Here is a 72,089-nt window from a genome sequence, read left to right as displayed (position 1 = left end):
CGAAATTTAAATCGTGCATTCTAGTGAGCATGATTAACATTTACAAAGCTTCGGGTTTGTCAAAAGGTCAATCAGAGGTATATCTTTAAACATGTTGACACATTTAACCCCTGTAGTTTGTAATCTCTCACTTTTAGCTTCGTATGATCCATGATTTATTCGTTTGAAGGTATGAGCATCATGTAGGGTTAATGTACATTATATTTATTCATAGTTGACACTTAGAATACGTATATTCACATACTTTCCATGTTTGTCAACTTTAGTCCTTCTATAATATTTCTTTCACACGTTCAAACTTTATGACACGTGTCAACACATTACAGGACGTGAATTTTCGAGGTGTTACATTCCTAAAGGTCTGTGATAAGGTTACAAATAGGTTTGGTACGAAAATGTTGAGTTTACCGGACAAAAACGTTTTTCCGGCGACCGGAGACTAACGGCGTTATGGTTCTGTTAGTCAGGATCCATTGGAGGTCAATATGTTAATAGTTGGAACTGCCAGTGGTTATTTTTGAAGCTAGAACTGTTGACGTCCAACTGCGAATAGTTGGGATTATTAAAATCCAACAGTACTATATAAAATGGGTCCTAATATTAATACATGGCAAAAACTTATTTACACATGGTGTATACGGGCCGTATACAGTTATACGGCCCGTATATAATAAAATAAAACTAACAAAGTCTGTGCCTTCAGACTTTGTCAGTTTTTTTCATTCCATACGGGTCGTATAACTGTATACGGCCCGTATAAACCATGTGTAAAGAACTTTCCTGGTCGTATACAATGGATACGAATACTGTATACGGTCCATATAACTGTATACGGCCCGTATGAAAAGAAAATTAGATTTTACCCAAAGTATTTAATGGATTTAAGGTGTCAATCACCTTAGGTGGTCAAATCTTTCTAAAAGTACAAAAAAAATAAAACTTTAACAAGTAACAAAGACTGAAAAACAAAAAAACGTGTCGTATGACTGTAATAAAAAGGAAGGGTGAGGCATTTGATGAGAGTTGTAAGGAGAAGCATTTTAATCACTTGTTTTCAACGGAGATGTAATGCAATGATTCTGCTAGTGGTCGGGCTTCCAATGCTTACACAGGGTGATAAACAACGCTGATATGAACCCAAACCAACTGCTTTGTTATGAGTCGTCGGGAAAACTTTTCCTCAGGGGAGGGTGAGTAGTATGAGTCTGAGTCCATTATGGTTCGTGAATGTTTCAAATCATCATAGAAGACGTGTCGGGTTCTGCTAGAAGAGTATAAGGATTTTGTTGGTTTGTTTCCAAGTCGGGTTTAGAATGTTTGAAGTATTCTTGGTTCAATACCAACTCTTCTGAAAGACAAGAATACAACGTTCATGTATCACAAGGAATGACCGATCTAAGGCAGAGAACCTGATTTAGATACACAAATTCATCACCGGTTTCCATAGCACAAGCACATACACAGTTTGTGTATAGATCTTTACGTACAAATTTGCATTATCCTTACGGTTACAAATGAAGTATTAAGAGATGTTAGTTTCTTGACAATATGGTTTCTCGACAAATGAAGTATTATCTGTCCTTGCTGCCTCTTCGGTTGGTAAAAGACATAGGATGGTTTCTAATACAGGCTCTTTGTCAGTTGTGGTTGATTTATAGCAGGAGGTTATGAAACAAATATATGTTTATGCGAATTCACAACATACTTGCTTTATTTTCTTTAATCTATTAGAACGATCCTTGTTTTGTCACGTACATGCGTTTAATTCCCAACATCATCTGTTCATCATTGTTCTTGAAGATGAAGATGAAGATGAAGAAACGAGGGTTTATTCTCATTAATCTATTAAAACGATCCTTGACTTGAATTTGTGGATTTCGGTTGGATCAGAAAAACTTAACAAGAGAATCAACTAAAAAAATACAATTGATTACTCGGTCAAATAACCGGTCCGTTAAAGTTGAGCTTCCTGATGCAACTTTCACAGTGGTACCAATGTCCTACTACTACAATCCTTCCAACGCCTGATTCCGATACAACCCTCGATGTTGATGAGTGAAAGAGTTAACATTCTGATTCAGATTCAGGAAGCAGATGTTTATGAGTGAAAGAGTTAACATTCTGATTCAGATTCAGGAAGCAGATGTTTATTAGTGTTTTGAGAAACTAACAAGGTAAACCTGAATTTTCAAAATTTTAGATACTTACTTGAATCGTTAGTAATGCTAGATATCATTTTGGCTGAACCACAACCTATTACCATTTTTTACCATGCGTATACGGGTCGTATACTGTTTATACGGCCGTATACGACTGGTAAAAAATATTTTTACCGATCGTATACTATGTATATGATGATTGTATACGGGTCGTATATTGTTATACGGCCCGTATACTATGGGTAAAAAATGGTAAAAATTGGTTTATTCTCTTTAATCTATTAGAACGATCCTTGTCTTGAGAACCTGATTCTAATTTAAACAATGAAATTTGTGGATCAACAGAAATAACTGAAAATAACTCGCCATTCTCTTGCATCTGTATACGTTGATTGTGGATTTAAGTTGCAAGAATTGTGTCTGTCGCATGGACTCAGACTCATACTACTAGCAGAACCCGACACGTCTTCTGTGATGATTCGAAACATTCACGAACCACAATGGACTTAGACTCATACTACTAGCAGAAGAACCCGACACGTCTTCTGTGATGATTCGGAACATTCTGAATCACTAGCAGAAGAACCCGACACGTCTTCTGCGATGATTCGAAACATTCCGAATCACTGCCGTTTTTTCTATTCCGGTTACCAGGCCTATCATCTCCGTCTACGTTTGGTTACAGCTACTGGAGTGAAATATTTGTTGGAATTTGTGGATCAACTGAAATAACTGAATACAACCGGTCAAATCACACACTATATAAAGTGTAAAGTTATCGTGTGTTGTAGCTTGTAATAGATTAACTAGACCCCTCAAGTTGTCATTCATAACAACTAAGCGTCTGGAGAAGAGTATGTTGATATAGGAGAGTTGATGCAATTTTACAAGCATTTTATCGTGTGTTGTAATTTTAATGAAGCAATGAAGATTGAATATGCTGTCACAGTTGTCAAGACTGTTTGTCGGGTTTCCAACGTTCTACAGCACAAGTTCATCACCGGTTTCTACAGCACAAGTTCATCACCGGTTTCTACAGCACAAGTTCATCACCGGTTTCTACAACACAAGTTCATCACCGGTTTCTACAACACAAGTTCATCACCGGTTTCTACAGCACAAGCACATACACAATTTGTTGGAAGAACCCGACACGTCTTCTGCTAGTTACTCTTTTCTTCGATTTCAACAAATCTTTGAAGGTCTTAAGTGATGGACGATTTCAACAATACGTTCACGAACCACAATGGACTCAGACTCATACTACTAGCAGAAGAACATGACACGTCCGGTGATTGTTGATACATGGAAAAACAAGGACCATTCACCTCTTTCAACCTACCAAAACACCAAAATCCGTACTGGTGATTGTTTATCCATACTATTCTTCATAGCCATATTCCCACTCACAAGTTATTGATACTGAGCTTCCTGATACATATCGTTCGTAAGAAACTTTTCGTGCACTGAACCTTCAATTGTGTACTCTTCAATCTTCTTGAGTATTTTTCTAACTTTATGCTTGCATCCACCACAGTGAATATTAACTTTGAGTGAAAGAGTTTGGAAACCGGACGGTAAAAACGAAGTAACTGTTGGAATTTGTGGATTTCGGTTGGTTCAGAAACTTAACAAGAGAAGCAACTAAAAAAATACAATTGATTTCTCTTCATGTTACGGAGAATGTTCTAGAAATTGAAGGAAAAGGAAAAGACTTGTTGAAATCAAATTCAACAGAGATAACTTAATACAACCGGTCAAATCACACACTATATAAAGATTACAGAGGTTTTTACCATATGTATACGGGCCGTATATGGTTTATACGGCCGTATACTCTCGGTAAAATTTTTTTTTACCGATCGTATACAATGTATACGAACGATGTATACGGGTCGTATATTGTTATACGGCCCGTATACTATGGGTAAAAAATGGTAAAAAATTGGTTTATTCTCTTTAATCTATTAGAACGATCCTTGTTTTGAGAACCTGATTTAAACAATGGAATTTGTGGATCAACAGAAATAACTAAAAATAACTCGCCATTCTCTTGCACCTGTGTCCATCACATGATAAAAGACGTGTCGGGTTCTGCTAGAAGAGTATAAGGATTTTGTTGGTTTGTTTCCAAGTAGGGTTTAGAATGTTTGAAGTATTCTTGGTTCAATACCAACTCTTCTGAAAGACAAGAATACAACGTTCATGTATCACAAGGAATGACCGATCTAAGGCAGAGAACCTGATTTAGATACACAAATTCATCACCGGTTTCTACAGCACAAGCACATACGCAATGAAGTGAGATTCTTCAAGTTTGCACATTTTGAGAAAATACCAATGTGTTTGTCAGCTTCGTCAACACTCAAAGTGACAGAATGATGTGGAAAAACAAGGACCAGATGTTGATTGTTGAAAGTTTGAACTGATTATTTGTTATCAGGTGAGTTCCAAGCATTTTATCGTGTGTTGTAATTTTAATGAAGCAATGAAGATTGAATATGCACTAGGGTTTTTTCTCTTCCGGTTACCAGGCCATTATCTGCCCTTTTTCCTTTGGTTTCTGGTTGATTTTGAGGGTGAGGGTTTTGCATTGATTCCTGCGCTCCAATCATCTGCTTCCTGAATCTGAAAGTTAACTAGACCCCTCAACTTGTCATTCGTAACAACTAAGCGTCTGGAGAAGAGTATGTTGATATAGGAGAGTTGTGAACCCGACACGTCCTCTGTGATGATTTGAAACATTCCGAATAACTAGCAGAACCCGATCCACTTACATTCGAATAACGCTGAGAATCCACAACGCTTATGGCCAGATTCTTTCCTTCAATCTTGGCAAAATCAATGTCTGCTTGTTTTATTATCACGAAAGTACTGAACAACCGAGATAGGCACAATAACAACAACAACTTTCCATGATTTGGAGACTGATCGGAATCGAATCAGTGATTTTACTGGAAGCCGTTTGATTATTTCTTGTTTTATTATCACGAAAGTACTGAACAACCGAGATAGGCACAATAACAACAGCTTTCCATGATTTGGGGACTGATCGGAATCGAATCAGTGATTTTACTGGAAGCCGTTTGATTATTTCCTCTTGGATCTCGAAAGGCACGTTGTCTGACATCTTGATTTTGATTACCAACTCACCATATCAATTTCTAGGTAGTTAACAACGCTAATTAGAAAAAAAAAACGTGATTCATATACACAACAGTCTCTTTGCTTCGTCCACTAGAACTATTTGTGTATGCATTCTTTTGGTAGTTAACAACGCTAATTAGAAAAAAATCTGTAAAATTAATCATATCGATTGCTATAGCAGGATGGATGTGACACACACAGATAGATAAGCTGTCACAGTTGTCAAGACTGTTTGTCGGGTTTCCAATGCTCACACAGGGTGATAAACAACGCTGATACGAACACATGTGTTTCGAAATAGGCTTTGTTCTTGGTTTAATGAAGTTACACGTAACATCTACTTATATTGAGATTTAAACAATGCCCGCCTCAACTGAGATAACGGACATCCATCAAGCTCAAAAAGAAAACTTGTGTTTCCCATAGTCACAAAAGATTGCTGTTTGTATTTCGCATAGCCACTGTTTCCGTAGTAAAAAACGGTTGCGGTTTGTATTTCGCATAGCCACCGTTTCCGTAGTAAAAAATGGTTGGGTTTGCACATTCAATCTTCAACACTTCATTAAAATAGCACTAGTAGAAGAACCCGACACGTCTTCATGTTACAGAGAATGTTCTAGAAATTGAAGGAAAAGGAAAAGATTTGTTGAAATCGAATTTGACAACTATGACAGCTTATTAAAGGTAGCAATCACCTCCAATCATTTCCTGGTCAAATCACACACTATAAAGTTTAAAGTTATCGTGTGTTGTAGTTTGGAAAGATGACCGAATACAGATCTGAATAACAAATTGTGGAGAACTTGTTTGTGTCTGGTTCTTCTGCTAGTTACTTGATCAACGGACTGATCGGTAACGTTACTCTACTTGTGCTCCGATTTAAGCGGCGTGTTCCGATCAACGTTGTTTAAAGGTGATGAAGAGTTTAGAAGCCCTAGAATGATAGTGTTTTTACAGGAAAAAATGTGATAATTGAAAAACATCAATCTATACGGCCCGTATACCTTTGGTAAACATCAAAAACCTTAGAAATAAATCCATTGAGCCGTATACTTTTTATAAATCGTATACACTTGTATACGGCTCGTATAACTATATACGGGCCGTATATAATAAAATCAAAAAAACATTCTCTGCGCATTTTCCTATTCAAAAACATTCTATACGGGCCGTATATTTTGTATACGGCCCGTATACACTAGGGATGTGAAAATAAGATCTAGGGGGTGTGGGAATAAGGGGGGCCTATAAAATACAATACAATTCATATGTAAACATAAAAAAATTGGGGTTGGAAGTGGTAACTTACAAAAACCATTATACAAAATTCATATATAAGATTCATCCATGATTAATTTGTCTTAATTTTCATTTTCTTTGAAATTCATACAAGAATTATAAAGGATTGGAACATTTAGTAACAGTCGAGTGATTTTAGAGAAACAAAAAAAAAAATTAAGTGACTTTATAAAACAAAAACAAAAAAATTAAGTGACTTTATAAAACATTTGATAAACTTGATTACTATTCTTTTGAGTAGTCTCTATATAATAGAAAGGTGGTGCAAGAATAAACTCCTGATATTAAAAACGACAGTGATACTTGGTCGGGTTTGATATGAGATTTGTTATTTCTAGTTCTGTCTCCTGTTATAAAATTGCATCCTATAACCAGGCTCGTACCGAGATATTTGGTTACTCATTAACCATCGTGTCTAGGGCTTTCTCTCCAGGATTATATATGGATTTGGGGTCTCCTTGTATGATCACGTCAACTTTATCCGTTGAGATTCTTCTCACGTGAACCGATCTTAAGCTCATCCCATAATGGACTTGAAAGATCCATAACTCAAGAATACTTCTATTAATTTCAAATTTTACAAATACAAGTTTCTAACAAATGCAACAAGTTCAAATAGTCACAATCTAATCATAAAAAAGTTTTAATTTAAAATTGTTTGTTGTGTTAAAATTTTAAAAAGTCTATTAATTTTTATTTTTTAACCCTTAATTTATTATATATATATATATAGGACATATATATATATATATATATATATAGGATAAAGATCCGTTAGGAACCACCCTTTATTGCGAGAACCGCGAGAACCAGTGTGAACACATGGCAATTTTGTAATTATAATATGTTTAATATAAAACATGCTCATTCCTTTTTTTTGTCACGGTTCTCCATTTTAGGGTTTCAAGGGGTTTCATCGGTTCACAGTTTTCACAAGTGGCAGAGACGCATTCACGGTGGTTTCACGGCGGAGTAGAGGCGTTCATGGTGGTTTTCACGGCGGCGTTCACATATTTCACGGTGGTGGCAGTCGGCACAGTGTTTACGGTGGCATATAGCGTCTTCTGATTCATCAGGTATCGATCCTCATACATCTATTGATCCTCCTCATACTTTGTTCCTACTGTAACCCTAATCGTGTCATTCCTCCTACCATTGTTCCTCCTGGAACCCTAATTGTGCCACACTCCTCGATAAATCTGATCGTGTTTCCTAATTACGAATGGAATACTCGATTACGAATGGATTGGGCTAAAATATTAATACTTAGGCTGGTAGTTCATTGTCTTGGTAAATATAAACGAACCGTTTTGACAAAAGCAATGGCCTTGGTGCACCTGTGGTCAACATAGTAATTTGCTAATTCTTGTGATACTAGATTTGGTTAATTAATAAGTACTTTTCGTAAGAACAGTGATAAGGGAGATAAACACCCCTGTAGATATCTACTTCTGTAATTAGAAGTCTTAGTTAGGTTGAGTGATTGGATCAGCTTGATGCAGGATGTATTACTGGTTAATTGGTGTCAAATTACCAGATTTGAAGCAATGGTAAGTAGCTTTTTGTACCAGCAATGATTAGGGAAATAAATATGTTTGATTCTCCAAGGTAATCGTGTATGAACACTTCTGTAAATGTCTACTGCTGCAATTAAAAGTATTAGTTAGTTTAGGTGATTGGATAATTATGTTGCTCAAAGTTAGACACCCTTATAGACAATTTTTGCCCATGTTACCCTCCATTAATGATGGTATCTCATTTTGTTTTACCTTTAAACTTAGGAGATACTTGTGATATTCTTTATTTTTCTTAAGTATCTTTTTTTTTTTGTTTTTGATCACCTAGACATATGCACCAAATTATCCAGATCTGATGACTGATGCTGTGTATTGGCTTAGTAGTTCCATAGGGTATTCTATCAGCTACTCTTCATTAGATAAAAATAATCTTTTAAAGTTTATGAAACACTAATAAATAATAAAATGTTTGTGTTAAGCCACCCGCGAAATTCGCGGGTTTTTAGACTAGTATATGATATATGATTATGTTCTTATTGCAATAATACCGATTATAATACGAATTTTGGAGCACTACCCTCAATTATATGACGAAATTGAAATGTTTGATGGTAAAATCGATATGACGAACGGTTTATGGTGTATCGTTATCGCTATTGATGTAATCGAGACGAAGACGAAATACAGAGAACTGCTAATGCTTGAGAACTGAGAACTGCTGATGTAATTCGAGTGTCAGACGTGATTCTTGTATAAATACACCATCCTGCACATGTGCAGCACTTTACCATTACCCTATAACCATCACCAATAATCTACATCATGCACATGTGCAGCACGTTACCATTATCCTATAATCATCACCAATAATCTGTTTATCATTTATACAACATTCTTACACATAACATTTACCTTATTAAATATCACTTTTTACCATTTCTTTATTCACTTTTTAACATTCTTTCTATATTTTCAGGAACATTCATACACAATGAAGCTGCTACCATTGCTGCTGGAATTCCGTACCCCCCATAACGATGAAACCAATTCTTATTCCGATGATGATAATGATACTAATGAAGATACATATGATGATTCTGAATACCCTTCACATACAAATGTACATGAACAGCCCCTTAGACGTTTATCCAGACGTCATAATGCACCCAAACATCAAAAATTTGATTAAGTTCGTCGTCAAAATATTGATCATTTTGTTTTATTATTCGTTTTACATTTAATCTAAACTGTTTACATTCAAGTTGCTCACCTAGGTTGAACTGTTGTTTACACTTAATTTGAAACGTCTGTGTTCATTTTGATTATGTTGAATTACTGTTTACATTCAATTTGCCCTACACGTTTACGTTGAACTGCTCGGTTAAACATCATTTAAACTATGTATTCCGATATTATGATTACAAATTCCGATGTTAATGATTGCACTTGCACCGTTTATGATTGCACTTGCACGGGTGATACTTTTTTTTATCACTCACATTGTTATTGTTTCTACCAATGCACATGTGCATACATGAATGTTTTACCTACATATAACCCGTTTCCTTTACATATACATCAACATATGTAATGTGGTACCCCATACATAAGAGGGTACCTGTCACACCCCTAGTTTCCACGTATCACCGGTGGGCCCGGTGGGGGATTAACGTGACGTAGTAGATATCATCATAGTCAAACAACACAAATTATAATGCACAGCGGAAGCAAAGATAGATTCATTTCAACTTAAATTATTATAATATTCAAATATCACAAAATGTCGAAATAGAATCCACAGGCAGAATCAAACGAAAAAGGAACTTCATTTCAACAGACTTCATGCATCCTAAGCTTGCGAGACTTCTATGGATGCTTAAGGAGTGACCAGCCTATTACGCGTAGTACCTGCACTTAGTCTTTTTGGAAAATACGTCAGTTTACACTGGTAAATACAATTTAACTGACTCATTTTGAAAATGTTTAAAAATTTTTTTAAATGCACGTGGCATAAAACTTTTTATAACTTGGGATAATTATTTGCTTAATAATCTTGTAAAAGAATTACATGTTCGTTCTGCGTTCGGTAGCCCGGGTTCGTTCCGGGTTAAAGATTAATAGACACACCACTTAATATAATTCCGCCGCGAGACTTCTCTCGTACCGACGATTATACGTGTTATACAGCGCTACGGGTGTACGCCTACACCCGAGTGCTAAGGTCGTGGCCATTCTTTGAATGATGCCAAGGATATCCAGGACATGGTCATTAAGCCCCCAAAGGCGTTAAACAAACAAAACAGCATTTTCAAACGGGTTCATTTGACTGCACATAACCAAGACCGGTTATGGTCAATTTCCCGACCAAGCGGTATTTTATATACCGTACCCCAAGCCCGTATAGGGAAAATAAGTTAAACGTATTTACCTGAGCAAAGTATAAACCAAATATAACGAGTGCACGTAGCTTTTACTGGGCTCCTAGATCTGGAAATTAAGGTTTTAATAACCTATTAGAATCCTAACGGGTCTTAAGCTTAGACCGGTTAGTTTTATATAAAGTTTACGGTTTTAAACGCACAGTAAGGCGAAGACCGTTTTAGAATGTGGTTTTGACCCAACAAGCTTGCACACTTGTTTTATACGGGTAATATAATCACATTCTGAATTTTGAGACCGAAAAGATATGGTTTGACCCGTTTCGGCTAAAATGGCCAAACTAGTCACATAAGCCGATCCGAACGCGTATAATGCGTAACGAGTAACCATAAGAGTCAAATACAAGTTTCTGAAGTCAATATGCTTAAAATATGTTGTGATATTAGAATGATACCTTCCATTATGCCCCAAATGATTATAAACCAAAACTATGCCTCAAAAGGGCGTTTTGGTCATTTTATAAGGTGTAAAAGGGTTAAAATGATAACCTGAGTTACAGGTCTGATTTAATTAGTAAATATATTCAATTTACTAAGTTATAACAGTAGGGTATCAAATTTATGTGAAATTTATTATCTTTAACCTTACTATGCACCGTAGGGGCATTTTGGTAATTTCACATGTGCCTAAAAGGTCAATTCTGGAATTCTGAGTTCAAAACATTTGCCTACTGTTTAAAATATAAAAATTTACTAATTACATCAGTAGGTTCAAACCCTTATGCTTAATAAGGTTCTAGTGCACAGTTATGTGTTAAAAATGCATAAAAAGGCGATTTGGAGCCATTTCCGGGTTTTCTGTAAAAAGCTGATATTTTTAATATTCCAGAAGGCTCAAAATAATTTATTTATCATAACAAATTAGTAGAAATTGGTTTGGGGTCAAAAGGATTTGTAAAACTCATTTTATGGCTAAAAAGGGTAAAATCGGCATAAACCGAATTAATCTTAGATCACTAAGTTATGCTCAGCCTAAAAATAAATAAAAATCTCCAAAAATCCCAAAATATTATTTTATAACAGTGGGTAAAAAGTTTGGTATAAAAATTTGGGTTTTGATAGGCTATACGTAATTTACGCCATTTAATTAGTAAAGATGCTCTTAATTACGCTATTGAGCATAACTTTTAATCTAGACCTCAAACTGACTTCAAATTTTGGGTGCAAGTTTATAAATCAGTAGCTAAGGTGCCTACCCTTTCACATTTTCAAAAATCACGTTTTAAGGTCAAATGGGCATAATGGTCAACATATAAGCGATTAACGGAAACATGCATGTGAATAGGATATCTAATGAACCAAGTTGTATAATCTCAGAGAGTTATACTAACATGTAAATAGGTTCAAAAGAAGCTCTAAGGCAATCCTAATCTTGGCTTAAACGGGTCAGAACTGAAAGTCAAAGCAGAAGTCAAACTTTGCGACTTTCGGTTCCAAACCGAGCCTAAACAGAAAATTGTCGAGTTGAACATGTTGGAACATGTTCTTATATTAATTACCAAGTTATTTTAATGATCAAACAGGTTGCATGTAACCTACATTGCTAATTATGTATTAATTCGTAAATAACCTTTCTGTTGACTTTTTATAACAAGCTTTGACTCGACAATTAACATAGTTAGAGTGGGAATCTGGAAATACCCTTTTAAGGGTTTGTTACCCACATAATTACCTACTTAAAGGTACTTTTAATTCGTGATTTGACAGAGCACATTTTAATTAATCACGAAGTCAAACCTTAATTACGACGGTTTGACTTTTAGCTAATTAACTAAGCTAAAACGAATTAGGAATGGTTAAGGACACTTATAAGAGTCCTAATTGAGATTAGAGAGCCTAAGGAAGAGTGCTTGCTGTCCAGAAAGCTCCAGGAGTGCACTTGTGAACTTTTGCAAATGAATGCACAAAATGGTTACAACCTCTTGTTCTTATATAGTGAACTTTGATCAACAAGATCATGCCAAAGAGGTCTACAAGTGTTTCCAGATGAAGACAGGTGCCCCCCTATGCATGAAATACCATTGGGGCAGCCCCTGGTATGTAAAACAAGCTTTTTAAGTCGGTTATCAGGCCTGAAATGGCAGCTGTCCACGTTTTCTGATGCTGGGAGTCTGATGCGGCCCGCCTGAGGTTTCAGGGGGTCCTAATGCGGGCCGCCTGACCTGTCTGGTCAGTCAACAAATTTCCAAACTTTGCAATTTTGGTCCCTGGTCCTTTGAAACGTGGTTTTGAGCTTCTAAATTGCCATTTCAGCCTCCAAACTTGATTTTTAAGGGCCTTGGGACATTTACTAACTTGGTTAAGTCCTTGACTAACCTTGTAACCACTCATAAGGCCACAGAATTCAATGTTGACGCTTTTAACCCCTCGAACACGAATTTGATCATAACTTTCTCATACGATAACGAAACTTTATGAAATTTTAACCACATATTCTAGTGAGTATATTTTACCATTACAAAGCTTCGGGTCTGCCAAAAGGTCACTCAGAGGTATACTTTGCACATGTTGACACTTTTAGCCCCTGTAGTTTGTAATTCCTCACTTTCCTTTATGTTTCGCTTCGTATGATCCATGATTTATTCGTTGGAAGGTATAAACATTATGTAGGGCTATTTTAGAATATATTTATCCATTGTTGACACTTTGGACCCTTATATTCACATAGTTTCCCTGTTTGTCAACTTTAGTCCCTCCAAAGTATTCTTTCTCACGTTCAGAGCTTATGACACGTGTTTATACTTTATTGGACACAAATTTTCAAGGTGTTACATCCTCACCCCCTTAAAAGAAATCTCGTCCTCGAGATTTAAGGGAACAGATGAGGGTATTTCTCTTTCATTGAGGACTCTAGCTCCCACGTGTATTCAGGACCTCTGCGGGCGTCCCACTTCACCTTAACAATAGGCACAAGCTTTCTTCGAAGCTTCTTTACCTGTCGATCCTCAATCGACACAGGTTTCTCCACAAATTTTAAGCTCTCGTCTATATGCACATCTGTGTGTGGTATGACTAGCGACTCATCGGCCAGACATTTCTTCAGATTGCAGACGTGGAATACATTATGAATACCATCGAGCTCCTCGGGTAAGTTTAACTTGTAAGCCACTGATCCTACACATTTGATGATTTCGAATGGTCCTATATACCTTGGGCTTAACTTACCTTTCTTGCCAAATCGCATCAACCCTTTCCAAGGTGATACTTTGAGCAAAACTTTATCGCCGACCTCAAACTTGAGAGGTTTTCGCCTTTCATCCGCACAGCTCTTCTGCCTGTCTCGAGCAGCTTTCAGGCGGTCGCGAATTTGGACAATCTTGTCCGTTGTCTCGAAGACTAAGTCAGGACCTGATAATTGCGTATCTCCCACTTCTGCCCAGCAAATGGGCGTTCTGCACTTTCTACCATATAGTGCCTCAAAAGGCGCAGCCTTAATGCTAGTATGGTAGCTATTATTGTAGGAGAATTCAACCAACGGTAAATGCCTGTCCCAACTACCTCCTAGATCAATTACACATGCACGAAGCATGTCTTCCAACGTCTGAATAGTACGCTCACTCTGCCCATCCGTCTGAGGATGGTAAGCTGTACTGAAATTCAACTGAGTGCCCAGAGACTGTTGGAAACTCTTCCAGAAATGAGATGTGTATCTAGTATCCCGATCTGAGATAATAGATACTGGTACGCCATGCAAGGCCACAATCTTATCCACGTACAGTTGGGCTAGCATGTCAGAGCTGAAGGTCTCTCTAATGGGCAGGAAATGTGCTGACTTAGTCAGTCTATCAACTATGACCCATATAGTATCATTTCCCTTCGGCGTCTTAGGTAATTTGGTGATGAAGTCCATCGTTACCATTTCCCATTTCCAAGTGGGAATTTCAGGCTGTTGCAGCAAACCTGACGGCTTCTGATGTTCAGCTTTGACCTTAGCACACGTCAAGCATTTAGCTACATAAGCAGCTATAGACTTTTTCAAGCCTATCCACCAATAATTTGCCTTTAAATCCTGGTACATCTAATCAGCTCCAGGATGGACGGAATACTTGGAACTGTGGGCTTCCTTGAGGATAACATCACGAAGTCCTCCATATACAGGAACCCATATTCGTCCATTTAATCTCAACATTCCGTCTTTGTCGTAGGACAACTGTTCTTCAGTTACTCCTAATTTCTCCTCAGGATAGTTAGCTTCCAGCACAACTTCCTTCTGTGCAGCTAACAACCTTTCATTCAAACTGCTCTTAATTTCAATGCTCTTGGCATTGATCCTTATCGGCTTCACTCTCTCCTTCCTACTCAAAGCATCTGCGACTACATTGGCCTTGCCTAGATGGTACCTTATTTCACAATCATAATCGTTCAAGGTTTCCATCCATCGTCGCTGCCTCATGTTCAGATCTTTCTGATTGAACAGGTGTTGAAGGCTCTTGTGGTCGGAATACATCACACACTTCGTCCCATACAGATAATGCCTCCAAAGCTTAAGTGCAAATACAACGGCACCCAACTCCAAGTCATGGGTGGTGTAATTCTTCTCGTGCACCTTTAATTGACGTGAAGCGTAGGCTATGACCTTGCCCTTTTGCATTAACACACAACCCATTCCGGTGTGTGATGCATCACAATACACCACAAATTCTTCAATGCCTTCAGGTAGAGTCAGCACTGGTGCGTTACTTAACTTCCGCTTCAAGATATCAAAAGATTCTTGCTGCTTGGGCCCCCAATTAAACTTAATGTTCTTACGTGTTAACGACGTTAAGGGTGCAGCAATTCTTGAGAAGTTTTCAATGAAACGCCTATAGTATCCAGCCAAACCTAGGAAGCTACGAATCTCTGAAGGTGTCTTTGGCTCTTGCCAGTTCATGATAGCTTCTATCTTCGCGGGATCCACTTGAATTCCACGTTCACTCACAACGTGTCCAAGGAACTGGACTTCGCGAAGCCAAAATTCACACTTTGAAAACTTGGCATAGAGTTTCTCTTGATGGAGCAGCTTAAGAATGCACCGAAGATGCTTCTCATGGTCAGCTTGGTTCTTTGAATAGATGAGGATGTCGTCGATGAAGACGATGATAAATTTATCCAGATAAGGCTTGCATACGCGATTCATGAGATCCATGAACGCGGCAGGTGCGTTAGTGAGCCCAAAAGGCATCACTAGGAACTCGTAATGACCATAACGAGTCCTAAACGCAGTCTTATGTACGTCCTCCTCCTTGACTTTCAATTGATGATAGCCTGACCTGAGATCTATCTTGGAGAAGTAACTTGCTCCCTGTAGCTGGTCAAATAGATCATCGATTCTAGGCAAAGGATATCTGTTCTTGATAGTAACTTTGTTTAGCTCTCGGTAATCAATGCATAGACACATTGATCCGTCCTTCTTTTTAACGAACAGAATTGGCGCTCCCCATGGAGATGAACTAGGTCTAATAAAACATTTAGCTAGTAAATCATCTAGCTGTGTCCTTAATTCCTTCATCTCTGTTGGTGCTAATCTATATGGTGCTCTGGCTACTGGTGCAGCTCCGGGAATGATATCAATCTTGAATTCCACCTGTCTATCTGGTGGCAAACCAGGTAGTTCCTCCGGAAAAACCTCGGGATAATCAGAAATAACCGGTATGTCTTCGATCCTGGGCTTCTTCTCGTCAATGGTTACTTGTGCCATATAAATGACACAACCCCTATTCGTGCATCCGGATGCCTTAAGCATGGCCACTTGCTCTGGCAATCCGTGTTGAGTATCTCCCTGAATAGTGAGTGGCTCACCAGATGGGGTCTTGATTACTACCTGCTTCGTGTTGCACATTATCTGGGCTTGGTTGAGCGATAACCAATCCATTCCTATTACTACATCAAAGCCTGCTAGCTTAAAGGGTAACAAGGACAAAGGAAAAGAGTGGTTCCTAACGGATAGGACACATCCATCTAACACAGTCGAAACTGTTTCTATTGTTCCATCAGCTAATTTGACTTCATATTTCATACTTACAACTTTAACAGGTAATTTCAACAGTTCACAGAACTTATTATCTACAAACGATCTATCCGCCCCAGAGTCAAACAATACCCTTGCGTAGACATCATTAATGAGAAAAGTACCTGTTATGACATTATCATCCTGAATAGCTTCCTTTGCATCCATGCGGAAGACTCTTGCATTAGTCTTCTTTCCTTCCTCTGTTTTCTTGGCAAGCTTTGGGCAATTGGGTCTAATATGTCCCTTCTCATTACAATTGTAGCAGGTGGCATCCTTAAGCTTTTTGCAGTCTAGTGCCTTATGATCCGGGGACTTGCAAATCCCACATAGTTTCTGCTGAGATTGGGATCTAGGCTCCTGCCTGCATTTCCCGAAATGGTGCTTCTTACAAACTTTGCACCTGGGCTTTTCACCCGACTGTTGATCCCCCTTCCTGGATCCCGACCCTTTCTTGTGGTCGTCATTGCCCTTGCGCTTCTTGTCTGAGCGCCGCGAACCGTCATCTTCGCGTTTTCGTTTCTCAGCATCTGCAGCTCTCAGGGATCTCTGTCTAACTGCGTCTTGCGTAAGGGACAGAGATATATCAGCTACTGATCGAATCGTAGTAGGCCGAGAGGCCTTGACGCTCGCTTTAATTTCCGGGGCCAAACCCCCAATGAAACGGGCTATCCTCTTCGGTTCAGGTGTTACAAGATAGGGAACTAGCCTTGACAAGGTGTTGAAGGTTGTGAGGTACGCCTGGCAGTCCAGGTTCTTCATGACTAAGGACAGAAAATCAGATTCTATCCTTTCAACCTCGTGTTAGGGACAATAATTCTCCTTGATCAGGGCAACAAATTGTTCCCAAGACATGTTGTATAGAGGTATCTTCCCGGTGGCTTGAATCAGCGACTTCCACCATTGCAGGGCATCGCCTTTGAAAGATTGTGTCACAAACTTCACAATATCTCTTTCAGCACAGCCACTTATATTCACTACTGTCTCCATCTCATCAAGCCAAGTCATACAATCCACTGCCCCCTTCTCCCCAGTAAAATCCCGGGGTTTACAAGACACAAAGTATTTGTATGTGCAACCCTTGGCACGTGGGGCATCATAAAGCACGATCTTCTTGGAATGATTATCATTTTCATTCGAAGAGTGTCTATCATCCTCTTTCTTAGATTCCTCCTTTTTAGACTTGGGTTGGACAGAAGGTGGCTTGCTGTGAGCCTCCGAATGAGTCTTGGATTTGATATGCGGTGTAGACAGGGTCCTACTATGGGTCCCGCTGTACTCACTGTACTGTCTTTCTAATGCCTTTGTAACCGCATCATCTACCAGTGCTTTCAACTCCGCACCAGTTAACTGTATCTTTGCGTTATCGTGGTTTTCCACCGGACGACTATTCACTTCATCCGACCCCGCCATGTAGCTTCAATTGCTACATTTAAACAATAGTGGGCAAGGTTTTATTTAACAGCTAATTACAGTATTTTATATATTTTATTAACCATGGTTTTAAATAGCCATTGCAGGTTAATTTATTAATCAAATATTAATTCAGGATCTGTATTATAATCCTATATTATAGTTAAGAGTTAACATATAACTTAGTCACAAGGACAGTGTTAGTTCATAACCCGGATTCTTACAGAATCAAGGTATTAGGATCTGAATCACAGTTCATTACCCTATTCTAGACAGTGAGTTGCAGACTCAAACTGTCTCTTAGTCCCTAGGACATTAATTATTACCCGTAGGCACTTCATTTCCAAGGAATGGATATTTACTTACAGGGAATTTTAAATTAACCCAATTTTCAATAATGGCTCATGTGACTTTTACTATGTCACAATTTGCCCAGTATGTTAACATACTTACAGATGTTAACAGGATTTGGATTCTTATAGACAGGTTCTACCATTTTGGCCATGTCTGCAACAACACGTGGCTAGGTTTTACCCCTTAGGTTCTCTTTATAACGCAGATCAATCCTAAGTTGAGACGTTAATTATGGACCTGAATCTAATTATGGAGATACCATCTTGGCCTTGTCTTTTTATGACATGTGGCTAGGTCTTGCCCCTTTTTTAGATTTTGCCATTTTATATTAATGGTAGGTCTTCTTTAATTTAGAAAATGTTATTTTCATTTTTACCTGTTTATTTTAAGTTTATTCATATACTTATTTATAACAACAGTCATGAAAATTTAAATGCAACATTTCACTAATAAAGATTCAACAGTACAATACTTGCCCTAAACGGGACTTCTACAAATAACATGCCCACGCAGGGGCGAAATACAACAAACAATAAACAAAACAACAAACAAACTCACGCAGGGGTTAACTGAAAGACATGCCCACGCAGGGGCAGAATACAAAAAGACAAGCTCGCGCAGGAGCTGAATACAGAAACAACAAGTCCACGCAGGGACTGACTACAACTAAGCAACAATCAACAAGGTCTTCAGTGACCCCTTCTCTTGGACTTCCCCTTTAGCAAGTCTGACAGACCCTTGAAGAAGCCTTGCCGCTCTCTGCGGTCTTCTCGAACTTCTCGTTCGACCTGGTTCAACCTATCAAGAACCTCCTGCTGACGCTCCAGCGGGATAAGCTGTGGCTGCGGCGGCTGGTACATAGGTGGATGCTGGTACCCATAAGTTGGGTAACCAGTGGTCCATGGTCCTCCGTATGGCCCTTCAGGGTGAAGAGCGTTGTAGTCCCGAGCTACTTTATATGGATCGACCTCCGCATAATTAAAGTTGTTGTGGCCCGGCATTTCAAACGGGTTGTATGCCGCGAAATAAGCAGGAATTGGGTTGTCAAAACCCAACGGAGGTGCCACAGGCACTGAGTTAACATCTGGAATGGGGTTTGATGGAACCCCCATCTGTGGTTCTTCTTCTTCCTCCTGTAGTGGCGGATAATGACTGCCACTTGACGGTTGGGGAGTGCTGATGCGGACACCCCCTCGCACGGACATCCGTGCGTTCGACCTCCTCCGCCTCAGTGGCTCCGGAGGCGGCTGCTGTTCCACTGGTGGTGGTGGTGGCGGAGTGACTGCCACGAATCGTTGATCCTCAGAAGGATCTTGCTGCTGCTGTTGCTGATACGGGGACGAGTGCTCCGAGGGCGTGAAGTACCAGTCCCACTGCTTGAACCTTTCCTGGTAACTGTCCGGACCGCGGTATGGTGATCCGTGGAAAGATGGCCCATCCGAGATTTCGATGGGGTGGTTCGGCGTTCCTGTAGCAGGCTCCATGGGATCAGTATCCTCGTCCATGTCATTTTCCCCAGGGAAGTGGTCTTCCGGTCCGAGTGGGTTAAAATCCCCGGGTTCTGGAAAAATGTTGGCCGGGTTGAATCGGCTTTGGAAAACTGGGGTTGGGTCACCAAAGGAGTGGTGAGAGTTGGATCTCTCCAAAGGTATGAAAGAGGGTGGTTGCTCGTTGGGCTCGTTTTCCGATTGAGGCCCAAAGGAATGCTGGTAAGAAGGTGAAGAGCTAAGGGAAACTGGCCGTCTCCCGGGTTCAACATAGAGCCTCCACGGCTCTTGTGGACTAGTGCTCATGGTAATGGATGGGGTACGCCGGTGCGAAGGCCCGGCTTCGTGATCGTGACCCGTGACTGGTCCTTTGCCTTGACCGCGAAGAAATCTTGGTGGCATGTTGACCTGCATACAAGTTTTAGATAACAACAACAACATATAATAATAAGACCCAAAAATAAAACAAAACAGAGTTTGTCCTATGTTCTTTGTCTAGACTCGGAACTCGAAGAATGTGCAATTCGTGCACTGAGACTAAACACAAAAGGCTAGTGTTTAAATCACTCAATGTTGGCTCTGATACCAACCTGTCACACCCCTAGTTTCCACGTATCACCGGTGGGCCCGGTGGGGGATTAACGTGACGTAATAGATATCATCATAGTCAAACAACACAAATTATAATGCACAGCGGAAGCAAAGATAGATTCATTTCAACTTAAATTATTGTAATATTCAAATATCACAAAATGTCGAAATAGAATCCACAGGCAGAATCAAACGAAAAAGGAACTTCATTTCAACAGACTTCATGCATCCTAAGCTTGCGAGACTTCTATGGATGCTTAAGGAGTGACCAGCCTATTACGCGTAGTACCTGCACTTAGTCTTTTTGGAAAATACGTCAGTTTACACTGGTAAATACAATTTAACTGACTCATTTTAAAAATGTTTAAAAATTGATTTAAATGCACGTGGCATAAAACTTTTTATAACTTGGGATAATTATTTGCTTAATAATCTTGTAAAAGAATTACATGTTCGTTCTGCGTTCGGTAGCCCGGGTTCGTTCCGGGTTAAAGATTAATAGACACACCACTTAATATAATTCCGCCGCGAGACTTCTCTCGTACCGACGATTATACGTGTTATACAGCGCTACGGGTGTACGCCTACACCCGAGTGCTAAGGTCGTGGCCATTCTTTGAATGATGCCAAGGATATCCGGGACATGGTCATTAAGCCCCCAAAGGCGTTAAACAAACAAAACAGCATTTTCAAACGGGTTCATTTGACTGCACATAACCAAGACCGGTTATGGTCAATTTCCCGACCAAGCGGTATTTTATATACCGTACCCCAAGCCCGTATATGGAAAATAAGTTAAACGTATTTACCTGAGCAAAGTATAAACCAAATATAACGAGTGCACGTAGCTTTTACTAGGCTCCTAGATCTGGAAATTAAGGTTTTAATAACCTATTAGAATCCTAACGGGTCTTAAGCTTAGACCGGTTAGTTTTATATAAAGTTTACGGTTTTAAACGCACAGTAAGGCGAAGACCGTTTTAGAATGTGGTTTTGACCCAACAAGCTTGCACACTTGTTTTATACGGGTAATATAATCACATTCTGGATTTTGAGACCGAAAAGATATGGTTTGACCCGTTTCGGCTAAAATGGCCAAACTAGTCACATAAGCCGATCCGAACGCGTATAATGCGTAACGAGTAACCATAAGAGTCAAATACAAGTTTCTGAAGTCAATATGCTTAAAATATGTTGTGATATTAGAATGATACCTTCCATTATGCCCCAAATGATTATAAACCAAAACTATGCCTCAAAAGGGCGTTTTGGTCATTTTATAAGGTGTAAAAGGGTTAAAATGATAACCTGAGTTACAGGTCTGATTTAATTAGTAAATATATTCAATTTACTAAGTTATAACAGTAGGGTATCAAATTTATGTGAAATTTATTATCTTTAACCTTACTATGCACCGTAGGGGCATTTTGGTAATTTCACATGTGCCTAAAAGGTCAATTCTGGAATTCTGAGTTCAAAACATTTGCCTACTGTTTAAAATATAAAAATTTACTAATTACATCAGTAGGTTCAAACCCTTATGCTTAATAAGGTTCTAGTGCACAGTTATGTGTTAAAAATGCATAAAAAGGCGATTTGGAGCCATTTCCGGGTTTTCTGTAAAAAGCTGATATTTTTAATATTCCAGAAGGCTCAAAATAATTTATTTATCATAACAAATTAGTAGAAATTGGTTTGGGGTCAAAAGGATTTGTAAAACTCATTTTATGGCTAAAAAGGGTAAAATCGGCATAAACCGAATTAATCTTAGATCACTAAGTTATGCTCAGCCTAAAAATAAATAAAAATCTCCAAAAATCCCAAAATATTATTTTATAACAGTGGGTAAAAAGTTTGGTATAAAAATTTGGGTTTTGATAGGCTATACGTAATTTACGCCATTTAATTAGTAAAGATGCTCTTAATTACGCTATTGAGCATAACTTTTAATCTAGACCTCAAACTGACTTCAAATTTTGGGTGCAAGTTTATAAATCAGTAGCTAAGGTGCCTACCCTTTCACATTTTCAAAAATCACGTTTTAAGGTCAAATGGGCATAATGGTCAACATATAAGCGATTAACGGAAACATGCATGTGAATAGGATATCTAATGAACCAAGTTGTATAATCTCAGAGAGTTATACTAACATGTAAATAGGTTCAAAAGAAGCTCTAAGGCAATCCTAATCTTGGCTTAAACGGGTCAGAACTGAAAGTCAAAGCAGAAGTCAAACTTTGCGACTTTCGGTTCCAAACCGAGCCTAAACAGAAAATTGTCGAGTTGAACATGTTGGAACATGTTCTTATATTAATTACCAAGTTATTTTAATGATCAAACAGGTTGCATGTAACCTACATTGCTAATTATGTATTAATTCGTAAATAACCTTTCTGTTGACTTTTTATAACAAGCTTTGACTCGACAATTAACATAGTTAGAGTGGGAATCTGGAAATACCCTTTTAAGGGTTTGTTACCCACATAATTACCTACTTAAAGGTACTTTTAATTCGTGATTTGACAGAGCACATTTTAATTAATCACGAAGTCAAACCTTAATTACGACGGTTTGACTTTTAGCTAATTAACTAAGCTAAAACGAATTAGGAATGGTTAAGGACACTTATAAGAGTCCTAATTGAGATTAGAGAGCCTAAGGAAGAGTGCTTGCTGTCCAGAAAGCTCCAGGAGTGCACTTGTGAACTTTTGCAAATGAATGCACAAAATGGTTACAACCTCTTGTTCTTATATAGTGAACTTTGATCAACAAGATCATGCCAAAGAGGTCTACAAGTGTTTCCAGATGAAGACAGGTGCCCCCCTATGCATGAAATACCATTGGGGCAGCCCCTGGTATGTATAACAAGCTTTTTAAGTCGGTTATCAGGCCTGAAATGGCAGCTGTCCACGTTTTCTGATGCTGGGAGTCTGATGCGGCCCGCCTGAGGTTTCAGGGGGTCCTAATGCGGGCCGCCTGACCTGTCTGGTCAGTCAACAAATTTCCAAACTTTGCAATTTTGGTCCCTGGTCCTTTGAAACGTGGTTTTGAGCTTCTAAATTGCCATTTCAGCCTCCAAACTTGATTTTTAAGGGCCTTGGGACATTTACTAACTTGGTTAAGTCCTTGACTAACCTTGTAACCACTCATAAGGCCACAGAATTCAATGTTGACGCTTTTAACCCCTCGAACACGAATTTGATCATAACTTTCTCATACGATAACGAAACTTTATGAAATTTTAACCACATATTCTAGTGAGTATATTTTACCATTACAAAGCTTCGGGTCTGCCAAAAGGTCACTCAGAGGTATACTTTGCACATGTTGACACTTTTAGCCCCTGTAGTTTGTAATTCCTCACTTTCCTTTATGTTTCGCTTCGTATGATCCATGATTTATTCGTTGGAAGGTATAAACATTATGTAGGGCTATTTTAGAATATATTTATCCATTGTTGACACTTTGGACCCTTATATTCACATAGTTTCCCTGTTTGTCAACTTTAGTCCCTCCAAAGTATTCTTTCTCACGTTCAGAGCTTATGACACGTGTTTATACTTTATTGGACACAAATTTTCAAGGTGTTACAGTACCACATACGTAATATCATATGAACAATATACAATATCTTAAAAAATACATATATTCATTACTACCATGTTTATTGTTTTTTATTAATACACAGGTGCATTACCAACATTAACACACTATCACACAACTTTTGTATAACAACAAGTAAATATAACACCCTTATCATAAGGAATCACATAATCCGAAGAACAATCGTTATTACACATATGCATCACCAGCATATACTATACTAAAGAAAATATGACATCCTAAATTAACAAATGTTACCATTTGTAATACATTATACAATACCAATATGTATGTTATATCAAACTTTGCACATGTGCAATACCAACATTACCTCTACCAAACAACATAATACATCATATATTAAAAGACATGATCATCCATATTGCATGTCCACAAACTACCTACACATAACATTCGCTTTAGTTCACAACCTCACACCTTCTGCTCTTCTTTCTAATTTCTATGCATCTTCCAACACTCCTCATGTTTCAATGCATCTTCGTCTATCGTTTTCCGATAATTTTTCATCCGTCAATCTATTAATCAAATACATCCTTGTTGTCAATCCATGAGCAGTTTCGAATATTTTTTTCCTGCATACATTACATCAATTATTTCATGTATGCACATGTGCAGTAATCATATTACATACAATATGTACAATGCTTATGTTTTAAGGTAATAATGCACGTTTGCATATGTCGTAATACATTCATATTAACTTAATCCGACAAAATATGCACATGTGCATAACTATGCACATGTGCATAACTATTAACATGACTGACCTTATCAACAGGTTTGTTTCAAAAAAAAAATTAACCCTTACCAAATCAAAATTCGTATTACCACCAATCATATTTAACATCAATTAGTACCAAAACTATTATGACAAACTATGCACATATGCATAACTTTTTTTTAATGCAAATGTTATTCATGGAAGCTAACCTCCAAAACAAAGGCGGTCGAACCAACCACTACAGCAAATCGAAAAACAACAACTCAACACAAGAACCTAAAGACCGAAAAAGAGCAGCTACCTTATATCGAACCTACACCATTTTCCCAACTCACGGACCTATTTTTGGACCGATTCTTATACCATAAAAACCGACGGACTTAATATTACGGATAATATCTCCGGGAACCTTTTATTGTTCCTGGCTAACCATATACACCAATTTGTCACGAACATAATGCCATATAAAGCTTATTTCACTTCTCTATCCAGATGGTAAAACTCAGAGTATCACACCCCAATAATTCCACGTATTACCGGTGGGCCCGGTGGGGAGTATCGTGACGTAGTTGATATCATCATTGTCAACATACACAAACATATAGCACAGCGGAAGGCTGGTAAATAAACTATTACAAACCATACTGTCTGTCGATGTTCGAGTACAAGAATAATACAGACTGGAATGTAATAAAATCCACAGGCGGATCATAAAGTACAAAGAAACAAAAAACTACAGACTTCAGGTATCTATGGGATTTGCAAGATCCTCTACAACACCCTATAGCTCCAGCCTATTTCGATAAGTACCTGTCAATTCAATCTTTAGGAAAATACGTTAGTATACACTGGTAAATACAATTTAACTGACTCGTTTTGAAAGCGATTAAGAAAATTGGTTTAAATGCACAAGGCACAAATCCTTTATAACTTGGGACAATCTTATTAAAATCTTGTATACAGTTTTACATGTTTGTCATACATGTGGGGCCGGTTTATAAGCCGGACTTGATTAACTGACTCACCACTTATAGAACCCACAGAGGAGTTATCCACAACTTGTGGGTAAATTAATATTTAGCATTTGCATCTGTCAGGTGCATGCCTGCACCCCGTGCATAGGTCGTGGCCATTAATAACTTAAATGAGCCAAGGATATCCAGGACACGGTCGTTAACCCCCAAATGTTTATGTTATCAAACAATACAGATTAAAACGGGTTATGCGGATTTATTAAATCACAATCCGACATAATAATCCCATACCCGACCAAGCGGTATTAATATACCGTATCCCAAGCCCGTATAGGGAAAATAAGTTAAAAGTATTTACCTGTTGTAGCAGTAAATTCCTAAAGTTCTTGAAAGATACTTTTTACCGGAAGCTATAAATCTGTATAGAAGGTTTAATTATCTATTAGGATGCTAATGGGTCTTTACTTAAGTCAGAGACTTAGACCGACTAGCTAGAAAGAAACCTTACGGACCTAACCGGTAGATTAAACGGAAACCGGGATAGAATGTGATTTAGACCCGACAAGCTTGAATACTTATATAATATGGGTAAACTAAACACATTCTGGAAAATGAGGTTTTAACGACAAGGTTAAGCCCGTTTCGGCTATTTTACGTAAACTAGTCACGTAACACGATCCGAACGCGTACATGCGTAACGGGTAACCGGACAAGCTAAAAACAGGTCTTAATCATTATTATGCTCATAATGTGTTAATATATCAGAAGTATATCAACATTTATGCCCAAAAACAATTTAAACCAAAATAGGTCCCATAAAGGTATTTTGAAATTTTGCATAGGCTTTTAAGGGTTAAAAATAGATTTCTGAGTTTAAAACATTAGCTTTCTGTAATATTATGTAAATTAGTTTAAAACATCAGTAGGTTATGAGTTTTAAATGATAAATATAGTTTTGACCCAAACTAGGTGCTAAAAACGCTAAATATGCGATTTAAAGGGGCTAATATGATAAAAATAGGAAATCTGATATTTTGGTCAGTTTATAAGGCTCAAAATAATACATTTATCATTTATGATCAGTAGCAAAAAGTTTGGCTTCAAAAAGTTATATAAAACTCATTTTATGCACGAAAAGGGTAAAATCGGTAATTACCGAAACTAGGTTATAATCCTATGTTAAGTTCAGCTTAAAAATAAATAAAAATCTTTAAAAATCCCAAAATATTATTTAACATCAGTAGATAAAAAGTTTGGTGACAAAAATCGGGTTTAGATGGGCCTTATGCTAATTACGCTTTCTAATTACTAAGAACTCCCTTAATTACGCTATTGAGCATAACTCCCATTCTAGACCTCAAACTGATGTCAAATTTTCGGGACATGTCTAAATATCAGTAGCAAAGGTTTTAGTTCATTCACATTGCTAAAAGTCTCGGTTTTATGCAAAAAGGGCGTTTTAGGCATTAATGAGCATAATTACGATCAAGAGCATAAATTACAAACGATTAGGCACCATGCAACATAACTTCAGAGAGTTATACTACAATGTAATATGGTCCTAAAGGAAGCTTAAAACATGGAAGAAATAAGTTTGAATGGGTCAAAACTGAAAGTCATAGCAAAAGTCAAGCTTTTGCGACTTTCGGTTATAATCTGCCCTTATATGATTAATTGTCGGATTAGGACTGATAAAACATGTTTATATAGTCATTACCGAGTCATTAGAATGTTATATTATAATTTAGAACATCAGGTTTATTAATTTTAATCATTTTAGTCAATTCTGTCCAGTTTGACTTTTTGTCAAACTACTTTGACCCGACATTTAACTAGTCAAACAAGATAAATAGGGGACACCCTTTTAGGGGTTAATCACCTATACTAATGTGGTTTCATAACCACTTTCAATTTGATCAGTGGTTAAGCCACATGTAATTAAAACGAAAGTCAAACTAATTATACATTAAGTTTGACTTTTAAGTAATTAAACTAATTAAACAACTTAAAGGAGTAATTAGAAGCTTACTAATGGTCCTAGCAATCTTTTCTACACTTCAAGTCCACTTGTTACTGCTGAGAGCTCCAGAGCAAGTCCACAAGTGAAGTGTTTGCAATTGTGGTATGAGAGTTCAACCCAATGGTCCTATTTATACTTGATCATTAGCTCTTGGATCAATCCCAGCTGTTATGGAAGGCCCTAGGATCACCCCAGGTGTCCTAGTGGTTTATTTTTATCGTCCAACAATCCATGGTATTGGGATTTACATGCTTAAGTCGGTTTAACAGCTTAACATACATCTGTCCAAAATTTCTGCCCAGCGACGATCTTACGGACCGTAAGCTGGAAGTCTTGCGGTCCGTATCCAGCTCTTATGGACCGTAAGTCAAAACGTTTGCGGTCCGTAACCGAACTTAATTTGCAACGCCCAGTTACCACCTTACGGACCGTAAGCTTAGGGCCATATGGTCCGTAACCGTTGACCAGAGGACAAAAATTTTATAACTTTTATACACTTCACCATGCATTTCTACTGTCCGAATCTTGTCCCATAATTCAGTATAATAGTCCATATAACCAGTTCTGAATGCCCAATAACAATGCCATGCAATTGTGTTTCCTTGTACTTAAAGAAGTTGTCCAAACATGAAGGTTTGTCGGCTTTTCACATGAACTTCAAATTCTTGAATTGAATTATGAACTATTATTAGTAGCCGAGGTTTAACCTCCCTAATAGCCATTTATCAACGTGTCAATATAATTTGTAAAGCTTTCGGGAATTATCCATAAATGTCATTCAGAGGTAAACTTAACATGTTGACATGTTTAATTCCCGTAGCCTCATTTTTCATATGTATACACGAAATGGCTTCATGTATTCAATTAACCTTTCGATTAAGAACAAATTTTCCACGAAGTGTCAATCAGAGGCTCAAGTTTGGGCATCTTGACCTTTTAAGTCCTTCACGAGAATACACTCGTTTAAGGTTCGGGACACGTGTCTATATATAACTGGACACGTTTTTACGTGGTGTTACACAGAGGTAATTACGATATCTTTAGCTGAAAACAAAATAAAAGGACTCACCTTGCACCACTGACTGATATGATACCAGACAGTTTACGCTACCCTGCACGAACAAAGAAGGTGTTCAGTTGTTCCATTTAGCTGTTCCATCGCCATCTTCACACAGACAACATTTCACGTCTCTGCCCCAACAGTTCCGATCCCAGAGTGAAGTTAGCGTGGAATGCGATCTAAAACCTCCCTCCAAACAAAAATATTGCATTTTTGGGACCCATTTCGACCATTTCACAACGTGCCTGCTGCTGAAATCGGAGCCGCTATACAGGAAGTTCTTGACAGCATTGACTGAAAAATCAGAGTCATTACCTCCCAACCATTCCCAACCATCTTTGCCATCGGACAAAGTGACATTATCGAGGAGCCCGATCAACTCGTGCCATTACAGTAATTATTCGGTAGAGCTTGGGTTTCTCGACAAATTCCAAACCCCCATAAAGTTTATATTATCCTGATTGTACTGGTCCACCACTAGTCGTCGTTTCTCTTGTTCCATTCTAAATATATTTGGGAACCGGGTTTTGTGCATAATTATGCACATGTGCATTAACATGACTGGCCTTGTTAGCATACTATGATAAACTATGCACATGTACATCAATATGAATGACCTTATTAACCTATTCTATCAAATTATGCACATGTGCATAACTGTATGTCACCCAATGCTACCTTATTATCATATTCAACCATGAGTTACAGGTTCATATAACTTCATAATATAATTGATTACATAATAATATTACTACATAACTGTATGTCATAACAAAAAACAACACCAAAATAACAATACATACAAATTATATATCATTTATGAATAAATAATTGAGATATGTATTCAAATTAATGTGCATATTAACAAACTATGACAATTTATGCATACGTGCATAACTATATAAAACACAAAATCACCTTATTATATTGATTTATTAAGTGAATCCTATTCAAATTTTTGTACACGTTAACATACTATTACGTTTTATGCACATGTGCATAACTATGTATCACACACCTCATTATCTTATTCAGTGTAATCGTAATTTGTCAAACTTTGCACATGTGCATAACTGTATAGAACATAACATTAGTTTATTCATGTTCCGTATAAACCTATTATGTATAAGCCTGTTATGTCGTGTTAATGCACATGTGCATTAACTGTATATATCATAAAATTATCTTATTATCCTATTTCGTATAAGCCTATTCTGTCTTTTCTGTATAAGCCTATTCTGTCGTGTTAATGTACATGTGCATTAACACCACATAACTTGTCGACAGTCATAATTCAGTACTAAAACCCTATCACTTACCAAATCAACTTCCGTGTTGCCAATCATATCCAACATTATGCATATAACATCATTATTTAATAAAAAAAATACATAAAACAACACATCAGAATCACATTACACATAGTTCATCACAACATTAGCCCTTCTGTTCACTTAAAAATCTGCATTAACTGTATATATATCATAAAATTATCTTATTATCCTGTTTCGTATAAGCCTATTCTGTCTTTTCTGTATAAGCCTATTCTGTCGTGTTAATGCACATGTGCATTAACACCACATAACTTGTCGACAGTCATAATTCAGTACTAAAACCCTATCAGTTACCAAATCAACTTCCGTGTTGCCAATCATGTCCAACATTATGCATATAACAGCATTCTTTAATAAAAAAAATACAGAAAACAACACATCAGAATCACATTACACATAGTTCATCACAACATTAGCCCTTATGTTCACTCAAAAATCATATATATACAACGATTTTCAATAATTCATTTATGAAACAACTGTTTAAATGTAATAACCACACAATAACATGTCTGAATCGACTGTTGATAGTTGTTTTATCATATACGAGTACAAAACAAGGTGTATGAACTTACAATTTCACGGAACGGTGCAACAGAGGATCGATAGTCCGTTGGATGACTTGTGTTCTTCCGATTATCCCTATCTGTGCATTACGATCGTTTTGCCCTAATTTAGACTGGAATACAAATGTGCAATCGGTGATTATGTTGTTAATGCACTGATATATACTAATTTTGATGACGAATACATGATGAATTATAAGATCGAGATGATGAATTTTGGGGGATTTGGAGTGTGACGTGAACTGAGCTAATGAATTGTGTAGAGATTGGATCTGAGATGATGAATGGATGTGAAGTGAATATAAATGATGGTTTAATCTAATGTTTGAAGTCCAGGAGGAGGAGAGGCAGCTGATTTAATTTTTATTATGTATTTACAATAATGCCATGTGTTCACATTGGTTCTTGTGGTTCTCGCAATAAAGGTGGTTCTCGCATGAACCCTACCCTATATATATATATATATATATATATATATACGTTACGAATTTACATCGAGATAGTTGGTAAACGGGCAACAAGCTGCGCCGCTACCCATTTTTGAATAGCAAAACTAAGTCTTTTAAAAACTACGTCCATAGATCTCGGAGTCATAACATTACTATGCATGACCCTTTGAACTCGACTAAGTAGGTCCACGGTCTCTGGCGCCAGAAAACCAAAAGTATCAAAAGCAAACGAGATAAACATGTGCTGGTTGTCAAGGCACGCTTTCTCGTGTTTGGTCACTTTACCCGACGCAGCCTTTAAAGCAGTCTAACCCACCGTGAAAGCACTACCCCCTAAGCCCCCACAAGCGGGAAACCCCTGTTAGATCCACACAGGCATGTTTTCCTCCTATCCATCTAAAGACTAGAATGTCGGCTGGTCGAAATGTAGATCTCTCTTCCAACAGGTCAGTTAATACATACGGTAGAGGTAAACAAGTTTGGTGTCGATTTCATACAATTAGGTTGGGGATTATCTTGTACAATCTCTGCTTGTGGAATATTTAATTTATACCGGTTCTATACATAAACCTAGTATGATCTAAATAAATATGTTAGCTTTTAGTTTCCTCACCTGGTTCAAGTTTTTTTCATATCTCAAGGTTGTTCTTACAAGGGGTATGTATAATGATTAATTTTTGTAAATAATAATAATTAAAAGGGTAAGAAGGTAACTTTAGAATAAAAATGAAGAAAAAGTATTCACACACCATGGTTGATCATTGACCAAACATAAGAAAAGGAAAACATGGGCATGCATGATTAGGTCCAACATATGCCATCTATGGTGGTACCCGTACCTTACTTTATATGTGGTCCACCTCCTTATGTTGTGTTGTTTCTTGGTCCCTCCATTTGATGCCCATCAACAAAAGGATTTCAAATCATAACCCTTAGTTGGGGTTTAACACATCCCTACTTTAAATATCGAATATCAAGATGAATCCAACATAAAATCTTTTAAGTGAAAATGATAAAAACTTATCTTAGATATTAAACACAAGGAAAAGATTATATTTACAGTCTTGTAATGACCATACTACAACCTACACTTACATATAGTTGCATTATTGTATTTTCTAGCAAGATATAAAAGTTAAGAAAAAAAAATACTTACCAACCGTTTTAAGGGTGGGCGGAGTGGGTTCAGTGAGTGGAGCGGGGATAGGAGGTTGCCGCGCGGCAAAGGGATGCCACCCCTTCGGTGCCTGCAATTCGGTGAATGGTGAGGGACAAAATCGGTGGGTATTCACCGAGTGGGTAAGAGGAGAGAGGTGGGAGGGAGAGAGGGTTAATGGTGGGTCCCAATCATTTCCAACCAATCACAAATTTATCTTTTTTTTTAAATTGTTTACCACTCTCCATGTATTTGACCATTGCTAGTGATTGAGTGCAAAATGAGGAGTAAAGTGGAGACTTGACATGACATGATATTATTGATTAGAAAATAAATACTGACTATTTGATGACCACTCACTCCACCCTAAGTAGTCATGTGAAGTTCAACAAAAAAAATTCTAATATTCTAAGTGATGCAATTATGTATATCATCTAAAACTCCATGGTATCAAAATGTCTTTACTGTTGTATTGAATTGTGTCTCACAAAGGGATATGCAAGGAATTAAATAAAGAAGGACAAAGCCTATACATGGGAAGCAACAAAAGATCAACATAGAGCTGTGATAGTGGAAAGTGTAATGAGGAGAATATTCTAAATATAGATTAGGTAGACTAATATCCCTTTACTCTCTCTTAAGATGGAGCATATAGGTTCCGAATGTCCATCTTGTTAAGAAGTGTTCGAAGGTGTTGCGCTCCTAAGCCCTTAGTAAACAAGTTCGCGATTTGCATTTTCTATGCAATCACAATTGACATCGAACGAGCCATACGGTTTATGGAATGTGTATGAAACTAGGTTTATCTAATAACATTAATAGGTTTAGATTATTACGACTTAATGTATTTAAAAGGACAAAGATGTCAAACTTAAACGAGGAGTGCAAGGTCCTGGAACAATTTGGATGCCTCTTAAACGGTTAGTCGAGTCTGACCGTATGATAGATGATAAATTAACCTACTTGACCGAACGAGTGGCATTGATCCGGGACAAGCAAGTTGAACTCCAAGTTGAGATGAACGCTCTTTATGCGCATTACGTTTGCCCTAAGAACGTTCCTAGGGGTTAGGGGGTGTTGTAAGCTTTGGTAATTGTTGATTGTAATTTTTTTATAACTAATAGCAATCAACAATATGTTTTTATGTTAACATTTGTTTAGACATGTTAAGTAAGAAACCCTGCCGCAACGCGGCGTGAGTGAAACCTAGTATTATATAAATGTAAAAAAAGAAAATAATTAAAAGGTATCGTTATATCTTTTCAAAGTTATGGAAAAGATAACTTTTAAGTTCAATGTACAATAACAATTAGTGTAAGATACATGTATTTTGTGTAGGTAACACTGTAGATTGTTAAGGACCAAGCTGGTAAATTTATTTTCTTTTTAATATATTTCAATTTCAATGTCTTTTAACCTATTTGTAGTTTTTGAATTCACTAAAGAAATCAAACAAGATAGGGTAGGAACAAAATCTGATGATCCTATACTCAAAATAAAGATCTTATGGGTGAAAATATCATTTGCAATTAGCACATTTTTAATAGAAAATCTTAAACATCATAAGATCAGGATTTTAATCATAAAAGAAAGTTGCATTGCAAAACCTTTTTTTCACGACCAACTAAATCACCGGATAAGCATTCTGTGATACACTCAATCGAGCAAATGCATCCCCTTCTCCATAATGGTCAAGAGTAGTTGGATGCATACCCGAGCCATCAATCCACCATTTCCAGGTGGAACCCGCCCGCCTGAAGGCCCACTACGGTAAAACCCGGCCTGGCTCGGTTTCAAACTAGTGACCTCCAAAGAGGCTTAGTTCTAAACTTTATTGCCAACACCAATATCCTTCAAAATGATGCTAGGGAGAGTTGAACTTGTTACCTCAAGAAGAGAAACTAAGTGACTAACCACTAGACCAACTTGTCAAGACACATTGCAAAACTCTTTATATTTTGAATAAAGGGAAATGTTCCGTACTAGCACGAATCTTTCGTGTAGCAAATGGAACTGTAACTATGTAACTTGAAGGGCTAAAAGGTTCGGTTTTAATGGTTTGTCGGTCAGCCATGTATCAGAACCGGCAGTTTAGCTTTTATTGTTTATAGATTTCCTTTCTTTTTGTTTTCGAAATATACGATTATGTATATATGTATAAAAAATGAACCGCTTTTATCCTTTTAGAAATAAAAACACAAGCTTAAGTCTTGAAAAGAAAACACAAGAAACAATGTTCTAAGACCATCTTCAATACAAAATAAAAATTCTTGTAAATTTTTTTGCCATATCATCTCCTTATACATTCTCTTTCATCTTTCTCTTTCTTCATTTTTAAGATCTCACTACTCACAAACCTCATTACTCACAAAGTCACAAACCTTATTCCCTCTCTACAAATGCATGCACTTAGCCAACAACATTTCTACCCTCTCTCTACTCTCTCCTTCCTCCAACTCATCATCCATGTCACAAACGCACCTCAAATGCATTGCATTGGGTTTGGTCTAAGTTCTAACGTCAAACCTGAACCCTTTTATTATTTATAGATTTTTGATGCAGGCCCAAGTGTAGAAAATCAAGCCATGGCATTTCTGGAGGCCTATGATCGAGCTACCAAGGGTGATTTACGAAAACGAGCATAACTTTGGCTACGGGTCTCGGTTTTAGACGTTCAACCAGTCAAATCGTAGCTTGAAACGAGGAGCACCTCGTGGCAAGGACCCGGAAGGGCCTTGCCCAAGTTTCAGTCTAAAAAAACACATTATAGTGGAAGTTATGGACACTTTTATGTTTTTTTTCCGTGTTTTATGCATTTTGTTTTTGGGCTTGTGTTTGGCCTATGGCCTTTTTGTGGCCGATTTCGAATTTTTGTTTTTATTTATATCCTTCTCATGTAATTCGAATGGTCAGTTATCAATTTTGGCAATAATCATTTTACCACTTCGAATTCTTTACCTTTTAGGTTGAATTTGGAGGTTCGGGGAAGATTATCACGGGTATTCGTAGAATCAACGTGATCAATCATTCATTATCGTATCACACGCCTCATCAATTTCTTTTTGCAGTTTTTAATTATACCATATGCATAATTATCAAGAACCACTTTCATATTTTTAAAATTTTTAGCTTATGTGATTTTAAAAGGTTCCGAGTGAAGTAAGCGAGTAAAAAGGTATGATTAATAGATTGATAGGCAGATGCCACATGATACTATCAAAAACACTCCCTAAAAATATGTTATCAAACTATTTGGTGTGTAGGAACTTGAAAAAGGTACATGAAGCATCACGTGATAATCATGTTAACGGTGGGTGTTTTTTTTAAATAAACAATTAAAATCCAAACAACCAAACAAAACAAACCCAAACAACAACCAACCACACATCACCACATCATCACCAACTTTGCCCCCATAACGTTGAGAAAACCCGCGCCATTAGTCCCACGCCACCTCCATGCCACCGCACGGGGCGGTGTTCCGGCATGGAGGCTCTCACACCATTTTAACCCCACATCGTACGGTGTCAAGGTGTTGTAAATTACATAATTTACCTCTCAAGTTAATAGTACGAATCATTCCTCTCTGTTTTCAAAAAAAATGATGATAGTAAAATGATAAGAGTGAGTAAAAGCCTTTTTAGCTACGTGTCATTCACTTTTTTTTTATTAATGGTCTCAATAAACCAATTTAATTGAAGAGAAAAAAAGTAAAAGAGATTAAGTTGATATGATTAAATTTGACTAAGTGAAAAAGATAATTCTATAAATGGTTTAGAAATGTCATACCGCCCCATGCCCATTGCCAGCCTCACACAAAAACCCAATCACGCCCCATCACAGAGATGTTTCAAGCCAATCGGGTTGATGTGGGCAAAAGAGTTAAACCGTTAAAATGTGATGGTCTAACAACTTCCGGAATAGATGTTTTTGGGGAGAGAGAGGGTGAAATGCATGATAGAGAGTATGAGTTGGAAGAAAGAGGGTGATGCATAACTTTTCTAAAAAAGAACCCGATAAAAACAATTATGTGAATTAAAGGTAAGGGAGAGGGGAGAATTGTTTTGAAGGGGTTGCGAGTAAGGTAAGTAATAAAAAATGTGTGATTAATAGGCATGTATCATGTGACTATAAAAACACCCATAAAACATATAATTAGGGGTGCTGTACTGCTGTAAATTAGATAATTTACCCCACAAGTTAATAGTACAAATCATACCTCTTTGTTTTCACAAAAAACATGACGACAAAAAAAGTGATAAAAGTAACCAAAATCAAAGACACATTTCCTTTTCCGTCCTTTTTACCAAGTTATTATGACCTTTTAAATTATAAATAAAAAATTAATAAATACAGAACAATACAACAATTCACATTGATTTGTTAGCCTAATTACTTAATTATCATTATTCTTACCATTATAATAATATAATATAATAATAAATAAAAAGTAGAGTTAAATGCCATTTTAGTCCCTTTGGTTTGGGTCATTCTGTCAGTTTAGCTCAAAGGTTTCATTTTTCGCCTGTGGGTCCAAAAAGGCTTCACCGTTGCCATTTTAGTCCACTTGGTTAACTTTATTCATTTTTCTATTAACTAGAAAGACAATTCGGTCATTTTAACAGTGAAATCTTTTTGAACCCACAGACGAAAAATTAAACCTTTAGACTAAACTCTGCCAAAATAGCCCCAACCACACTACCTCATGAACTAAAGTGACATTTAACTCTAAAAAGTATTAATTAAGTATTAACAATAATCCAACCCATTTTCCATTCATAAAGCTTGCTTAAACCTCAGTCAAATTCTCTCTCTCTCTCTCTCTCTAAATGCACACCAAAAAAACAGAGCATCAATCACCATGGCAACCAACAAATTCGCATCAATGGTGAATAAACACACAAACAAGATCACACTTATTCTCATCTACACTCTCCTCGAATGGACACTCATAACCCTCCTTCTTCTCAACTCAATCTTCACCTATTTCACAATCAAATTCGCCGAATTCTTCGGCCTACACCCGCCCTGTTTATGGTGCTTACGCCTCGACCGATTCTTTGACCCACAAAACAAGAATTCACACAGACAACTTCTATGCAAAAACCACTCTAAAGAAGTTTCTGACTTAAAGTTTTGTTCAGAACATGGAAAGTTAGGAGACATTCATGATATGTGTGGCAATTGCTCATCTGGGGTTGGTGAAAAATCTGATTTTTTTGTGGTTTGTGAGAAAAAGATTGAGTTTTGTGAGAAAGATGAGGTGGGTTTGAAGTGTTCTTGTTGTGGGGTTGAGTTTGAAAGAAAAGGGTTTGAATTTGATGATAATTCTTCATGGGATTTTGTTGGGTTTGAGAAAAATGGGAATTTGGTTGTTGAATTGATTGGATCGGGTTTGGTGAGTGGTGATTTGGGGGAAACATGTGACCTTGATCATGAAAATGAAGTTCAAGTTCTTCAGAAAGAAACAGAGGAAACAGGGGATTTGATTGTGTTTGAAAAAAGGGAAGAGTTAAAATCTGAATCACCAACACAAGATCTTGAGTTTTTGTTTGATTGCAGTGGAAATCAGTTGGTTCCGGTTGAATCGGTTGACGATTTAGAGGTGGATGAGGATCAAGAATTTGGGGATTTTCAGAAAGCTCAGGATGTGTCCGAATCGAAAACCGAAATAGTGATAGAAGAATTATTGCAGGAGAATCAAGAAACACACTCTGTTGTTCAAGAAACAGATGGAAAAACAGATGAATTATCTAAATTTTCAGAGCTGGATTCGATGGAATTCGAAGAAACCGAAAATTCTTTGGTTTTTCATGTGAATTCATGTGATTTTTCTGATGAAAGACCTGCAATTTCTGAACCAATCCAAGCTCAATCTGATACCAAAGAAGTTCAAGAAATAGAGGGGAATGAATCAGGTATAAACTTTTTAAGTTTTAATCTTCTATTTTAGTTTTTTATAAGTTTGATTTTAAGTTTTTTTTTTAAACCAAGTAATTAATTATGCAGATCATGAAGAAGCAGAAGTTTCAATTGGGACAGAGATTCCAGTTTTGGATTCATGTGATGAGATAAAAGCTCAAGATAATTTCAATTTGTATACATTATCACATGAAGAAGCTTCATCAAGTTCTCATGATTTGGATTTTACTCTTGAATATGGTAATCTTTTAATTTAATCAAATGTTGTTTTTGTTACCTATTAATATTAAATATTCAAGAAAATGTAACCAGGTTGTTTGAATTCTTGTTTAATTTTTCTGTAACAGGTTTCGAAGAAGCTCAAGAAGATGAAAAATCAGAGGAATTAAAGAACTTGAATCAAGAAGAGGATGCATTGTTGGTGATTGAAAGAAAGGATTCAATGGCAGATGAATCTTTTGATGGAAGTGAAATGGACGGTGGAGATCCGATTAACACAACCGAAAAGCTTAAATCGGCTTTGCGAGCTGAGAGGAAGGCGTTACAAGCGTTGTATACCGAGTTAGAAGAAGAGAGAAGCGCGTCTGCGGTTGCTGCTAGCGAGACAATGGCTATGATCAACCGTCTTCAAGAAGAGAAAGCCGCCATGCAAATGGAGGCGTTGCATTACCAACGAATGATGGAAGAACAATCGGAATATGATCAAGAAGCTTTGCAGCTTTTGAATGAGCTTATGGTGAAGAAAGAGAAGGAACTAGAGTTGTATAGGAAGAAGGTGTTGGATTATGAAACAAAGGAGAGGATGAGGTTTTTGACGACGAGTACGAAGAGTGGAACTTGTTCGGCTTCGTGTAGCCATTCCGAGGATGGGGATGGAATGTGGGTCGATCTAAGTCACGAGGCAAAAGAAGAGGGTATTCGTAATGGGAATCAAGAAAGCCGGAATCTTAATACGCATGTTGACACCATAATGAATCTTGACTCGTCGTTTGTGGACTTTGAGGACGAAAGGTTGTCGATTCTTGAACAACTTAAGGTTTTAGAGGAGAAGCTTTTCACTTTGAGTGACGAAGAAGATCGACACTTCGCGGACTTAAGGCAAATAGAAAATTACTTTGAAGAGAATGGAAAACACTTAAATGGGATTCACGATTACGATGGTCAAGAAGTCAACGGTATCACCAACGGGTTCCCAAAGGAACCTCTCGAGACGCGTTATCAAGACCGAAGATCTATTGGTTCAACGGGAAAGAGACTCCTTCCTCTTTTCGATGCACTTGAAACCGAGAGCGATGAAGGTGTGATCACATCAAATGGGCACGCAAATGGATTTCATTCCAATAAGGTGGAAGACGTCGCGGTCACAAGATTTGAGTTGCAAAAGAAGAGAATTGACATCGAGGAGGAAGTCGATCAACTTTATGTAAGGTTACAAGCTCTTGAAGCCGATAGAGAGTTCTTAAAACACTGCATTGGATCGTTAAAGAAAGGCGACAAAGGAATGGAACTTCTTCAAGAGATCTTGCAACATCTACGCGATCTTAGAAATGTGGATCTACGAGAAAAAAGTTTCACGGATGGGACTCTAGTATGATCATCTTCAAGACTACCTACGGTAAAGTAATAAACTTTTATTATTGAGTTAATTACTGTTTTCGTCCTGTGGTTTGTCAAAAATTACTATTTCAGTCCATTAGTTTAAAAATTACGATTTCAGTCCCTATGGTTTCACTTTCATAACCATTTCCATCCATTTATTCTGTTAAGTACAGGGACTGAAATGGTTACGAGGTGGAGTAAAATGGTTACGAAAGTGAAACCACAAGACTGAAATCGCAAATTTTAAACTAATGGACTGAAATAGTAATTTTTGACAAACCAGAGGAACGAAAACAGTAGTTAACTCTTTTATTATTTCATCAAATATAGAGTGTAAACGAGTCAAGCTAAAACTCTACTAATCTCGAGCTTTACTTCTTTACACCCAACATGCTTGAGATTAGTCATGGGAATTCTCAATTCCCAAGTAAATATTTTAGGTCCATTTTTGTAACATCATGTTTTTTTTGGAAATTTTATAGGTGCATAAAAGGTACTTGGCTTATGAAAGTGCTCATATTTGGAAAAGGCTAAGCTACCAAATTCTTCTTCTTGTCTGAGTTTAATTAATCATATATTGCTTTGGGGAATTTATTATTATTTTATTTTATAAGCCCATTTTTTTCTTGTGGGTTGGTGCAAATTCATATCTACCTTTTGAGGGGAAAAGGTGGATGATGAACTCTTGTGTTTGTTTCTTTTAGGAGTTAGGTGTAGTTTTTTTAGTATTTTGAATTTGTTTTGGAGTAGTAAGAAAGGGAAGGACCCTTTTCTTGATTACTTCAAGTGTAATTTGTAAAGTATGTAAAATGTTATTTTGTTTAGAGTTAAATATTTTGTGTGTAATCATTTGTTGTATTTTTTTTTTCATGCACTCATATGCTTATAATATAAAAGTCCAATTCCATTAGATAATAAATTTGTTAATTTAATAAAGAGTCTGTAAGTTGTTTTATGGGATTAAAATTTTATTTATTGTTTGTGTTAAAGGTGTACATTTATGTTTTTTTTTCAAACCTGAACCAAACCGGTTTGAGTCATAACCGGTTATAGAGGAAAATATTTAAACCCTATACAAATCTATTTGCGTCGGGTTGAAACTCGACCAAAAACCGGTTTAAAAAAAAAACATGTTTTTTATTTCGATATTTATTATAAAAAAATTAAACAAAATTAACCAAAAATCCACTTTTTTATTTAATATTTAAAAACTTAGAAAACCATAATGTATAATGCATTGAAAGAAATACAAGCCTTATTGAAAAAAAAATACAAGCTATTAGGTTAGTAGATCTCGGTCCATAACGGATAGGATCGAAAATTGATCTTTTCTTACCTTTCCACCAAACCAACATATCATATTGCTTAAAATCGTTTGCCATCATCCCGGATAAAAAAAAAAAACTTGTCCCACCATGCCTCCCGAGAGTTTGCTACTTGGGAGATTACCCCTTGGCCGTTTAGTATTTTCATTCATTAAAGTATTATAGAAGTTAAACATTCGATCACGCGTACTACTTGAACTTCCTGAAAGTGTCGCATTTCTCATTGATTCGTGAATGTTTGATGGTGTACAATATTTTTCTAGATAAACAACAAACATACTTGATTAATCTCACCTTCTTACATGAATGATTGATGTTGTACCACATGTCTCTTCCTCATATATCTCACTTTCATATTCCATGTTTGAATGTTTCATCCCCAACGGTCGAGACCATTTTAATTGTCGGTTTTCAAACCGGACAGGGTCCAAACCGGTTGCAGTGGCAAGATCTCTAACCGGTATGCAGACTAGCGTTTTGGGTAGGGTTACAATCGGTTTGGGCTGAACCAGTTTCACGTCTAGTATGGGGGTTAGAACCGGTTTGAAAATCCAAACCAGTTTTTTAACACCTCTGCTCGGTCCTCTCTAATTTTACAAAGTGATGTTGGGCTTATTGGATTAGTTTCTAGCTTTTTAAATGATAATCTTGGGCCTTAGGCCTTTTGAGGCTTTGAGCTATCCCCTGGTTTTCTTCCTAAACTTATACGTAAATTTTACTACTATTTTTAGTTTCAAACACCTATCTTTAGGCTTTAACCTATTCAAGTTGTTGAAAGTTGGTTGAACTAATAACTAACATACATATCTTGAAATCTTGAATTCGAACACAAACAAAATAAAAATCAACTTTACACTACCAAAATTTGTATATCATTAAAGTTCCTATATTATATTCTAGACTAGATAAATGATTTATACCTCATAACATATAAATCTATTTTACAAATCAACTTTACAGTACCAAAATTTGTATATCACTAAAGTTCCTATATTATATTCAAGATGGATAATTTATACCTCATAATATATAATCAATTTTACTTTTGTATAAATTACATTTCTTTTAACTTTAATGGCATAAAGTTCCGATATTTCCAATATTATATTCAAGATGGATAATTTATACCTCACAATATATAATCAACTAGTATTAAGCCCCTGCGTTGCAGCGGTTGGCATAAAATTGTGTTAAATAGTAGCAATACTATACCATTGTCAGCGGCCACCAACACTGGAAAAGCTCGTAAAAACAAAACAATAAAAACGGTAAAAAAATAACGTCGAGCGAAAAGTAGATGTAAAATCTTTGAATCACGCACGCTCGTTGCTGAGAAATTAAACCGAAACGTAAAACATAGAAAAAAATAACTAAGTCCATTCAGGACCCGCGTGTTGGACGAACTTGTCAAACGCAGAAAAATAGATGTGACGCGACGGACCAGTCAAACGGGAAAAAAATATACGAAAAAATGTTGAACCCCACAGGCACCTTGCGGTGCGTTAACTCACAAAATTTAGAATGAAACGAAAAACTTGGGAAAGTTGAAAAGTATGGTGGACCAAAATCGAAAATAAAAAAGAATTGGGATTAAACTGCAAAAGATGGAAAACTTTGGGTTAAAAGTAAAAAAACAAAGGGTCTAAATTGTAAAACTGAAGTTATTTATTAGTTTTAGAGAAAGATAAAAATAAGTGATATCTATATATTGGTTATTAATTAATATTAATATTAAAAGAAATATTAAATAAATATAAATAAAATTTATGAGGTTGAAGGGGAGAATGTCATATGACATTATTTGGAGTCTTTTATTATAAGTTAGATTATATATAGATTTAAAATAGAATGAAACTTTTTAACTTGATATAGATAAAGCATATAAAATAGAATGAAACTTTTTAACTATTATTTTGCTAACTCCGTTACATATGTCTAAAATACTAATTATTTGTGAACAACTAATGAGATTAAATATTAAATAATAAAAGATAATTATCTGTGTATCTTTTGTACATAATTTAAGACGTTTAATTCCCTATATCTCTTTCATTATGTTATCAACAAACTTTTTATATATGTGCATATTCTAAAATCAGAAAAAATTATATATGTATAAACGTGAAGAAGAAATTTAAATATTCAATAAGGGATATATCTATATATATTAATTATTAAAAAAATAAAATAAAATATAAATAAATTTTTTAAAGGAGAGAATGCCATGTGACATTAATTGGAGTCTTTTATTATAAGTTAGATTTTACTTTTGTATAAATTACATTTCTTTTAACTTTAATGGCATAAAGTTCCGATATTTTTGTTAAAATCTTGTAAGAATAAAGAAAAAAAGGTCATTAATCTATTGATTAAGTGCTATCCCAGCTTATTAGATCCGTTTTATTGTTGCTCTCTTTGTTTTATATTATTGCTCCGTCAACTTTGATTTATTTTATTAAGAAAAAAAAGTACCACAACTCATATAATATTTATTAAGTTGTTACAAATGCATCTACTTGAAACCAAACCATCATGCCATGTCATTTATTCAAATAACATCTTCTAGGTCCTTTTCTCACTTAAAAAATCCATTACCAGAGAAAAAAAAAGTACATGTTTGGGTGATCCTCCCCTTTTTACTAATTATATCTCCTTATAAAAATATAACTATCATCACATTATAAATTAATATTTTATTTTTTTATTGTCTTTTTTGTTATTATTAATATTTACTATTAGTAGTGAATTATTATTATTATTATTATTATTATTATTATTATTATTATTATTATTATGATGAAGCCTTAAACTTTTTATCTTTTTACCCTTTTAGTTTTCTTATGTTAGTTTTTTTATCGTTTCAAGTTAGTTATTATTTTTTACGATAATTTTGTACGTTTCGGTCTAAATGTTGTGAGTTAAATGTTACGCACATGTGTGCGTGGTTCAATGTTTTTACGTTTATTTTCTTTTTACGGTTTAACGATTTCGTCACAATGCGGGGGGGAAGGGGGGGGGGGGTTCCTATGTGGACTTAGTTATATTTTTCTATGTTTTATGAACTAATCTAGTTCTAAATAATACTGGTTCTAAATATCGTGCTTTTTTTCCACTAGATATAAAATTGTAAATCACATGTGACCATCATATTATTTGTATGGAATGATTGTGTTCTCTGCTTATATTCTCTGATAATATTGAACTCATAAGGTAACTAAAACACACACACATACCATCTATTTTTATTGTGACTAGATATAACCTAATTTATCATATAGTCAATTTATTACTTTAGATTCAGTGGATGAATTTTGGAGGAAACTCGAGTTACCAGTATATTGTGAGGATATTACTTGTGACGTCGAGTTAGAAAGTTTTAAAAAAAGCTTTCGATAATCGATCCAAGCCTGGAAAGAAATGTTTACTACAAAAGCTAAAAGAAATAACCAATCCAAGTATACCTTTTGTTGAAGAACCTGATGTTAAAGAAAATACTCGTTGACACCCAACTATAAAATCCAAACAACAATAAAAACCGAACCCTGCAATTACTAAACCTCCCCTTCAACGAAGCTACTCCCAAAAGCCTCCAAGTCACAGTCCGTTTGGGAACTTCCAAGATCATGATTACACTCAAGAGCCTGCAAGGCACAATTCATTTACGAACTATCAAGAGCAAGATTACACTCAAGAACCTGCAAGGCATAGTTCATTTGTGAACTTCCAAGGGCATGATTACACTCAAGAGCCTTGGAGACATGGTTCATTCGGGTATTTCGAGGCTGCTACAGAAAGTGCATTAAGGGATCATAATGATTATGTTGGTTACATCAGTCCATACGTGAACTATCAAGTGCCTGGTGAACTAAGTTCGTTCATAAATCAAGATATTGACGGAAAAAAACCATTCAAGGACTATGATGATAATATGGGCTACTACCCTAATCCATTTGTAAACTACTAAGTTCCTGGTGAACCAAGTCATATTAGCTCATAACAATCCTTTTTGGTGTTAAATTACACGTGTTGTGATCAGTATATTGTATGCGTTAATGAGAAACCTTATGTGTTAGTGAATTGTTTAATGTTACACAGAATCAAATTAGGTCATAACATGCTATTTTGGTGTTAAGTTACACGTGCATGAGGAGGTATGTTGATGAGCCTTATTAAACTAATGGGTTTGTCTAGGTTACACATAAGGGAAGCTAGGTTATAAGAATACATTTTGATGTTAAAGACATGTGTATGATCAATTGTACAATGATAAAGTGTAAATTACAGTTTGTAGATCTTACAAATAAAATACATAATTTTTCTAGTTACTATGGTATATGGTGATAGCTACATACTTATACTGACAACACCAACCATTACCATATGTTGTAAATTACATTTCAGTCACTAGTGTAACCCCTACATTTTCATGTGTATTTTCTAGCATGTGCACTGAGATATCAACTCATTACCATGGGCATTCTTAGCTCATTTCACTGGAAGAATTAAATTTTGAGACTACTAATAGGTTTGGTTAGGGACGAAGGAAATCAGTTGTTGTAACAAATGAAAATGAATGACCCATTTTCATTTACTATTTACAATTTTAAAATGGTTGATGTTGGATTGCCATTTATGATAGGTTTTTGTTGTTATCTACAGATCACATTGTCGAGGAATTTAGCGACGTAAAATCACCAGTCACATATAGACCCCATCGACAAACGATTGAAAAGTCTAGTCGGGAATCTTGTGTTTAACAATTGTCGACAAACTTTTTAATCGTTTGTTCATGAGGTCCATGTGCGATGATTAATCCATTGGAGAAAAGTTCCCACCCCACAACCAACGTTTGAGTTTCCCAACTTAAGTAGCCATAGGTAATCCGTCAGTGATGATAAGTATTTGGTGGGTTAAGGTTTCTATTGGTGATCTATTCTTGGTTACCGACATAAATCTTAGTTTTCCACTATTTGTTCTTTGGTGGGATCCGTTTATAGCATTCACAATGGCTTCTCTATTAGACCATAGGTAATGGTTAATGCCCACTAAGGGGCATTTTTCACCACATCATCATCATAATGCCCTTTTAAAAAAGGTGTAATGGTTAATGCCCATTTCATTTATTACTTTCCATTATTTTTCTTCTCTTTGGGCATTATTATAGAAATGCCCCTCACTCTTCATGCCCCTATAATGCTCATGAGTAATGGTGTAAGGGCATTATCAAAATCTTTCATGCCCTTATAAAGCCCCATTACATATGGTCTTACGCTAAAGAAATATATATATCTCTAAATTTTGTTTTTTTTTTTTTTTAACTTCTGACATCTCATTCTCTCTATATATATCTAATCAGTTAAATAACACCTTTTCTTTATTTATTTTTATATAGCTTTCCTTTTAATACTCACAAATACTTATAGATATGTATGCACAATGAATAGCGAGCCTCTATTTTCAATAATGAGATTGAAGGGGTATGGTCCCAAAACGACCATTACCCGCATCAAACAAACCCCTACCAGCAAGCAAACCGCACCCATGCGGTCACATCCTTCGAACCCATTCGGTTCGAAGATGAATAGCTTGACCCAAGTACGAAAGAAGATGAGCATATCGATGCGGCTGGCACCGCATCATATGGCCATTTTCGTCACGACAAGGGAAGCGAGCAAATAGTCTCCACATACGATGATGCGGCCAACACCGCATCTCGCGTATTTCTTGATCACAAGTAGGAGACGCGGTAACTTCAGACGTTACCGCATGCAGCGATGCGGCTCGCACCGCACCCTGCGTATCCAACAAGTGGACTGACACGCCAGGCAAGTGGCTGACACCACGAGGCAAGTGGCGCCGGCGACAGTCCCCTGTCAGAGCTATTAAAGCAATGGGCTGACGTGGCGTAACCCCCACGGCCGGCGAGACTGACACACCTGCAACGGTGCAGCTCGTCGTCAGCCCATCCATCAATCTCCTCCTTCACTCCTCGGCTATACATACCGACCCCAAACCAGGTTTGAGGTATCATCTCTTCACAACTCTAACTACTACTATAATCTTGCTTTGCTTCCCAAGCAAACTACTGATTCTCACGCCGGAGAGTGGTAACAAGGAGCACCCCCCACCCCATCCTCCTTGTTACGAGTCACGGCTTGTTTCCTTGTGCAGGAGATCATCCACCGGTGACCCAGCCAGCGATCTCCGAGAGGAAGGGATTAACCCTTCTTGACGAGACCAGTGTGTTAACCCTGCCCGGTTAACCATTGTTTCATCATTGGCGCCCACCGCTACTCTTAGCACTTTTTAATCCATCCCTCTCCCTCTCAAGATCATGACTGATAACCAAAACACCAATGCGGATAACCCAAATCCCCCGGTAACAACAGGGGTCCACCCTTCGACCCCCCAACCCGGACACATTGGCACGTCCACCCAAAGGATCCCATCCTTTGCGTTCGGACACGACTTATCACAGGCCCCAACTGTGCTTCCACCAGGCGTGGACTTACACTCCTGGTACCAACAGCAGACTGATCTGCTGATAGCGGCTTACCACCGCGCTTGTACGGAAGCAAACGTACAAGCTGGGCCTACTCCAATACAACACACACCTGCCAACCGTATACTCCAATACGATGGCAGGTTACATTCACGTCCGGCTTCCAGAAGCCGACATGACGATCGTGGATCATCTTACTGTTCGGTCCATACACTCAATGAGGATACCTCCTCATATGAGTCCCGCTCCAGAGGGCCAGTGCATACCCGCCTGGGCCCCTATGGGGAAGATAGGAGGCGGTCAGCCTCCAGGCGCGGCCCAGGCATCCAGAGCCGACTAGGCCCGCAACCTTACACGGAAGGGTACGGTCATACCGACCCTGACGATCAAACCTACCGCGGGGAGTCTCACGACACCAACAGCAGACCGGGGGGACGCAACTATGTTCCTCCCAGTCACCCCCGCACTACATACCTCAGGGCGGCAAAGCGCCCTGTGCACGAACCATACAGGCCAAGGGCCGCGGCCGAAAATTCAAAATTCGTCCCGCACATCGCCAACGCCGATATCACAACGACAAAATTCCCAGTCAACATTGGGAAATACAGTGGCTCGACCGACCCAGACGACCACATGAACATCTTCACAGGCGCAGGCGTCAATGGCAGGTGGGACGAACCCACCTGGTGCAATTTTTTCCCCCAGACCCTTATCGGTCTGGCGAGGGCATGGTTTGATTCTTTGCCAGTGGGATCACTGGATTCTTTCGAGGACTTGCGCGCCAAGTTCCTCGCCCACTTTAGCCAACAGCGACGCCACGAACGCGATTCGTTGGACGTCATGAACATCTGGCGAAGAGATGACGAATCGCTCGAGGCATTCGTCATCCGTTACAATAAAGAATGCCTAGAGATAGGCGACGTGGCGGACCAAATGGCGCGAAACCATTTTATTCGGGCCGTCAAAGACAGAAAGATGGTCATGACCATCTCTGGCAAGGAAGGTTTGCCTAAAAAATGGGAGGATGTCATGACCGCAGTCAAGACATATGCCCAGACACAGCGGTCGCTCGAACCGCACGTCAAAAAGGCAAAACCCCAAGCCGAAACATCCCATCAAGGGTCCAAACGTAACAACAAACGAAACCGGGATGCGGGCAATCGGGATATTACTAAACCGTATTTCCCGCAACCCAACACGTTTGACCCACAAAGCTACAACCCGGCCCGAGACACTCGGGCACCAAGAAAAGAATCTCGGGACCGCAAATGGACCGAGATCAACCAGTCGCCAAGAGAGGTCCTCCTCGCGGACCCACAATTCTTGCGACCGGCCCAACCAATGAAGTCCAAGAAAAGTCAGGACCTCGCACTATACTGTGAGTACCACAAGGACTCGGGCCACACCACCAACAACTGCATCAGTCTCCGGCTGGAGATTGAGCGGGCGTTGAAAGAGGGGAAACTGCAACACCTTTTACCAGGTGGACAAAAGCCCACCAAGCATATCACCCCTCACAACGAAGGTACCTCCTCCGGAAAGAAAGCCATGTACGTGGCTTCCACCCACATGATTTACGGAGGCAAGGGTAGGCCGCGAAAAGCGGCACGAAGACCGGACAATGATTGGAAAGACGAGCAAGTCGTCTTCCCAAAAGTCCGAGGCGGACCGCGTGACAGACGCGCCGTCGTCATTTCAGGCCAGCTGGCCCATTACTGCACCGAGCGTCTGTTCATCGACCCGGGCAGTACATCCGATATAATCTACGAGCAATGCTTCAATCAATTTGACCAAGAGGACAAGGATCGGTTGCAGGCCGTAGATTACCCGCTGGCCGGATTCGCAGGGGAAACAGTCTTTCCCCTAGGTCAAATTACATTTCCCGTGCGTCTTACCAATGGTAAACACACGCGGACGGAGGAGGTAAACTTCATGGTTTTACCCCACACCTCCAATTATGATGTCCTCCTTGGGAGAGAATCCCAAGGAGATTTCAATATGATCACATCCGTCCCTCACTCCGCGGTTGGTTTCCCAACCGCATCGGGGGTTGCAATCATCTACGCCCGCAAGGACGTCATGATGACGGACGAAGCACGTCCGACAAAGGTCGCAAGGCCCACCCCCGTCGACCAACCGGAAAAATGGGTTCTCAACCCAACGCATCCGGAACAGAAGGTCACATTGGGTCACGCCTTATCCTCGACCACCAGAGCGCACCTGAAGGAGCTCCTCTTCAGGAACCAAGACATCTTCGCGTGGACTCCCGCAGACATGACAGGGGTCCCACGCGAAATAGCGCAGCACTATCTGAATACCAAACCAGGTATCAAACCAGTGATCCAAGGCCAACGCCACCTTGGGTCAGCTAAAAATCAGGCGATGCAAGAGCAGATCGAAGAACTGCTCTCCGCAGGTATACTGCGGGAAGTCAAGTACCAGACTTGGTTATCCAACCCTGTCATGGTAGAAAAACCATCCGGGGGCTGGCGCATGTGCGTCGATTACAAGGACCTTAACAAGGCCTGCCCCAAGGATTGTTACGCGCTTCCGGAAATCGACGAAAAGGTCGATAACCTCGCACCATTTAGGTGGAAGTGTTTCCTCGATTGCTACAAAGGGTACCACCAGGTACAAATGGCACTTGAGGATGAAGACAAAACGGCATTCCGGACCCCAACCGGAAATTACTGCTATACAAAAATGCCGTTTGGGTTGCGCAACGCGGGCTCAACCTACCAGAAACTGATGAACGACACTTTCCGCGGTCAAATAAGCAAAAGTGTCGAAATCTATATGGACGACCTGGTCGTCATGAGCATGGAGGAAGATACCATGCTCACTGATATAGAAAGAACATTCCAAACTCTGCGAAGCGTCAACATGAAGCTCAATCCAGGGAAATGCTCGTTTGGAATGGAAGAAGGCAAATTCCTTGGGTTCATCGTCACCAAAGATGGATTCAAGGTAAACCCGGAAAAAGTGCAGGCGATCGAGCGCATGCCATCGCCTACATCGATGAAAGATATGCAACGCCTGGCCGGAAGGCTGGCGGCACTCAACAGGTTCTTGGCTAACCACGCAGCCAAGTCATACCCTTTCATCAAGACCCTGCGAAGCTGTTCAAAGAAGGAACAATTCCAGTGGACCACAGAGGCTGAAAAGGCCTTCCAGGAAATGAAGGAGTGTTTGATACAACTCCCAACACTAACCGCACCATGCAAAGATGAGCCACTCATCTTATACCTATCCGCTGCAGACAACGCAGTGGGCGCGGTATTAATAGTGGAACGAGCGGGGGTTCAAACACCCATCTATTATATCAGCAAAATGCTCAACGACCCGGAGACGAGATACTCAATAATGGAAAAATTGGTACTTGCACTGGTACATGCTTCAAGACGGTTACGACGCTACTTCGTAAACCACATCATCACAGTGCTAACCAATTACAGGATCGGCCCGATCCTGTCCAAACCCGACATCTCTGGGAGATTAGCAAAATGGGCAATTGAGCTGGGCGCACATACAATACATTACAAACCGCGCCCTGCCATCAAAGGCCAAATCTTAGCTGATTTCGCCGCTGAAGTACCAGCGGATCGCATCCAAGAATGCGAAGAATCCCAAAATCCTGCGCCCCCACCACCCTCCTCAGAAGTATGGGCACTATTTACCGATGGTGCATCCAACGAGGACGGCGCGGGCGCAGGTCTGCGACTCGTCAGCCCTGACGGCCAAGAGCTTACATATGCCATACGCCTCGATTTTAAAAGCACCAACAACGAGGCAGAATATGAAGCACTATTAGCCGGGCTACGTTTAGCAGTCAAAATCGGCGTGCAACATCTGGAAGCGCACGTCGATTCCTTGTTAGTTGCGGGCCAGGTACGCGGCGACTATGCCGCCAAAGGGGATATCATGATCCTCTACCTCGAGCAAGCACTGCAGCTAAAATCCAAATTCGCTTCATTCAATATTCGACACATTAATCGAAGCGAAAACAAATCTGCGGATGCACTATCAAAACTTGCATCCACCAGCTTCCAACACTTGGCAAAGGAGGTACGTATCGAGATTTTGCAAAATCCTTCGGTTCCTCTACGCCAGGTCAGTGTCATCCAATACGGAACAACGTCATGGATGACACCAATTATCGCATACCTTCAGTCAGGTGTGACTCCCGAGAGCAAAACAGAGGCACGTAAGTTGCAATACAAAGCGTGCCACTATCAAATGGGAGACGGTATCTTATACCGAAAGTCATACCTCGGACCGCTCCTCCGATGCGTTAATCCACAAGATGCCACATACCTTATCCGAGAGATACATGAGGGCATATGCGGCATACATGCCGGACCACGCATGGTCGTGGCAAAAATCATGAATGCCGGGTATTACTGGCCCGGCATGCACCTGGACGCCGTCAAAGAATTACGCAAATGCATGGACTGCCAGCGCCATGCACCAAAAACTTTGCGGCCAAAAAACAATCTGGTCCCCGTCACTACTGCATGGCCTTTTCAAAAATGGGCGATCGACGTAGTGGGACCATTCCCGGACGCACCAGGTGCAGTTAAATTTATCATAGTGGCGGTTGATTACTTCACAAAATGGGTAGAGGCGAAACCACTCGCTTCCACCACTGCTATGATAACAAGAAAGTTCATTTGGGAGCACATCATCTGCCGTTTCGGTTTACCAATGTACATTGTTACCGACAACGGCACCAACTTCGCTGCCGACGAGTTCCAAAAATGGCTAGAAGAGCTGAACATCAAACACATATTCTCGTCAGTCGCACACCCGCAAGGGAACGGCCAAGTCGAGAGTATAAATAAAGGCCTAGTCGACGGAATCAAAGCACGATTGGGAACAGCCAGACGTGGCTGGGTCGATGAACTCCCAAGCATCTTATGGGCTCACCGCACTAGCCCAAAAACAAGCAACGGGGAAACACCTTTCAGCCTCGTCTACGGGTCTGAAGCGGTGATACCCGCGGAAATGGGCCTCCCATCTCCTAGAATGTTGGCTATCGAAAAGCTAGACAACAACAGCGAACGTAGGATCGATTTGGACCTCCTAGAAGAAAGGCGCGAGAACGCCGCCATCAACGAGGCCAAATACAAATCCAAACTGGAAAAGTATTACAACGCGCGAGTTCGCGTTTGTACTTTCACTCCAGGGGACTACGTCCTACGTGACAACGAGGCATCTAATGCCGAGCGCCCAGGAAAACTTGCCCCCAAGTGGGAAGGACCCTACCTCATCAGCGAGGTCTTAGGGAAGGGCGCATACAGGTTACAAACACTAGAGGGCGAACCTATCGCCAGAACATGGAACGCACAACAGCTTAGACGCTGCTATATGTAAGCTATGTTCCTACACTCTCTATGTAACCTAATGGGCCGCAGGCCATTTGCAAATAAATAAATAAGCAATTTTCTACATTATTGTTTGTTATTACTATTACAAATGCGTGTTCCACTTTGCGGTATCCCAAAAACAGATTGGCAAAATCTTCATTCATGATACCCATACAAAGTGGTAACCACACACAACTATTGTAATAGGCCAGCAAAAGACAAACAGACTTGCATGTTTTATCCGGCCGGATACACAAGTTTTTGTTAAACACAATTCCTGAGCCCCAAAAAGGCAAACAATGGAATTGACGCGGACTCATACGACAAAGGTATGGAGTACACTCGACCCCATTCACAAATGGGTAGAGTTCCGGTAATACAAGCTTTTACAAAGCTTAAGCAATTCTAAAAACCCTCGCACGGTAAATAACAGAATTGATGCATACCCATACAACAAAAGTATGGAGTATACTTGACCCCGTTCATAAATGGGTAAAGATTACGCATACACACGTTCAGACATGCAAGAATTAAAAACACTTGTACAAACTGAACAAAGAAACTTTATATTCAAAAAATTCAAGTATCTACATGATGCTTACGGAATTTACATAAAGTTCCTATTCTATACAAGAGGAATACAAAAAAGGAGGCACACTAGCCAACCTAAACCCTATTTTGAACCACTGGTCCCCGCGTCGCCTCCGACGTCACCAGCGGGTTCTTCCTCTTCCACATCAGGGTAAAGCATCCGCAAGCGGTCAACATAGTCCGCAACCTCCAAACACTCGTCAAGCTCCCCTACACAGGCAAGGGGCGTGTCATAAAAGGAGGCTACGGCCGCTTTCAGACGACCCTCGGTATCTACATCCCGGAACCCGGATGCCTGATCAGTATAACCGCCTGCGGATAATACATTGATATTACCAATGCAGCGGTTAAAACCAGCCTTGAAGCCAGCATCGCGCGCACGTTCCTTGACCAGGTCCAATCCAGATGAGGTCTCAGGCGCATTCATTATAGCCTCGACAATCTGCAGTAAAAAGATCATAAGTCTTGCGTGCTAATCCAAGCAAATATAAAGGCAAAGGATACTTACACGCGCGATGCCGTGAGTCCGCAACCACTCACGGTCAGCTTCCAGTTGGTTAAAAGAGGACACCAAGGCATCCTTGGCCTCAGTAGCAGCGTCGGCCCGCTGCTCCGCAGCAGACACGCGGGCAGTAAGGTCCGTAACCGCGACCTCCCGCGCCTGCACCTCAGCCTGTTACAAGAACAGCAAACAGTTCACTCAATGAATATTTTCAAAACAATAAAGACGAAAGCAACAACGCTAAAGAAACGTACCTGCAGGCTTTCAACAACTTTGCCTAAACGAATGCGCTCCGCATTCGCCTCTTCAAGAGCCTTAGAAGCACGGCTCTCCTTCTCTGCGGCCTCTTCACAGACCTTTGAGGCACGAGCCCCGGCTTCTTTGGCCTCTTCAAGGGCCTTCAAGGCATCGGCTTTCGCCTGCAGCGCCTTCACAGAAATGGCCTCAGCCGCAGCCTTCTCTTGGCTCAAGGTAGCATTCGCTGCCTTGGCATTCGCCAACTCCTGCCGAGTATGAAATAGAACGTTATTCTGCTTAGCCCAAGATTCATTCCATTTCTTGCGCTCATTGGACAACTTTTCGTTCCAACTCTTGCGCTCATCAGCAAGGAGTTTAGCAAGGGTACGCACCTGTTTCAGCTGGGCAGTGGTAGCCCACTCAGAAGTCTGTTTCTGCTTTTCAAAAGCAGCCTTGTCTTTCTCAAGCTGCTCCGCACCTGCACGAGCAGCCTCGATCAACTTCTCAGCTTCCGCCCGCATACGAGCAGCCTCCTCCTCGCGGCGGCCCAGCACCTTATAATCTTCCAAAATGGCATTAGCCACAATGGAAGTCCCCACCAGCATCGATGAAAGCTGGTTAATACGCAGCTCTCGGGGCGCGACACGGGCACGCTCGACTTCAAACGGGGTCCCCAGACCACCCAAAATCTCCCTACATGCCGCAGGGTCGTTAGAAATATCATCCCCCTGCATAACAGTCCAGGGGGGTCGGTGGTACACCATACTGCGACCCGGGGAGTAGGTGCGGTAATAATACTCCAATTCAGACTCTCCAGGCTGAATTGGAGGCCCGTCATAACCCGCACCACCGGCAGACGAGCCGCTACCTTTCTCCCCAGCAGGAGACTTCTGCGGCTCAGCATCCTGCTGCCGCACCTCAGCATCAGACTTCTGCTTACCGGCATCTGCAAACCTCAAGTTCAATCCGTCACCCTCATCAGGAGAGATCAGATTGTCCGAGGAGTCCACAGTGTCAAAAATCCGGTCAGCAGTCGCCTCCACTGTCTTCTCCAAAGGGGGATCACGAACTGGCCCAGCAAAAGGGGCCGCAGGCTCCTTAGGCGCGACCTTCTCCTTCAAAACACCCGCACCCGCGGCAGCGGTGTGCGGAGGAGACGCAGGAATGTCAACAAAAGAATACCCCGCATCTCGGGATTCTGCAATACAAAGAGTATTCAATGAGTATTTCCCACCCATGGTAAATACAAAACAACGAAAAGGGATATACTTACCAGCAGCAACTGCAGGTTTCTTCTGCACCGGAGCAACTCTCCTGGTCAGCAGTCTCCGCCTCTTCGGTTCACCACCACCAGCAGCTTTCTGCTCTGGCCCCCTTTTCTCTCCAACAACGGGGGGAACCACACCAGTTCCACCCGCGGCCGCACCACTACCTATAACACCCAAACCCTCAAGGGTGTCAGATACTACGACGTAATCGGTATATCCCCGAGAACAAGATTGATAGGTACCTGCGGCCTCGAAAACGGAAGAAGGGGCAGCTGAGCCTTCAACACTCCCCTTACCACGACCCCGCACGGTCTTTTTTACCGTTTTCTTCTCCACAGTCTTTTTGGGGACGCGTTTCTCAAACTTCCCCAAATCCGCAAGGACACCTGGATTCACACAATCAACAGAACCAGTCAAAAAGATAAACTGGAAAAACTAATGCCGCGTAAGACGTACCTCTTGCGTCTCCCGGAACCGGGGCTTCCAGCACCGCTTTTGATGGTACGCGGAAGTTCTTCAGAATTTCAAGGTTGAAACCTTTCTTCAACTCAACCGCGATCAGTTCAACCTGACCCTTGAAATCAGGCTCAAACATCCTCCACAAGCCAACCGCATCCGCTGATACATGCATGCAGGTTACCACAAAGGCTTAGGAAATAAGGAAAATAACAAAGGGTAACGAACTTACCACCACCCTGTTCCCGCAACACGGGTCTTTCCTTCCTATCCGGTCTAGAGAGCATCATCCGCAATATCCATAGTTGGTCATTATCCAACTTCTTGAGTTCAATAGGCCGCAGCCTAGAGAACCAGTCCGCGGTCTCTACGGAAGCAACAGGAATATCTTCATCGGAAACTCCAACATCGACGTTCCTGAAAGACATGTTAGCATAGACCGCACAGGCTTTCACGTAGAAGAACCTCTTCTTCCAGCCTGTCACACCCTTAGGGGGTGTCATCAACTTCAGACTCCCATGCCTTTGAGTGAACGAGAAAAAACCGGTGTTCACCGTCAACTGGTAGAAACGCCGGAAATTCTCCACTGAAATGGGCAGGCCATAGGCACGGAATGTGTACTCAAAATTCCGAATTCGGAACATTCCGAAAGGACTAAGCTGGGAGATATGGAGGTGATAATACTCCAATACCTCCGCCACAAACACCGTAACCGGCAACCTAAGGTTACCGTGGGTGAAAAAATCCGCCCACAAGGTTATATAACCGGCCGGAGCATCGGCACCGGTGTCCCCCACTTGTGGGTAAGTAGCATTCCAGTCTTTGGCCATCTGAACAGTGGCCATCAGGGTTTTAAAACTACCCTTTGTCCACTTTAACACCGGTAACCCACCACCGGGAACATTAACATCATCATCCTCGTCTTCTTCCTCAGCCACTATCGGCTGTTCAGGGTTTTCACCCTCCACATTGTGTGGATTCGATGGTTCAGCCATCAAAAATGTCAAAGAAACGGAAGATGATGAACAGAAACACTAGAAACCTCACCAGAAATTCAGAAAAAATCGTCGGAGAAGACAGATGACAACTCTCTCAAACGGCAAATTTTTTGAATTTTCGACAAAGTGAGAGGAAACCACAAACGGTTATCCCCTTATATACCCATCGCAATTAATGCGGAGGGAGAAAGCAAATCATCACGTTCAAAAAGAGCGTATCTTGCAACAACACGTGTCGAGCGCCGTTTTAGCTGACGGTTATCACGCGCGCGTGGCCGCCCACGCGCCTGACAAAGAAGACGTTTACACTCCCTGCTACAGTGCATTTAATGCCTCGGGCAGTGCAAATGTCCTTTCATTTCAGCACATGCAGAAACGTCTCACCAACTTCTACCAACTCACACGTGCGATCAAGCCACGTAGGCAAGAAAAAGCGACAACATTATCCAAAAAACATAAGCGGCATGCGGTTTTTCTGGTCTACCGCACCATAACCCATACCGCATGTCGTTTTTTTATATACCCTAAAAAATAGGTAGAAATATATCTATCTATGCTATAAAGGGATATATTACCTTTTCCGCATCACTCACGAGCACACGTGAAATATGCGGAAGTGACACACATGAACCCATTCAGATGTGTCAGATGCTCAGAACCAGTGTTGTTCTTTGGACTGAACCGCATCTCAGGAACAGGCAAAGCGCATTGCCTTCCTTTTCTTCAAGCTTCAAATCCCTCCTGTCCGGTTCGCAACCACAGAGGGTACATGCACAACTTCTTCAGAAGAAAGAAGGAACGGAATCTACGCGCCCGCACATCAGCAGCCCTGACTCCTGAACCTTCAAGAGTTACATCCGTGCAACAAGCACACTTTGAGCGAATATGGGACTGCAACATCGCAGACACCCATAAAGAGCTACAGACATAACCATAGCTTCCGCAGAGTGGTTGCTACGGAAACGCAAAGCTCACTCCACATCACCGAACGAGGCTACCTCGTTGTAAACTCGGTATTGGAGCGTGAAGGTAAGTGGCTCCAGGAAGAACGCAGATACGTGCTCTAAACAAGCACTTATCAAGCAGCAAGTGTCCGAACAGCGGTAACAAGTCTGCCTATGACTTTGTTTACCTGCCAACGGACCGCGGTAACAAGTCTGCTTACGACTTTGTTTACCTACCAATGGATCGCATGGAATAAACAACGATGGGCATCCTCTTGCCTATGACCATGTTTATTTACCCATAGTCTAGATCCACATTGTTCGACCAAACACGGCCAACAATGACGCAACGAAGTAACCGCAAAGAACGTACGGTTACTTGAGAGCTATCAAGATGAACACGAACACCCAACAAAAAAGGGATGGTCATCTCATCATAGGATGCTGAACATAGAACTTGAGCAAAGTTCTAACACAACATCCAAAACCTTCAAACCTGACCGCAAAGGTTGGTTTACAAGTTTTTCTTTTCTTCTTCGTGCACCATTCTGGCAAATGGTTCGAAGAAGAAACCACCTCCAAGAGGTTCGAAACATGTGCAAACCTTCGAACCACCATCCAAGAGGTTGGTTCGAAGTTTGTGCAGCATTACTATGAAGGTCCCTAACAGGCCTTCAACACAACAACAGGTGGCAACCCACCTGACGACATGCAACGGCTGAGAATTTCGCATCAAGCGAAACCCCTTCACCGGTACGGAAGAGGCATAGCCGGATTTTTTTACCAGATCACCAGGTTGATCTGGCCTAAAATTTTCTCCAGACTGCCACACTACCTTCCTACACCATAAGTCCAGTACTCCTCCCACGTGCAACTTGCACAAGGGAGCAACACTAGACTGGGGGGACTTGAAGGGGTATGGTCCCAAAACGACCATTACCCGCATCAAACAAACCCCTACCAGCAAGCAAACCGCACCCATGCGGTCACATCCTTCGAACCCATTCGGTTCGAAGATGAATAGCTTGACCCAAGTACGAAAGAAGATGAGCATATCGATGCGGCTGGCACCGCATCATATGGCCATTTTCGTCACGACAAGGGAAGCGAGCAAATAGTCTCCACATACGATGATGCGGCCAACACCGCATCTCGCGTATTTCTTGATCACAAGTAGGAGACGCGGTAACTTCAGACGTTACCGCATGCAGCGATGCGGCTCGCACCGCACCCTGCGTATCCAACAAGTGGACTGACACGCCAGGCAAGTGGCTGACACCACGAGGCAAGTGGCGCCGGCGACAGTCCCCTGTCAGAGCTATTAAAGCAATGGGCTGACGTGGCGTAACCCCCACGGCCGGCGAGACTGACACACCTGCAACGGTGCAGCTCGTCGTCAGCCCATCCATCAATCTCCTCCTTCACTCCTCGGCTATACATACCGACCCCAAACCAGGTTTGAGGTATCATCTCTTCACAACTCTAACTACTACTATAATCTTGCTTTGCTTCCCAAGCAAACTACTGATTCTCACGCCGGAGAGTGGTAACAAGGAGCACCCCCCACCCCATCCTCCTTGTTACGAGTCACGGCTTGTTTCCTTGTGCAGGAGATCATCCACCGGTGACCCAGCCAGCGATCTCCGAGAGGAAGGGATTAACCCTTCTTGACGAGACCAGTGTGTTAACCCTGCCCGGTTAACCATTGTTTCATCAGAGATGTAGAAATAATTTACGTAGTTTTTCTTTATCATTTTCTATATGTTTTTCCCTAAAACTTTAGGTTGAAGTATGAGATAGAGACTTAGAATGTACAATGGAACATGGTTGCAAAAGTCGCTAGGCGCTCCCAAGTCGGTCGACTGGGGAGTTGAGAGTACTCGGCCTAGGCGGAGAGTACACGGGGAGTACTTGGACATGCCAAATTATAAAGAAATTAGTTTTCGAAAATTAAATATGTATCAAATAAGATAGATTTACTAATATTTATAACAAAATACGTGAAATTGATATTCACTCTTTAATTTTTTAATACGATAGGAATAGAAATTGTGTTTTATTTTATTTTAAGTCAAAATCTGCCCAAGTTGACCTATTAGATCCGATTTTGGCCGATGTTGACCGCATTTGATTGATTCCGAGTAATTAGTCGGAGTTGAAGAAAGTCGTCTCGGCAGCCTACCTTGTAGCGACTACTCGGGGAGTACTCGGCCTTGGAGACCTTGTTTTACAACCATGCAATGGAATATGTTGCAACTAAGTAAACAATTAATAAGTTTGTTTAACATGACTGATAAAGGCATTAAAATTAGTTTTGTTAGAAGTTGTAATATTTTTGTTTTGAACGACGGTGATGATATAACATGTGGTTTGCTATTAGATAATTGTTTTTTTTTTGTAAATACTTAGTTAATTAATCAGAATCAGATAATGTTTTATAAAACCAAAATAGCTTTACTTGAATGAGCTTCTGATGTATCATTTCTGGCCAAAGCTGATTTGATACATCTACTTATCGTTCAAATATTACGAAAGCTATGTTAAGTGTGCATTACAAACGTGAATGTCTTAATATCTGGCCAAAGCTGATTTAATTCTTTCATGTATAGCATACTTAACAAGTGCATAACTAAAGTGATTGTCGCATTTCTGGCCAAAGCTGATTTGTTACAATCACTTTGCACACATGCTTAAATGATTACACTTCTGGCCAAAGCTGATTTGTCTTCGTTTAAGTAGAATTTTAACTAAGTCTATTATTTTGATGTTAGTAATAGACAATATCACAGCTTCATAATTAAAATGGTCATTATTTATGTCTGCCTTAGTATAGTATGCCCTTAGATCACATTAGGACTTTTTTCTTAGTATCATAACTTGCTCATCTTATTTCCACTATCAGCACCCAATTGCGGGATTCCACCTTTGACTGGTGATAACTTTGCTGCATGGAAGGATGCTCTCATGCTTACGCTTGGATTGCTGGACTTCGATTATGCTCTAAGAGAGAATAAGCCATCGGACCTTACTCCTCAAAGTACTGCTGCTGAGCAGTTGACTCATGAAAAGAGGACTAGGTGTAACCGCATGTCTCTCACGTTTATGAAGCAGTTCATAAGCAATGCAATTAGAGGAGCCATTCCTGATTCTGGAGATGCTAAAACCTACTTGGCTTCTGTGGAGGCGCAATTCAAAGGGACGTCTAAAGCACACACTAGTACTCTTATCCTCAAGCTAGTGACAACTAAGTATGATGGGAGGAGCGGCATTCGCGAGCACATCATGATGAATGACATGGCCAATAAGCTGAAGGCGCTAGAAATGGAAATCAGTGATGGTTTCCTCGTTCATTTCATCATTACTTCGTTTCCTTCGTCTTTTGAAGCATTCAAGATCAATTACAACACTCAGAAGGACAAATCAACGATGAGTGATCTGGTCGCTATGTGCGTACAGGAGGAAGAGCGTATGAGGATGGATCGCACTACTGATGTTGCTAACTTCACCACCTCCAACTCTAAGAAGAGGAAGAACAATCATCAGAGGAAGGATGCTTCAAAAGTCCAAAGGCCCAATTCCAATACAAGTGCATCTTCCAGCTCTAAGAACTCTTTAGGCAAAATCCACTGCAAGTTCTGTAAAAAGGCAGGACATATGCAAAAGGAATGCCCTGACTTTAAGAAGTGGCAAGCTAAGAAAGGTAACGATTATTTTATGATACTTGAGTCCTATAATTTAAATGTTCCTGCTAATTCTTGGTGGTTTGATTCGGGTTTTATGGTTCATGTTACCAATTCAAATCAGGGATTCCTTACAATCCGGAAGCTGGAAAGAAACCAAAGAACGCTTAAGGTTGGGGATGATCGAGAATTAGAAGTGAAGGCCATTGGAACATTACAATTATTTATGAAAACTGGTTTATGTATTAAACTTTATGATACCTTATATGTTCCTGAGGTAACTCGGAACCTTGTATCAGGACCAAAGTTAGACATGGATGGTTTTATTGTTTCCCATGGTCATCGCAAACTCTCTATCCTCTATTATTCTGTTCTTTATGGTACTAGTATTCTGGATGGTGGTCTCTATAGATTAGAACTAGATGATGACTTTTCCAAATCTTTGTTGTCATATAACATTAATGAATCACTCACAAAGATGAAAGAGAAACGAGACTTAGAGACTTCATCCATGTTGTGGCATCAATGTTTAGGCCACATCTCATGAGAACGATTAAATCGTCTCGTAAAAGATGAAGTCTTACCTCCTCTCGATTTCTCTGATTTTGGAACATGTGTCAAATGTCTTAAAGGTAAAATGACATTAGCGAATAAGAAAGGTGCCACTAGGAGCTCTAATTTATTCGAACTCATTCACACTGACATTAGTGGTCCTTACCAAATCGCTGGCATAACAGGACATACTTCATTTATCACTTTCATTGATGATTATTCTCGTTACATGTACTTGTATCTTATTAAGGAAAAGTCTGAATCTCTTACAACTTTTAAAGATTATAAAGCTGAAGTTGAAAAGCAATTAGATCGTCAGATTAAAGTTGTGAGATCAGATAGATGCGGTGAATATTATGGAAGACATACTGATTTGGGTCAAGCTCCTGGTCCATTTTATGAGTTTTGTAAGGGCCAGGGGATTGTGAACCAATACACCATGCCTGGTACACCTCAGCAGAACAGTGTCGCTGAACGAAGAAACCGTACCCTTATGAACATGGTGCGCAGTATGTTAGCCAACACTAATTTACCATTATTCCTCTGGACTGAAGCGTTAAAAGCAGCTGTTCATATACTTAATAGAATTCCTTATAAGTCTGTCCCAAAAACTCCTTATGAACTTTGGACAGGAAGGAAACTGAGTCTTAAATATATGAAAGTATGGGGCTGCATTGCTGAAGCAAAACTTTACAATCCTTTCCTAAGGAAACTTGACCCTAAAACAGTTACCAGTTTCTTTATCGGTATCCTGATAATTCAAAGGGTTACCGTTTCTATTGTCCTTCCCATGTCACCCGTATTGTTGAAACCAAGTGTAATAACCCGACTTTCCGGATAAGGTCAAAGTCAAAGTCAAGGTCAGGTCATGTTGCTACTCAGATTTGACATTTCTTGCTTAATTATTGCTTTGTACTCCCGAGATTCGATAAACGATATATTGGTTGACGATTTTAGACGATATTTCAAACTATGTTTTCACAACGATTATTCAAACGCAGTTATCGCGCTTAACGCTATTACAACGCATACTATTTAAACGCATTTCATCGCAAATTACATCGCATATTTATACTAAAAGCTATCACATCGCTATCGCATCGCAATCTCATCGCAACTCGAATCGCAGATTTACTTTTATGCATCTTATGTATTATGTGTGTTATTTGTGTGTTTACTTATTTAATGTTATGTGGTTATCTCATCGCAACGCTCACTCGCAACTCGCTTAAACACAGCGCAACGCTTAACGCATGAAACGAAAGTCGGAAAACTAACTCGCACAAGCCAACTGATCGAATGACCATACGGTCGAATGATCATCCGACCGGATGACCATCCGATTGGATGGCCATCCGATCGACTGGCCATCCGACCCACTCTGCACTGCCTTATTCTCTCTCTCACTATAAATACCACCTGTCATATCAACTGTTCACTGATGTGACAGCCCTATCCGACCAACACGCTCCCAGCTCGTCTCAAGCACTTTTCTCTCGATTCCACACGATTCCGTAAGTATTTCATCTAAAATCTTGTACTTCCATCATCAATACACACATCTTCACCATCTTCTCCACTGAAATCACTGATTTCCACCATGAAATCGCTTGATTTGGACTGCTTTAGGGTGACGTAACCTCGTTCTCTTATGAACACTATTGTGTGACCTCATCTCAACAAGATCTAAACATTTTCAACTTTTCTTCAACACTCTTCACTTTTCTACTCAAAACCGATGGAATCTAGACTCACTCAGGCTCTCTACTCATACTCTAGTTGAGAACCGGTCTGAGAACGGATTTCCACCGAAGAGACGACCGATTCACGGGTTGAACATGAAACTCCATCGAGAACAGCTAGTCTGATCGAATGGGGTGATTCCTATCTGATCGACTGAGTTGGACTTGGTGCGGTTTCCGTTGTTTGACACGTCATCACGCCGTCCCCGTTAAATTTCAAACTTTTAACTTAGCCGATTTTACAAAGTTTTCAAACAAAAGGATTGCCCAATCGGATAGCCATCCGATCGGATGACCATCCGATCGAATGACTATTCGACCAGGTGACTGCCCCTTTATAAGTTCAACACTTAAACAATTTCGCAAAACTTCAAAGAATATCACCTTCAATCGAATAGCCATCCGATCGAATGACTTGATCTATACTACAACGAAAACTTCAAAAGTTGAAACGATTTACAAACACACTTCCCCAATCGAATGACCAACCGATCGAATGGTCATCCTTTCGGATGACCATCCGTCCGGATGACCATCCGATCGACTCATCATCCGACACTTATCTCATTCGACGCACTGTTATACGTTGTTCAACGCTCACGCTATCGTTCTATGATCAGGCTAATCTCTCACGCGCTCCCTTCAATCCAAGGCTGTGTTTATTTACTAAACACATACTGTGAGTATACTCGAACCCTTTTTCGCTTAACGCACTTTTGGGTGTTACATAAGTTACCTATATTAAATCACATCTACACACAACGCAAACACTGTAACAACTGCCACTGAAATCAATAATTAGGACAATAATTAGTCAATAAGGAAACCCTAATTGAGACACCCAAGTAATTCTGCACTAGCCCTAAAATTTTCAGAATGATCAGAATCAGGATCAGGGCCCCTAAAACTCGAGGGGGCTAAACCCTAGTTGAATAGTTATCTAAATATTACGTTGCTTAAAGCTGATTGGCCAAAATTGTTGATTCATGCAAGCTACTCCCGTGCATGGCAAGTCTAGGACATATAGGTATCCCTTACGGACCGTAAGGGATCAGGCTTACGGTCCGTAAGCAAGGCCAAATTTTAGCTATAAATAGCCGACCTTGGGACTTGCACAGGGGAGTTGAAACGACGTAAATTGTCTCTGTGTACGTTGAGTTCAGACCATTTTATCACCATAAACACATACACGATCACGAGGTGCTGCCGCAATCAGGGTAATAACTCGATCGCTATTACGATTCAACGTCCGATCGATTATAACTATCCAACGATTGTCCGAGTGCTGCTCAAATTGAGCTTGTACTTTGTTATTCGTTGTGATTTCAACTTGAATGTTTGAGTGCTGTTCGAATTCGGACTATGCTCTGTCATTCGTTGTGAATCCATTGAATTATTAAGTATCGCGCTTGATAATAGTTGTGAGGGTTTAATCTCGTGAATTGACGTAACTGCTGAATTAGTTACTAATCCCGTTTGTGTGTGCATTGTTATTTAAATTAGGTTAAAAGGCTAATCAGTAAAGCTTATACTCTGCTCGTAAATCTGCAAAGTGAGTCATTCTCTTTTTATCAACTGTTTTACAAAACTCCAAATTATTTTTAAAGTTATAGTTACAGGGATTAAGTCTATGTAATCACCAAATTACAGCCGGTATGTGGGGTTTTGTATACATTACTTATTTCCCGTCACACTTGGACAAACGGGTGGCCAAGGGGTGATCTGACCACAGTCACAGACACCATTGGACAAATGGGCTAGCCAATGGATGGTCGAGTGACAAGTACTGTGGGTAGTTGGTTTGATATCAGAAACATTGTAATTCCCCTTAATACTGTAGATTATAACAAATGTGTCGTTTTCAGTAAAATGAATGATTCACTCAGTATTTCCCCGCTGACAAAACCTTTTTCAAACATGTTTCAGGTGATCTGGTATGAGCAAAGAAAAGTGCCGTGGAGCACTCCCAGCTTAGAAAAGTGGCTCAATGTAAATAAATAAATGAACATGTTTTGAAAATAAAGATTTCCCTGAGAAATCACATTATTGTAAATTTCGGGAATTTATCCCTAAGTTATAAAACGGGCAGTTTAAATTATTGAAAGATCCTATTTTATAAAGACTTCCGCCGTCGCCTAAATTAAATACCACAGGATTCCTGTCCCGCGGCTCCTGAAACGGGTCAAACCGGGTCGGGGGCCGTGACAGGAAAAGGTGGTATCAGAGCCACTGTTTTAAGCTTACTGATTAAGCTCACTATTTTAATTAGGAAAATTTTATTTGTCATTCTGTGAATATATGCTTATTAACTGATTAATTGTTAAAAAATTACAGTATGGGTAAACAAAAGATTTCTGCTATCTATCGCAAATTAGATAGTACACCTAAAGAACAGGGAACCTCTTCCTCCAAAACTTCCGTCAAGTTAGAGGAAGGAATCTTTGTCCGTAAGGCAAATTACGAAAACCCACTTACACCAGAGAAAAGGAATTTGATTATTAGGAAGAGTCAAGAGAAAAAGAAACCCTAAACCAAGAGAGTGAGGTTTAACCGGAAATTCAGGAAATTAACAGTGATCCACCAGGAGAAAATAACTTAGATGAAAAATGGGCAAATCTGTATCTGCTCGCTACTGTAGCAGAAAATGCAAATCTTTAAGCTTTAAATCTAGAAATAAGTACTTCCCGGTAAATAAATAAATAGATCTGAGTGTGTTCTGTTTGCTGTGATGTTGTACAAATTGGTGTGCAATAAAAATGTTTATTTGTTAAGCTTTGTTCCAAAGTTTTAACTTAACATTTTGTGCATTTTGCATATATGCTACACACCATGAGTGAGATATCAGAGGCGTTTCAGAACCTCAACCTCTATCCTGTGCCAATTGAAGTCTCCCACAACTTCACTGGTTACGTTGCTGACATAGAGGAACCTCTGGAATTTCAAGCTCCACCGTTGGAAAAAGCAAAATCTAAAAAGAAGAGAAGATATGTAGGGTGGCGAAAGGTGCGCAGAAGGAAACCTAGGAGAATCCCTAAAATAGAAAACCCTGTGAGTGTGAGCAAGGGAAAAGAAATAGAAACCGGAGAAAGTTCCAACCCAGCAGAAATAGGGATAGACCTAAAGCAAAAGGGAATAGAGATCGGAGAAAGCTCTAAACAGTCTGAGGAAATCACATTCCAGGACGAAATAGACCGCCTACTGGATAATTGTGATGTTCTAGAGCCTATCAACGATAATCTCTTCTCTTATCCTGCTACAGCTCAATTCCCAATAAACCTAGGACCAGCTATTCCAGACCCACTAGTTCACACCCGACCATTAGGCCAAATGAAGGAATGGTGGACCAATGACTGGCAATTCCAAAATATAGTTAATAGTCCCTATAGTTTTCTCCCACAGTTTGATCCAGAACCTATCCCTAATCCGCCAATGAGCTATGAAAATTTATCTGAACTGCGTCATTTTGGTGAAGAACTGATAGGCACCGGGAATAGGATCCGGGAAATGGGGGAGCAGATTTCTTGGAAGTACGACGAGAGGGAGCGTCGTTACTGAAACTGCCAGCGAACCAAAAGATAGGAGGGGTTTGGAGAAGTTTGTTTGTATTATAACTAATATAGTAAAACTGATTCTGTAAAATGGGCAATAAAACACTGTAAGATAAAAAGTGTGTATTGAAGCAGGTATAATATATAAAACAAAACAGAAGTCGAGGCATCGACAATTTTGGCTATGCTTGCATGTTATACTGATCTATGTGTTTATATGTGATTTTGGTATTAATAATTAGACACTAATAATTTCTATTAATACTAATTAGCAGATGGAAAACGCTAATAGTGAACCAGTTAATGAACTAAATCAGTCTGAGCAAAATCAGGAAGATCAATATATAACTAGACAAGATATTGAACACTTTATTGCTCAAGGGATAGCCAATGCTATTCCAGAAATCGTGGCTGTTGTTCAGAAACCTGCCGAACCACAATTAATTCCTAGTAAACGTATTCTGGAAGATAACGGTAGTAACAGCATAAATGGAGGCGGCAATCATGACGATCATGATCCGCAACAGGCCCCACTCCCTAAGAGAATGAAAGCTGCAACGCCTGGTTGCACTTACAAAGAATTTCTTGCTTGTAAACCCGCAGAATTTGCAGGTAATGAAGGGGCAACTGCAACACTGCGTTGGTTAGAGAAAACCGAGGCAGTAATTGCAATAAGTAAATGTGCTGAAGAAGATCAAGTGATGTATGCGTCAAACTTGTTCAAAGAAGGGGCGCTAGAATGGTGGAACACGGTGCTACAAGCAAAAGGAAGAAGGGTGGCCTATGCAATGAATTGGGAAGAATTTAAGAGTCTTGTAGAAAGAAAATTCTATCCCGAATACGAGAAGGAACAAATGGCAAACAAGTTCCTGAGTCATCGTATGTTAGGTGTAGACTGTCGAGGATATACTTCGACATTCTTCGAATATGCGAGAGTGGTACCTTCCCTGGCTTCGCCAGAACCGGTACTTATTTCCCGTTATATTTGGGGATTAATCGGAGAAATCCGTAACATCGTTAAAGCTGCGAGACCACGCACGATTGACGATGCTGTGGAATTAGCTAATACCTTAACCGATGAACTAGTCCGCACCAGAGAAGAAGATCGCAAGAAGGAATTGGCTCAGAAGATTACCCAAGGATTTCGCGTGGGTAATAGTAACAATAAGTTCAAAAAGAGGCGAACAGGGCAATCCTCATCACCTCCTTTCTGCAGAAATTGCAAAAAGAAACACTATGGACAGTGCAATATATTTTGCAACTTCTGCAAGGCGAAAGGACATCGGGAAGAAGACTGCAGAAGGAAAACAAGAGTCTGTTATAACTGCAGAGAAACAGGACATTTCCAGTCTGAATGTCCTAAGTTAGCTAAACCAGCAGACAGTAGAGCTAAAACGACCGAAGGAACTACTAAGAAAAATGCACGAGCATTCCAGCTGACCACTCAAGAAGCCGAACTCATTCCAGACGTGATAGCGGGTACGTTCTTAGTACATAACGTCTATGCAAAAGTATTATTTGATTCTGGTGCAAACCAAAGTTTCATTAATACTGCATTCTGTCAAGCTCTTAACTTACCTCTAAATACCCTTAGGCAGATCTTTATTGTTGAAACGGCAGATGGAAATTCTGTCAACATAGACAAGGTTTTGCAAGAAGTAAAGATAGAATTATTAGGCCATAAGTTTTCTGCAAACCTGTTACCTATGAATTTAGCCGGATTCGATGTGGTATTAGGAATGGATTGGTTAATAGCCAACCATGCTCGAATCCTGTGTGATAAGAATTCCGTAGAAATCCGTACTCCCACAGGAGAAGTAATTCTAATTACAGGAGATAGACCTCGAAAGCCACTGAAATTCATTTCAGTAATGAAATTGGCTAGTTATTCAAGGAAACAAGAAATGGTGTATATGATTTCTGTAATCATTAACACTAAAAGTAAGGAACTCCAGGACATCCCTATAGTTTCATAATACCCAGATGTTTTTCCAGAAGAATTACCTGGTTTACCACCTGATAGGGAAGTAGAGTTTAGAATTCATTTAATTCCAGGTACTGCACCAATAGCTAAGACACCTTATCGATTAGCACCTACTGAAATGCTAGAATTGAAAAAGCAATTAGATGAATTACTAAGCAAAGGATTCATACAACCTAGTTCATCCCCTTGGGGTGCACCAGTGTTGTTTGTGAAAAAGAAAGATGGATCAATGAGGATGTGTATCGATTATAGGGAATTGAATAAAGTTACAATTAAGAACCGATACCCATTACCTAGGATTGATGATCTTTTTGATCAATTGCAAGGAGCTAGGTATTTCTCTAAGATAGATTTAAGATCTGGATATCACCAATTGAAAGTACAAGAGGAGGACATACCTAAAACTGCTTTCAGAACTAGGTATGGTCATTATGAGTTTACAATCATGCCCTTTGGATTAACAAGTGCTCCAGCTGCATTTATGGACATGATTAATAGAATCTGTAAACCATACTTGGATAAATTTGTAATCGTGTTCATTGACGATATACTTATTTATTCCAAAAGTCAGGAGGAACATTGTGAGCACTTGCATGCACTCTTAACTTTGTTAAGAAAGGAAAAGCTTTATGCCAAATTCTCGAAGTGTGAATTCTGGCTACAAGAAGTGCAGTTTTTAGGTCATATGGTGAATTACGAAGGAATTCACGTAGATCCTGCTAAAATAGAAGCAATCACAAATTGGAAAGCTCCACGAACGGCTATGGAAGTTAGAAGTTTTCTAGGATTAGCTGGATACTATAGATGATTTATTAAAGATTTCTCTAAGATAGTTGTACCTTTAACTAAGCTAACCTGTAAAGCTGTTAAGTTTGAATGGGGATCTAGACAAGAGGAAGCTTTTAGGATTCTAAAGCACAAATTGACAAATGCTCCAATTTTAGCTTTACCCGAAGGAACTGAGGATTTTGAAGTATACTGTGATGCTTCAAAATTAGGATATGGATGTGTGTTGATGCAACGCAAAAAGGTAATTGCGTATGCCTCTAGGCAATTGAAAAGGCACGAAGAAAATTATACAACTCATGACCTAGAGTTAGGAGCCATAATTTTTGCTCTTAAGATTTGGAGACATTATCTGTATGGAAGTAAGTTTACTATCTATACGGACCATAAGAGTTTAAGGTATATATTTGGGCAAAAAGAGTTAAATATGAGGCAAAGAAGGTGGATGGAAGTCCTAAGTGATTATGACTGTGATATTCAATATCACGAAGGAAAGGCAAATATAGTCGCAGACGCCTTAAGTCGTAAGTATCATGAAAAGCAAAAGCGAGTCCGTGCTCTTAGGTTAAATCTACAATTAGATTTAATGGAACAATTGAAGAAAATTCAGGGAACGGCAATCAAGGACGATGCCGAAGGAATGAAAGGTTACCTAAAGGAATTAGAACAAGGAAAGGATGGAATTTGGAGATTCCACAAGAAACGAAATTGGGTACCTAAGCAAGGAGAATTAAGAAATAAGATTTTAGAAGAAGCACATAAATCTAGGTATACTGTACATCCAGGAAATAATAAGATGTACCAGGATTTAAGAAATAATTTTTGGTGGATAGGAATGAAAAAGGATATAGCCGAATACGTATCTAAGTGTTTAACCTGTTCACAAGTTAAAACCGAACATCAGAAACCTTTAGGACTACTACAACAGTTAGAAATGCCTGTATGGAAATGGGAACTCATAACAATGGATTTTGTTACTAAGTTACCCAAAACCAGAAAAGGTAATGATGCTATTTGGGTAATTGTGGATCGATTAACCAAATCAGCTCATTTTCTACCAATAAAGGAAACCTTTAGCATGGAAAGGTTAGCCAAGTTGTATGTAGATGAAGTAGTATCCTTACATGGAGTCCCACTCTCCATTGTATCGGATAGAGATAGTCGTTTTACTTCACGTTTCTGGACAAGTTTCCAAGAAGCAATGGGAACTCGACTTAATTTAAGTACTGCATATCATCCTCAAACGGACGGACAAAGTGAAAGGACGATACAAACCCTGGAAGACATGCTCCGAGCATGTGTAATTGACTTTGGTGGTAATTGGGATAGCCATTTACCATTAATTGAATTCTCCTATAACAATAGTTATCATTCGAGCATCGAAGCTGCTCCATTCGAAGCCCTGTATGGACGCAAGTGCAGAACTCCCGTTTGTTGGGCAGAAATAGGAGAAAGTCAGTTATCAGGTCCAGAGATTGTGCAAGAAACTACTGACAAGATATCGCAAATCAAGGAAAGACTGAAGACTGCTCGAGATCGTCAGAAGAGCTATGCAGACAATCGCCGCAAGCCGTTAGAATTCCAAGTCGGAGACAAAGTACTATTGAAAGTTTCTCCTTGGAAAGGAGTAGTACAATTTGGTAAGAAAGGAAAACTGAGTCCTAGATATGTTGGACCATTCCCAGTGATCAAACGAATAGGACCAGTAGCTTATCGTTTACAACTACCAGAAGAGTTAGCTGGAGTACATGATGTGTTTCATGTATCCAATCTCAAGAAATGTCTATCAGAC

The 72,089-nt window shown here is 39.5% G+C and overlaps 1 protein-coding gene across 2 annotated transcripts; it reads left to right on the top strand.

Annotated features, from left to right (window-relative positions):
- The first annotated feature begins 37,077 nt into the window (after positions 1 to 37,077).
- Positions 37,078 to 40,674, top strand: LOC110894430 (myosin-binding protein 2). Of its 2 annotated transcripts, none has more exons than XM_022141662.2 (4): positions 37,078 to 38,213; positions 38,305 to 38,457; positions 38,574 to 39,832; positions 40,299 to 40,674. In XM_022141662.2, the coding sequence occupies exons 1-3, from the start codon at positions 37,157 to 37,159 to the stop codon at positions 39,809 to 39,811; spliced, it is 2,448 nt and encodes an 815-aa protein (XP_021997354.1). In that variant the 5' UTR covers positions 37,078 to 37,156; the 3' UTR covers positions 39,812 to 39,832; positions 40,299 to 40,674. The 2 variants fall into 2 exon arrangements, with proteins under 2 accessions (XP_021997354.1, XP_021997353.1); XM_022141661.2 differs by having other exon boundaries at positions 38,565 to 39,832.
- The last annotated feature ends 31,415 nt before the right edge of the window (positions 40,675 to 72,089 follow it).

This window comes from Helianthus annuus, chromosome 12 (assembly GCF_002127325.2).
Source record: "Helianthus annuus cultivar XRQ/B chromosome 12, HanXRQr2.0-SUNRISE, whole genome shotgun sequence".
NCBI lineage: Eukaryota > Viridiplantae > Streptophyta > Magnoliopsida > Asterales > Asteraceae > Helianthus > Helianthus annuus.
Note: the sequence above shows the minus strand (reverse complement) of the source record. Positions and strands in the feature narration are given on the sequence as shown.

Bases quoted from the DNA above. Each gene is read 5' to 3' on its own strand.
- LOC110894430 (XM_022141661.2), top strand. From the start codon at position 37,157: ATGGCAACCAACAAATTCGCATCAATGGTGAATAAACACACAAACAAG. The intron at 38,214-38,304 runs GTATAAACTTTT...TTAATTATGCAG, and splicing joins AATAGAGGGGAATGAATCAG to ATCATGAAGAAGCAGAAGTT. The intron at 38,458-38,564 runs GTAATCTTTTAA...TTTCTGTAACAG, and splicing joins GGATTTTACTCTTGAATATG to GTTTCGAAGAAGCTCAAGAA.